Source organism: Mustelus asterias, chromosome 8 (assembly GCF_964213995.1).
Source record: "Mustelus asterias chromosome 8, sMusAst1.hap1.1, whole genome shotgun sequence".
Taxonomy (NCBI): domain Eukaryota; kingdom Metazoa; phylum Chordata; class Chondrichthyes; order Carcharhiniformes; family Triakidae; genus Mustelus; species Mustelus asterias.
Genome location: NC_135808.1, coordinates 70,736,028 through 70,808,116, shown reverse-complemented (window position 1 = coordinate 70,808,116; position 72,089 = coordinate 70,736,028). Strand labels below are relative to the sequence as shown.

The window sequence follows — 72,089 nt, the reverse complement described above, 5'->3', positions numbered from 1 at the left end:
TGGTGAAGAAGGCATATGGCATGCTTGCCTTTATAGGACGGGGCATAGAGTATAAAAGTTGGGGTCTGATGTTGCAGATGTATAGAACGTTGGTTCGGCCGCATTTGGAATACTGCGTCCAGTTCTGGTCGCCACACTACCAGAAGGACGTGGAGGCTTTGGAGAGAGTACAGAGGAGGTTTACCAGGATGTTGCCTGGTATGGAGGGGCTTGGTTATGAGGAGAGATTGGGGAAACTGGGGTTGTTCTCCTTGGAAAGACGGAGGATGAGGGGAGACTTAATAGAGGTGTATAAAATTATGAAAGGCATAGATAGGGTGAACGGTGGGAAGCTTTTCCCCGGGTCGGTGGTGACGTTCACGAGGGGTCATAGGTTCAAGGTGAAGGGGGGGGGAGGTTTCACATAGATATCAGAAGGACATATTTTACACAGAGGGTCGTGGGGGCCTGGAATGTGTTGCCGGGCAAGGTGGTGGAGGCGGACACACTGGGAACGTTTAAGACTTATCTAGACAGCTATATGAACGGAGTGGGAATGGAAGGATACAAAAGAGTGGTCTAGTTTGGACCAGGGAGCGGCGCGGGCTAATTGTTCTTTGTTTCTCGTTTCAAGGCTTCATTCTATGATCATCTTGCTGGTGCCAGTACAGAGCGAGACTGCGGATAGTTGGGAACCTGTCTCGGGGGCAGGGAATTCAGATGGTGTTCGTGGAAGTGGAAATGAATAGGGTTGGGAAGCATTTTCTGATCAGGGCCAGTGTGATCTCCTGGACTAGTTTCGATCGCCTCAGGGGGTCGGAGAGGAATTTCCCAGATTTTTTTCCCCATATTGGCCCTGGGGTTTTCACTCTGGGTTTTCGCCTCTCCCTGGAGATCACATGGTCTGGAATGGGGGAGTGGGGGTGAGTTAATAGGTTGTGATGAACAAAGCATCGTAGCTGTGAGGGACAGCTCGGTGGATAGGATATTAGTATGTAGATAGGCTGGAAAATTGGGCGGGGATCCTGGATTCAGAATTCAATCCTGGACCGGGGAGCGGCGCGGGCTTGGAGGGCCGAAGGGCCTGTTCCTGTGCTGTATTGTTCTTTGTTCTTTGAGAGTTGTGGAGCAGACCATTGACATGTTCAAGAAATGTGTCCAATGCCCAGACTTGGGAGACCTTCACAAAACACTGCAGTAAGTTTTCAAGTTCATCCCCTCCGTAACCTTGCAAGAGTTTTCAGTTTCAGTAGGGAGAATAAAATTGGCAGAGTAGAACTTCCCCATCCTTCCTTCACCATTGATCTCCATCTCACTGGATATATCCTGTTCTGTCCCATGATCTCTTCACCTTCAGAAAATTAGATAATAATAGTCTTATCCAACTGCAGCTCAGCAGTCTGATAACCTGGGAGCTGGCAAAAGTACAAGCAATGCACATAAAGTAATTAAAAGTAATAACATTTGGAACATCAAAAAGCAAAAATTCTTCTGCCCTCACCCACAACATAAAACTGATCTATGAAATGCTTGCTCGCTTCTGGTGTGGCAAAGGTTAGCGTGGAATCTCTGATTAACTGCATTTACCTGAAAATATCAGGCTGACCCAGCCACTTCACTGCAGTTTAGCAAGTATATGCCAAAGCCCTTTAGATACAAATTAGGACTAAGGATACTATAATCAGCATTGCGACCCAATGCCTCTGGCAAAAGATTTGTTGCATCCATCTCCCAAGGAGGAGAAGAGGAAACACAAGAAGGAACATCTGGTGCAAATTTCCAACACCTGCTTCATGGATGTCAAGTATCATGACTGTGTTCGACCACGCACAGACTGCCATGCTGTATGACGAATGTTCCATTGTGCTCTGCCAGCCCACCGGAGGAAAAGCCAGGTTAACAGAAGGCTGTCCCTTCAGAAGAAAGACGCACCAAAAATGAAAGTTGATACTTGGGGGTAAGTGAGACACCACGCAGCCAGCATCAAGAGTCTGTATGAGGAATACTGATTCTCTTCCTTGGGATCTGGATGGCAGCCTGGGAGAAATGGAGCTGGGGAAATATCAGTGTCCCGAAGCCTTGCCCACCTGGATTCTAGAAAGTTTTTTGGACCCTCTTGTTGGTATTGAGTTATAGATTCATAGAATCCTACAGTGCAAAAGGAGGCCATTCAGCCCATCGAGTCTGCATTGACTACAATCCCACCCAGGCCCAATCATCATAACCCCAGGTGTTTACCCTAGCTAGTCCCCCTGACACTAAGGGAGAATTGACCCAAGGCCAATCCACCTAACCCGCACATCTTTGGACTGTGGGAGGAAACCAGAGCACCCAGAGGAAGCCCACGCAGACACAGGGAGAATGTGCAAACTCCACACAGACAGTGACCAAAGCCGGGAATTGAACCCAAGTCCCTGGCGCTGTGAAACAGCAGTGCTAACTACTGTGCCACCGTGCCGCCCACAGCAATTGTTAGAACTGTCAAATAAAATGACATAACATAAAAAATATACAACATTTCTTTCAACTACACAAGGTGATTAGCAACTTATAATTTTTCAATTGCGTAGGATGTTAGTCCCAAGCACTTTTAATGATCTTTGATTCATGAAAATTAACAGCCTGTCCAGTCAAGCCTTGGGGATGTTGTGGGGAGTGTGACAGCAGTGGTTTTGCACTCAATTAACTTTAATATATCAGAGCCCCACACTTGACAGGAGCAAATCATAGATGCACATATCTTCAACATAATAGAATATATTTTCTTCAGCTCAGAAAGAATCAGCTGGAAAGACTGGATGGAGATGCTCTTTTTCTAACTCAAACCTGCTTTGAGGAATTGACAATAGAAATGGTGGAGTTGGAGTTTGTCAGGGGCACTGGATGGGATTCGCTGCTCCCAACATCAGTGGATGTAATGGGAGGCAGGAGGGGAAAATATCACGGGAACACAAAACACAGGTGAAAACAGATTGCTACCATCCACTCCAGATTTCAATGGCTGTGCATGTTTCCTGCTGCACCATGTTGGGATGAATATCATGAATGCTCATTGTTTATTATTTTGTTTTTTATTAGCGTCACAAGTAGGCTTACATTAACACTGCAATGAAGTTACTGTGAAAATCCCCCTGTCACCACACTCCAGCGCCTGTTCGAGTACACTGAGGGAGAATTTAACATGGCAAATGCATCTAACCAGCATGCCTTTCAGATTGTGGGAGGAAACCGGAACACCCAGAGGAAACCCACCCAGATACAGGGAAAATGTGCAGACTCCGCACAGACAGTGACCCAAGTCAGGGATCAAACTCAGGGCCCTGGCACTGTGAGGCAGCAGTACTAACCACTGTGCCACCGTGAAGGCAGTTTGCCAGAATCATACCCCACATTGGATCAAAAGGTCAGGCCGGCGTCTATTTAGATTGGCTTCATTCACAATCTGACTTTACAGCTGGCAAACTGCACTTCACTCATGATTCTGATGCTGTTCGTCTACCTTGCATTGCGCATCGCTCATGGCTTCCCTGACTCTGTGCCAGGCAGCACAGGCAACAGCTCTGCAATTTCAGAGTCTTTTCAGAGACAAGATTCTACGTACCAGACAATCAGTAAGACTGAAAGGAACTAGAGGGCAAAGACTTGACTCTTGTGGGAGGTTGGGGTGAGGATTGTGGCAGAACAGAGGCAAGGGAAGGAGCTGGAGGACAAAGGCCTGACTGAGGGCCAGGGGGTGGGCAAATATAGGGGAAGGGTGCACTCAGCCACCTGATTGGGTGGGGAGTGAAGGGAACATCCTGGGGGCCAGAATGGGAAGTGAGTCTAAGTCTAGGGCTCACACTTAAAGAGCAAGTCTGGGCCGAAAAGGCAGAGAATTGAGTAAAGAAGAATTTCAGTTTAGATTGCTGAGCTTGCAAAAACTGTCCTTGTCCCAGTCCAGGAAGAGGGGAAGCATGTCAGTCCATTGTCAGTAGTGTCCACCAAGGTGTGCAGGACCTGGATCAGTGCTCTGGTGCATTGAGGTTAGAAGGTGCAAACTAATATTGGGGAGCTGTGCAGATTTTTACTTGTCGAGTCAACAACTATGAAGGTAGACATGAGCATACAGGAGCTCAGAGTGTAGGCTGATAGATCGAACACTCTCACGGCTGACTGAGAATTTATGGAGATCAAGGAAAGATTGCCTGTCTCCACGCACATCTCCAACTCTCCGTTGACACTACATCTTCTGTTGTTTGTGATGTTTTTGGTGGGTGTTCTCTGGAGGACTCTGGCCTGTTCTGGATCTCCTTCTGTGAGGCACTTGCACCCCACCCACCCCCCCCCCCCCACCCCAACCACCCCCCCGCCTCCTTTGGTCTGTGGCTCTGCAGTTGATGGGGCCATGGGCAGAGGGGATTGGAATCAGCTGGACACTCCCAGAGTCATCTTGGTAAGCTGCCTGAGGGCTCCTTGCTGACTCCTTGAGGAAAAGGGGTATCTGGAATGAGATGAAGGTGCCCTAGCCCCCTCTTGTGTTGCCACTGTTGGACACCACCAATGCCTACACCAATGGAGTTCAACTGCTACAACAGCAGTGACGTCCAGCGCCAGGGTCTCCATGGCGGCTGCTAACCTACCAATTTTGATCTTGGTAAGCTGACAATGACCTCAGACTGAACATGGGGGGATTGACTCCTCCAGCATATGTTGCAATCTGCGGAATATATCTAACAATCCTGCCTGATATTCCCATCACTGTTGCTGCAGCTCCAATATTTGCCTTGGGACCGAGTATGCGGACACATCATCAGACTGAGACTCAGCAAAATCCTTGCCCCCTGCAGTCCTCCGAATGCTGGTGGCCTTGGATCGACCTGCCTCTGTCTGCTGTGGACCAGGAACCTGTGCTGTATTCACCAGATTGTAATGCTGTGGATCTCAGTCCCACTGAGGTGTCTGTGTGTCTGCGCTGGTGGACGGATGTGTGACGTATCTTCCAACAGCTTGTCATCTGGTTTCTCATCTGAGGTGTACTTGGGGCTAGAGATGAGGGACTAGCTCGTGTCTCTGGGACATTTGGCTGTGGTTGACCTACTAAAGAGGGTAGAGATAATTGGTGCATGGCAACAGACTCCAAAACATAACAATGCACTCACTGTGTCGCTGTCTGAAGGAGCAGCTGGTGCAGGGTCCTGACTCAGTTATGCACTGCCGACCTCACTGTCATCACAGACACAGTCCTGGTCCTTTCCAGCCAACTGAGTAGCGTGTTCCTTATATGGAGTGAGGGCCTTGAGCTCAGGCATCCCAACACTGGTCTGAGACCCCTACCTCCAATTGTGAGCGAGCTTGTCCTGTGTCAGTGTGATCACTAAGCATGCCAAGGCAGATGATAAGTATACGTGGCTTGTGTGAGTGCTGAGTGGAGCCGTGCACAGGATGAGTATGTGGACTGCACTGGTGAAACAGATGAGATAATTCATCCTCTTAATGCACTGGATGGCTGGTATTTTATAGAATTCCTACAGTGCAGAAGGAGGCCTTTTGGTCCATTGAGTTTGCACCAACTCTCCAAAAGAGCATCTTACTCAGCCACCGCTCCCCCCCCCCCGCACCCCCCACCTCCCCCATCACCACCACCCTATCCCCACAACCCCACACATTTACCATGGCTAATCCACTTAACCTACACATCTTTGGTTACTAAGGAATAATTGAGCATGGCTAATTCACCTAACCTACACATCTTTGGAGTGTGAGAGGAAACTAGAACACCTGAAGTGAACCCATACAGAAACGGGGAAAACGTGCAAACTTATTGCCAGCGTTGACTCTCACTGCCCTAGCTATCTCCTCCCATGCCACAGTTGAAAGGTTTTTGGACCTCCTTCTGCCATCACGAGGGTAGTGCGCCTTTCAGTGATCCTCAATGGCATCAGGAATGCGATTTATTGATGTGTCGCTAAAGTTGGGGCCTGCAGTCTTCTTCCCTTTGGGGGCCAACTTTCTGTCGCAGCAGTGCTGAGTTGCAGACATTGAGAAGGCTGCTCATGGGTGCGGTAGATGTAACGACCAGGGCAATTATTCACTTGGGTCATGGCGTAGTAGGTGAATCACAGGTTGCTCGCCTGTGATACAATGTGATGCAAATTTAATGAGGCGCGAAGCGTACAACTGGACACATAAACCTACCATTGCAGCTGGCAGGTAAAAATAGTAAAAATAATTGCTCTTTTGTCACCCGCCACCACACTTAGTTGGCGGAGTAGAAAATTCCACCCCATGCCTGGGAGATGACCATAGGAACTAGTTTCATAATTATACCTGCAATGCTTTATTGTGTTAATAATTGAAATTCAGCATGTAAAACATTGAAAAGAGGGATCATCAAAAATTAAATGAACTGGCTCTTTATATGTTCTCATCATAGATCATCTTAGATCATAGAATCCCTACAGTGCAGAAGAACGCTATTCGACCCATCGAGCCTGCACCAACTCTCCGACAGATCACCTTACCCAGACTTAAGCCCGTAACCCTGTTAATCCTCTTTACCTATACATCTTGGAGCAATAAGGGGCAATTTAGCATGGCCAATCCACCTAACCTGCACATCTTTGGACAGTGCCACCTTATGTTTCCTCATGCATGCCTGAGTTCCAAGAGTAAAAGGTCTGTTGCTCGCGACAGCAAGTGACATATCAAGGTTTTATTTGAGCATCAAATAGTGCAAATGCAGTTAACACTGAGAAGTGCTGAACAGGAAAAACCATCAATGCAAGTCTGTGCATATTCCTGAGGGGGAAATCACACTATAGAGCAAAATGCAGAGCCAGGGTTAGGTGAGGAGCTAAAAACTTTTCTGCTGACTTTTCCTGGGGTTATTCTTTAGCCACCCGGAGAACTCAGAGCAGGCATCAGTCCCACAATCAGCTTTAAGTGAAGAAGACACAATGATCAATACCAGAAGGATTAATTGCTGTTTCCAATTATCTTCTCTGCCTCTGGTGGAAAGCTTTCAAATTGTTTTCATGCCTTATCGTCAGCCCAAATCCAGTTTTAGTGCAAGGTGCCGCTCGCAGTTTCTGGTAATAATGTGAGGGGCAGCTCCATCCACCCCAAATCTTTATATAACCTAGAATGACTGCGTTTTGTGACATCCTGGAAAGAAATTATATCACTGAGTGGGACCTAAAGTAGGCCAGCAAATTGTCCTTTCATCTCTGGACTTGAGTGTCACTGAGACTGACCTCTTTGTGATTGTAATAATCCTTCATGAGAGGAATTTCATGATTCTCAATCCACTTACAGTGGTTGGGCACTCTGAACTCTGTCATGCACGGCAGGATCACAAAGAGAACCGGGAAGTGAAATAGAAATTTCACATTGATAAGGCAGCAGACCGTCTTTTGAAGGATGATTCAGGCACATTGTTTGAACAGAGCAGAGTGAGCTTCTTGTGCCTCTTCAATCGAGCCTACTTCCTAACATTGTTTACTCATGCCCAGTCCACAGCCTGCTTGCAAAAGGCAGCCTCTTACTGAACTGAACTGAAATGTGAATTTTTCCCAGAGACAATGGACTTGTTATGAAACCTACAGCCACTTTGGGGCATGTATATATTTTTGATTTGATTTATTATTGTCACATGTATCAGTATACAGTGAAAAATATTGTTTCTTGCGCGCTATACAGACACAAGATACCGTCCATAGGGAAGGAAAGGAGAGACTGCAGAATGTAGTGTTACAGTCATAGCTAGTGTGTAGAGAAAGATCAACATAATACGAGGTGGATCCATTCAAAAGTCTGATGGCAGCAGGAAAGAAGCTGTTTTTGAGTCGATTGGTACGTGATCTCAGACTTTTGTATCTTTTTCCTGATGGTAGAAGGTGTAAGAGATTATGTCTGGGGTGCGTGAGGTCCTTGATTATGCTGGCTGCTTTTCCAAGGCAGCGGGAAGTTAGACAGTGCCAATGGATGGGAGGCTGGTTTGAGTGATGGACTGGGCTTCATTCACGACCCTTTGTAGTTTCTTGCGGTCTTGGGCATACCAAGCTGTGACACATCCAGAAAGAATGCTTTCTATGGTGTATCTGTAAAAGTTACTGAGAGTTGTAACAGATATGCCAAATTTCCTTAGTCTCCTGAGTAGAGGCGTTGGTGGGCTTTCTTAACTATAGTGTCCGCATGGAGGGACCAGGACTTTGGTGATCTGGACACCTAGAAACTTGAAGCTCTCATTTCTACTTCATCCCCAGTGACGTAGACAGAGGCATGCCTTCCTGAAGTCAATGCCTATGCTTCCTGAAGTCGATGACTATCTCCTTTGTGTTGACATTGAGGGAGAGATTATTGTCGTTGCACCAGTTTCTCTATCTTTTTCCTGTACTGTGTTTCGTCATTGTTTGAGATTCGACCCACTACGGTGGTGTCATCAGCAAACTTGAAAATCGAGTTGGAGGGGAATTTGGTGACACAGTCAAAGGTGTATAAGGAGGCTGAGGACACAGCCTTGTAGAGCACCAGTGTTCAGGATGATCGTGGAGGAGGTGTTGTTGCTTATCCTTACTGACTGCAGTTTGTTCGTTAGGAAGTCCACGATCCATTCGCAGAGGGAGGAGCCAAGTTGCAGGCCACGAAGTTTGGAGATGAGTCTCATAGGAATAATGGTGTTAAAGGCTGAGCTGTTATCTATGAATAGGAGTCTGACATAGGTGCCTTTGTTGTCTAGGTGTTCCAGGATTGAGTGTAGGGCCAGTGAGATGGCGTCTGCTGTGGACCTGTTGCGGTGATATGTGAATCTTAGTGGATCCAGGCAGTCTGGTAGGCAGGAATTGATTTGTGCCATGACTATCCTTTCGAAGCACTTCATAATGATATACATGACGTACTCCTGATTTCTCCAATCGATGGAAACAACCACAGTCATAAGCAATATTATTTAGGCTATGAACTACAAATCAAGTTTGTATTATGAAATGACAACATCAGCCAGAAAGCGGATTTAGTCAGGTCACAGAAATTCACTTAATTTATAGCATCTGCTCAAAATAATGAAAGCTCTTAATATCTTTACAGTTATTTTTAGTCACTTTAATCCCACATCCATGACGCAAAGCTTTACATGGGACCAAAGTGTGTGCAGAGTGCAGAGCAATGTGCTATAAAATCATATCAAATCCAAGCTGTTAGCTTTATTATACATTCTTCTTCTCTTTGAAAAGATTAGATTTCAAAGTCAGAGGTGCAGGATATAGGTAGACATGATTAAGCTTTTACATTGAATTAGGTGGGCCAGAATTTACCGGCCATTCAGGTCGGTGAGATCTTCTGGTCCTGTCGACGGTGCACCCCCACCGTGGGTTTCCCGGCAGCGAAGGGTACATTCAAAGGAAACTCTGTTGACAACGGCAGAACTAGAAGATCTCACCGCTGGCCAATGGCAAGCTGCCTCCGCCACAAAAGACATAGTGGGTTGCGAGGAAAATCTACGCCACACAAGGAGATAATTTGGTCTAACCAGTCTATGCCAGTGTTTATACTCCAGACTAACTACATCTCCTAATCAGCTTCTATATCTTTCGATTCTCTTCGCCTTTAATTTTTTGAACAGAAGCATCATTCTGCCTAGTAGGGGCAGTGCTCCACTCTTTGATCAATAACAAGATTAGACAACCTGGTTTCATTGGCCCATAACTTCCGACTAGCAATGGTGGAAAGACATGGGCCATCAAAAATAGTTGGTTTTTTTCCAAAAGAAAACCTCAGCAGGTCTGGCAGCATCTGTAAGGAGAGAAAAGGGCTGATGTTTCGAGTCCAGATGACCCTTTGTCAAAGCTAAAAGGCATAGAAAGTGGGAGATATTTATGCTGCATGGTGAGGGAATGAAAGATGAGCCATAGCCACAGAAACCAGGAGAAAAGGCTGCTAATGGCAGTCCATGGAGAGAATAAAGGACGTGAATGGCCAAACGGCAGAGAAGCTGAAATCAGAGGGTAAACTGTGACAGATGAAGATGCGGGGGGAGGGGGGAGATGGGTGAGAGGAAAGTAAAATTTATATAATATATAAAATTTATATAATATATAAAAGGGGGAAAGGGGAAGCAAAGGGGGAGAAAAGGTAAGGAATGGGGGGACAAAGAAGGGGGAAAGAGTGGGGGGGGAAGGAAAATGAAGCAAGACAATAAAGAAATAAAAGGTGGAGAACAGTAAAAAAATAAATAAAATGAAAACAAAGGGGTCGAGGTGAGGTAGAGTTAATCATCTGCAGTTGTTGAATTCGATGTTGATACCAGAAGGCTGCAAAGTGCAGATGAGATGCTGTTCCTCCAGCTTGCTTTGAGCTTCACTGGAACATTGTAGCATGCCAAGGACAGACACGTGGGCATGGCAGCAGGATTGTGTGTTAAAATGGCAAGTAACCAGAAGGTCAGGGTCCTGATTGCGCATAGACCAAAGTTGGTCAGTAAAGCGATCACCCAGTCTATGCTTGGTCTCTCCGATATAGAGGAGACCAGATTGGGAGCAGCGAATACAGCATACTGAAAGAGGTGCAAGTGAAACGCTGCTTAACCTGGAATGTTTTGGACCTTGGATGGTAAGCATAGAAGAGGTAAAGGGACAGGTGTTACACCTTCTAAGGTGTAATTTGTTTTGCCCACTTACCTGCATTCAAAAATTGTGATCCAACTCCCAATGGGAGCAGCAGCCTTCGGCCTTCAGCGATACAATCACTGCAGGCCCTAGCACGGCGCAGGAGAACTCTAACCATGTTCCCTTATGACGGGGCCAGACTTGGAATGTCCATTGAGGTCTTGCTTGGAAAAAGAAGTTTTATATTGAAAACAGACAGCAGAAGGGTTCCCTGCTATTATAAATGGATGTTGAGGCTTTTTTAAAAAAATCAATTTTTCTTCCTATTTCTTTTAAGTAATTAATCCTGTTGTTGTTGGCTCATTTAATGAGTAATTTTTAATTTTACTTTTATGATTGAAGGTGAGTATCATTTAATCTGTATAAATGAACATAGGTTTTGTCATTTGTTTTAAACCTGTGAAACTTCTATTTAAATCTGTATTATATTGTTATATAACTTTACGTGTGACATGCTTATAAGTGTTTGTATACTTTAATTTAGAATATGGAAGCTGAAATGCAATTGGGAAAATGAGAGGTCAGAACATCTTGGACCATGATTTGGATACCTTAACGCATGAGATTGAGCAAAGGAGAGTTCATATTTTGGGCCGCTGAAAATCTAAATGTGTTTATCAATAGTATTCGTCTGCCTTGCGTACTTCATTTATAATTATCTCATATTTAAATGTTTTATTTTAATGTTTCAATAAAGCATTAGTAGAATTTTGTGAAGTTTAATGGAAAACGTCAGGAAAAAGATACAAAAGTCTGAGTTCCGTCTGGAAAAAGATACAAAAGTCTGAGGACAGGTACCAACCGATTCAAGAACAGCTTCTTCCCTGCTGCCATCAAACTTTTGAATGGACCTAACTTGCATTAAGTTGATCTTTCTCTACACCCTAGCTATGACTGTAACACTACATTCTGCACTCTCTCCTTTCCTTCTCAATGTACGGTATGCTTTGTCTGTATAGCGCGCAAGAAACAATACTTTTCACTGTATGCTAATAAATGTGACAATGATAAATCAAATCAAAAACGGTTGTTAACAAAAATAATGTTATAAATACAAGACTTTGTTCACAGGAGAGTGAGAGAACCATGCTTACACATAGCTAATCCATAGACATACATGATTTCTCAAAACATGAACATCGGACTGAGAAGAAGAAAAAGACAAATTTCACTTCAATTAGTTAAAGGTTTTGGGAAGCAAGACACTTGATTAGTATTTAATACATTCTCCTAAATTGGCAGCTGTTCCATAAATGGCCCGTGGAGACATCTCAACTTGTTACAGCATTGGCAAGCTAGAATTGCTCACGATACATAGAGAATACAGATATTCTTAAAATCAAAAACTGGGTCTGGCATAGCTGGTATGTGGGTTTTTAAAGTCAAAATGTTTAAGAGCCCAGCTCTGATTCCTCACCACTAGATTCCAGATTTCCCAACTGCTCTCTTTTTCCTTAAACTCACCGCCTGCTTGCCTTAAAAACATTGTCCGCATTTGTAAAATAAATTTCTTGAACCAGCCAATAAAAGCAGACTTGAGAGGACAGCCATCTCTGCCACGGAGAATCACTATGGAAACTGATACACTGGTGGATAATACGCTTCATTATGTCCACTTCATTCTGCGTGGGCTGAATTGAAGTTAATGTCACAATCATTTTGAGTGTGATCTCAATCACTGTGATTAAATCATAATTTTAAATTCACTGCAGCAAATGCAGCATTTTTTTGAGTTCAGTTAATCAGATAGGTCAAGGCTCACAGATATGCCTGTTTGTTTATTTGTTACATTTATACCTTTCTGGTTCTGCCCATTTGTAATTTGCACCATTATGTGGTGTCCTCCATTAAGTGCATTTTGGCTCTAAACAAACTCCGATTCAAATATATCTAAAGAATCCCAATTGTATTTATTTAAAACATCAGTATCACACTACATCATGAAACTGGTGGGGGGTCCACAAACAAGGAACATACACTGAATCATATAATCATGAATAGATGCCTGGATGGCACTTGCCACTGACGTTGAAGTAAAGCATGAACGTGCCTAATGTAATGGTGGGCAGGTGGGGAGAACTTCATCTGCAAGGTGGGGGAGGAAACCTTCACGCATCAGTATGGGCTTTACAGTGTTCTCTACTGCTGGCAAACAGGACAGATCAGGTGTTGCAGTGAATAGATGCACACTCACATGATCTTTCAAAAATGAGCCGCTGCAGTATCTGCCTTCATGTTAAAAACGTCATTGCTGTTGCAATATTTGCCTCATCAATTCATGCTAAAAATGGTCCTTGGACCAGAAGATTAGGTTGGGTAAATTTGAGCAGAGCAACTTTTTAAACAATCATATGATTTATCTGACTCTTAAAAAAAATGTACAAATGTATCAGGGTAATGTTAAAAAGTCTTGAAACTAATTCCTTTAGAAAGTCAGATCCCTTCCACAGCCATTTTGACAGTTGAAATGCCTTCCAGCCCTGATGTCATAGAATCCCTACAGAGCAGAAGGAGGCCATTCGGCCCATCGAGTCTGCACTGACTCTCTGCATCCCATCCCTGTTAACCCCCCGTATTTACCTCTCTAATCCCCCTAATCTACACATCTTGAGATGCTAAGGGACAATTTAGAATGGCCATTCCACTTAAGCTGCACATCTTTGAACTGTGGGACAAAACCGGAGCATCCAGAAGAAACCCATGCAGATTCGGAGAGAATGTGCAAACTTCACACAGACAGTCACCCAAGGCCGGAATCAAACTTGGGTCCCTGGTGCTATGAGGCAGCAGTGCTAACCACTGTGCCATCATGCCGTCCTCCTGAGCCTGGATTTTAAATTATTTGCAAAGTGACTCTGAAGGATCTTTGCACCTGGAAACACCAACTATCTAATGTTGTGACAAAAATATTTTATTGGTGGACTCTCTGCCCAAATACTCACCAGTACCATTTCTTTTCTTTCAATTTTGAGGTTGGTGAGTGCAGTGGTGAAGCCTCTGGAGCAGGGGAGGATTTGCATACTGTAGCACTCCTGAAGCTATTGGGTCTCTCACCAGTGCAATGAGGTGAATGCTGACAGCTTTATCATTAGCAAAACAAAATCCAGGCCAATATTTCCTGTCAATCATGTTGTTCATCGCAAATTAATACTGCCAGTTCATTGCGTTACATGAAGTGTGAAGCACTGAAAGTGACCATAGTCCCAGAGGACCATAAGCTGCTCTCTCCCCTTAGCGGGAGAGAACCCAAGGATCACCACACCGCAGGCAAGGGGAAAGGTTGAGAAGGCAGGGCCTTCATGGATAATCTCACCCTGCATGGGAATTGAACCCATGCTGTTGGCGTCACTCTGCATCATGAAGCAACTATCCAGCCACTGAGCTAACCAACACCGATTATAACAAAATAAAATCATAATTTGGTGCTCATAATCATTTTCTAAAATAAAATTTTACAAAGGGTAAGCTCCCCTCCCATCACATCCAAGTCCTTTATAGGTTTCATTCAAAATGTCAGAACAAAGACATAGACCAGACCCTACTGTTCAGCAATGCCTCTTTGTAGATCCTCCTCCAGACCATCAAGGAATACTGGCAGACTCTCTGCTTAAACAGTAGCAACAGGACACCCTCCCGCCTGACCAAGGCAGCCTGAAAGAGATCAGTGAGGAGGTTAGCCATTAGCAAAACATGGTGCAGTGCCAGAAAAAGGTCAATAACCTCCTTCAATCTGACGGATAAGTGGCATAGTGCCATGGGATTGTCTCTCATGTGGGCATCAGGCCATATGCATTTGGGTGAGTGTTCAGCTAGGCTTGGCTAGCGAATCTGTGTTCAGCCTCAAGATGGAACGGTACTTAGTGCCAAATCATGTGACAGTTTGGCTTGAAAGAGTGATTAGATATAAACAAACACATCAGGCCAGAATGTGTGATGGATGCATGCAGACAAGGGAGTCAATTGGCATTTGTCTAGATGCTAAATCTACACTTTCTCCTGAAGAATGAGCAGACACATAATCAAAAGAAAATGGAAAAGATAGATGGAGGTGTGTCCAATCAAGGTCCTCATCCCCTGCTGAGAAAGAAGCCCTCCAAATTGTTGGGAACAGGGAGACTGATCCACTGCTGACAGCAAAGGTGGAGTGGTAAAGCAGCAGAGTGAGAATGCATACAACCTGATGTTGCCATAATGGGCGCTAAGGACCATACGGTGAATTGCGCTGTGCTCACCAACTCTGTGGAACCTGATTGTGTTTCATCCTCCTTTGCATATGCCCACAATCCAGAGCCCACACCTCAGCCACTAGAGACTGAAGACTCCACCCCTGGGCATGATGAGCCAATAGATACACCATCACTAAACCAGTCAGATGTTTAAAGAATAGAATTCCTCAAAGTTCTCATATGACACTTGCTGTTACCAGGAATATCTAATGGAAACAGGAGTGCAATCAATTGCCCCTTGCACTATAAGGAAAGAAACAATGCCCATGAAGCCAATAGCTTTGGCTGCCTGGCTGTGATCGTCAGGTGAACCTGATGAACTCATTGGCATGATGGAAGAGGGCATTGGTCACTGTTTTGATGCATGTCATTGTGACGGCCTGTGAAATGTCACACGTTGACTGTGCAGCCTTGCAAGCAGCCGGTGGCAAAAATATTGAGTGCCGCAGTTACTTTGAGGATGACTGGCATGGGGTTGCCACCAAATCCATGTGAGCTATATGTCAAAGAACAAAGAACAAAGAACAATACAGCACAGGAACAGACCCTTCGGCACTCCAAGCCTGCATCGATCATGTGTTCCTAACTAGACCATCCGTTTGTATCCTTCTATTCCCAGTCTGTTCATGTGGCTATCTAGATAAGTCTTAAATGATCATAGCGTGTCTGCCTCAACCACCTTGCTTGGTAGTGCATTCCAGGCCCCCACCACCCTCTGTGTAAAAAACATCCCCCGCATATCTGCATTGAACCTTGCCCCCCCTTTACCTTGAACTTGTGACCCCTTGTATTTGTCATTTCTGACCTGGGAAAAAGCTTCCAACTGTTCACCCTATCTATGCCCTTCATAATTTTATAAACTTCTATTAGGTCGCCCCTCAACCTCCGTCTTTCCAGGGAGAACGACCCTAGTCTACTCAATCTCACCTCATAGCTAATGTCTTTCTGTAGGATTTGGTAGATTTGAGTGACTGCTTCCAGGGACATTTTAAGGCATCTCTGGCATTGCCTGTTGGACATTTGAAGCTAGTTTGTCCATGTCCTGAAGAAGCACTGCCACTTCTTCGCCTATGTCTTCCAAGGATGACTGTCACCTAACCGCCCTCTTGTGCTGCTTGTTATTGGCGTCGCGGCCTTAGTTGTTGGCTAGTCACATCCTCTCCTCCTGCTCCTGAGGTTGTAGGATGGTTGGTTGCATAGGGCCCATAGATATTCTATCAAGTGAATTATGCAGGAGTGGATTTACAATGAAATACACTGTGCCACAGCACAGGCCCCCAAACCCTAACCCTATCCCTAACCCCCTAAACTACAGGGGGCTCCAAAAATGATGAGTGAGTGATGAAGTTGCTCATGGTGTGCTACCTGAGAGAACTGTTCACTCCCCTGCGCCTCTTCTCATTTCCGCGCCGGCTCTTTAAACTCCTCGGTTATTTCGCGAAATGTCTCTTTTCATTGGCTGCTACACTTCTGATTGAAGTCACATCACAGCCAGTATTTCATTGGCTGGTGCTGGTGGTTAACCCTGGCTCTGATTGGCCGATCTCTCCACCTGTCAGCTCCCCATGGTTCTTTCCTATGTGAGAAGCTGGAAATAGAGTCAAGGTTGCACTGAGACTCTAACTGCTCTGGGCAGTGTCACCTCACAGTGGGAGTGTGTGAAGGATGAATGTACAGTAAAAGGCCAAGTTCACCCCTTTCTGCTCCACTGTTTATTAATTTGAACCCAAGTGATTAGCATATGCTTTTATGTTATCTATGTTTCTGTCAGCATATGGGAAGATCTCAATGAGACTATTATATGTTTGCATTTGTAAGAAATGGTTTTATCCCTCAAGAGTTGCACAAGCTGCATAAATGTAGCGGTTCTTTCTAAATGTATCTGCACTTCACTGAATTAGAATCATGATATTTAAAATACAATCCTCTCTTCTGATAGCTCCTGCTGATTTCAGATCTTGCCCGAGGAATGTTTCTTACTCAACTGTCCCAGGAGAACCTATTGTGTCAAACTGCTTTGCTCTCACTGCTCTTGCCCCTCTCAATTTAGCAGAAAGTATGGTAATTGTTTGTTTACAATGCTGTTCCTGTTGGTGGATCCTGAATTCTTCTCCAATGGGAGGAAGACTGAGGATAACAGTTTCTAAAAGGCCAGATCTGCCAAATCCAAACCATTAGGATGTATGGAAGTGGATCGGAACTTGCTGGATCTGTCTGTCTCTCAGAGTCATCAACCAATTTTTCAGGAAGACAGCAATGACTGGCTATAGTCACCAGTTAGTTACGTTCAAGGCGCATACACTTGTTTGAAATGAATGATTAAAGTCCCAGTGAGAGGAGCGTGTACTTATTGTACAGCTGGATTACAGTACTAGCTGGTAGCTGGGGATTCAGTTGGGGATTCGGTTGGGGTGTCGGAAAACCTGCACATGCACTTTAGTCTTGCTCTTGGTGCTACATCACAGGTTTTTTTTAGGTGTGTCTTCCCTGCTGGCTGTGGTTCTGGTGAGAGAAGGGGGAGGGATGTGTTGGTGCTTCTGTTGCAGGGGTCAGGGTCTGGTATTTTTGGTGGATCTGGTGGGGTGGCGGGGCGGGGGGGGGCAAAAATGAAGCAGAGCACCCGGCGCAACTAACTGTAAATCCACCACTGGACTGTGCGATATGAGAACCTGTGTATCCATGGGTTTCACCATTCAGCTGCTGAACAGAGAGATTTACTAATCCAGCCATTATCCAAACATTGTCTCCTAAAACTCCACACTGGCTTCCTCCCATTGGACCTGCACTCCTGGCAGCTACAAGTGAGTTTTGGAAAACAGCTAGCTACATGTGCAAGTTACCCTCGCTTTGCAACACATGACTCTCCACCCTTCTTTGTCACCTTGGACTTTGTCCCCTTTACAATTGATGCTTCCAACATCACCGTGCGCCTTCGCTCTGTAATTTTGAACCTCTGCCTTTCACCCTGAACCCTGTCATTGTGAAAGTGTTCGTGCCATTTCATCCCCCCCTCCCCCCCAAAGTCTACCCACATCCCTCCCTTTTATATTATTTGCTCCTTTCATACGTGACTGATGGAATTACAGGGTTCTTTATTGTCACTTAAACTTGAATGCACATACACATCACAAGTACAGGAGGACATTTGCACACTTCTTACTCTGATAGTCTACACCAACAACTCCTGGTATATCTGAGATGTGACAATGGGCCCGATTTTACCATTTTCATTCTAAGTGCTGAATCTGGGCGTAATGCAGATCTGACTTAGAAATCTGGTTTCAGGCGCCCCCATACACACTCAGCCTGAAAAAAACATCTCCAGTCCCATTCGCGCTGTGGGCGGGGCTTAGCACGACCGAAATGATCGGAGCTCTGAACTGCGCATGCGCAGTTAGAAAAAAAATTGAAAAAGCGCGCCCGTGTCAGATCGCTCCTGAGCCACAGAAAGTGGAGAAAGCGGCCCGGGGCGACAAGCGGGAGCGATGGTGCACACACACATCGCTGTCCCCCTTATCCATCCCCCCACTACCCACAGACATCACTGTCCCCCTTACCCCCCCCACTACCCACACACATCACCGTCCCCCTTATCAACCTCCCCACTACCCAGACCGATCGCCACCCCTGCCCCCCTACCCCCCCCACCGATTGCCCGCAGAGTGGCAGCGGACCCCCCAGCCCCCCACCCCCGCACCCCCACCAGAGATATATCTGCCCCCCCACCAGAGATTCGTCTGCCCCCCCACCAGAGATCCATCTGCCCCCCCCCGCCTGATATCCATCTGCCACCCCCCCCCACCTGACATACATCTTACCCGTCTCCCTCCTCCCACCCCACCCCCCGACAACGATCTGGCCTCACTCATCCCCCCTCAGAGAATGGTCTGGCTTCACTCACCCCCCCCACCCCGCCAGAGGAACATCTGACCTGCCTCCTCCTCCCTCCCTCCCTCCCCACCAGACAACAATCAGCCCTCGCCCTCCCACCCGCGCCTCCCCTCCCCCCGCTATCAGAGATACATCTGACCCATCTTCTCCTCCCTCCCCCCCAACCAGACAACGATCTGGTATCACTCCCCTCCCCCCCGGCAACCAGAGAATGATCTGACCCACCTACCTCCTCTCCCCCCCCACTACTGATCTGAGTCAGTGAGCCGTTGGAAGCTCAGAACGAGCTCTTCAGCAGCTGGTGCGCCCGATTCAGACTTTTATTTAGCAGGTCCATTACGGTGCGGTTCCGGATTGGCAAATGCGGTGGCAAAGGGGGAAATGTTGATAAAGTTGGGCGGGCAGTTCATTAATTCAATTTAAATGCATGCAAATGCACGCCATTCCCGGGTTTCGGTAAAGTGGCAATCTGCGCGGACGCGGGTGCGGATCGCGTTAATGGCCTCTCACCCGACTTTAACACGTTTTTGTGCCCGAAAACGGGTGTGACGCAATGGTAAAATCGGGCCCAATGTTTCCTGACTTCAGAATTCTCTGACCTCATTCGTGGTTAGAATTCTCCAGTCCTGCTGCTGTGACCAGAATTTTGATTTAGCGCCAAATTCTGTATTCTCACTGGCAGCGGTGATGGGGTGAACGAGATCCAAGAATTCTGGCCACAGTCTCTTAAACGTGATCCTCCTTCGTTCCTCAACCCTCCTCACATCATCCTTAGAGTTTTCATTAGATCCCGTGACCTGTCCTCTCAGAACTTTGAAAACTCCTACCTCAGACTGGGCATACCCACCTACCAAATAGACTCCCTGTGCCTGCAAATGCTCCCTCTGACAGCTAGTACCCTGAGTTTGACCCATATGTGGACATTTTAGGCTGCTTATTTCGCATATTCACCACTCCACCCACCTACACCATAACCAAGACATCTTTCCCACTGCACACATTCATGGTCTGACTCCACCCACCATGCTCCCTTGGAACTCAATTCCTCTCCACCATGCCCTGAATCCACCCACTGCATTCCCTTGGAGCCCAAATCCTCTTCACCATGCTCTGAGTCCACCCACTACGCTCCCTCGGAGCCCTCTTTCATGCCTCTTTATGATGTTTTCAGTTTCTTGTTTTTCCATTAGAAATTTAAGATTCTTTCCAACCAACAATATTCAACTAATTTGTCTATAGTTTTCTGGATTTGTTCTATCTCTATTTTTATCTAAAGGAATCATGTTATCTGTTTGTCTGTTCTCTGGCACTGTTTTCTTTGCTAAGGATTTTTTATAGTTCTCTGCTGTACTTTCCTGAACTGCTTTTAATATGTACAGGTATGATTCATCTGGTCTGATGGTTTTAATCTTCCCTCAATTTAATTGGTTTATCAATTATTTTCCCGTTTCTATCTTAAATGTCCTCATATCTTTTTGACCATGTCTACCATGTTCATCTCCCTAGTAAATATCAAAGCAAAGTAATTTATTTAATATTTCTGTCATTTCCCGGTCATAACGTGTAAGCTAATCACATGTATCACTTCAGGGGTCATATCCCTAGCCTGATTTTTCTTTTGTTAATTGTGTTTGTAGTATACCTTTCAATTTATTATATACTCCTTGATAATTTAACATTATAGTTTCCCTTGACATTCCTAATTGTTCTATTGGCCTCTTTCCTAATACTTTAATATTCATTTTGTCACCTATTCTTTTATATGTACTTAACGTATGCCTTTCTCTTTAGTTTCAATTTTGCTTTGATTTCTTTATTCATCCACACTGTGTCATTACTGGCTAATTTTAATGGGTTATACTTTTCTTGGATTCTAATGTTCACTGTTGTAAATGTTTCCCATTCTTGCTCTATTTCATTGTTTGTCAGTATTTTCCTCAAGTCTGTTTTCCCTAGTTTAATTTTTCTCACGTTAAAATCAGATGTTTTTTGATTTATTACTTTGATCTTTGTCTTACTTATGTCCTTCTCAATTCTAATCTTAAACCTTATTTTCTTATTGTGATTGCTATGACTTATTTGTGGTCCTGTGCATACCTCTCTTACCTGTTCAGGTTTATGTATTAGATCCAGCAGCACTACTTCTCTCTCTTGTGTGGGCTTTTTATATATTCGGTAAGAAAGGGGTCCAGGCCACATCATTAAAAACCCTATTCCCCATGTCCCTTTTGCTATCTCTTCAGGCCAGTTGATTTGGAACCTGTTATTATCTCCCATGATTGATTATTATTTTGTACTTAACTCATTGCACATGTTTGCTTACACATTTCTTCTCAATTTCATTTCCACAATTGGGTGATCTGTAGTCTAACTAATCTTGGTGTGACCAATCTCTTATGCTGAATCCATATGGATTCTGTTTCTAATCTTCTATTAGTTATATCCCTTTTTTCCTACTGCTATTATGTTATCTTTAATTAGTACAGTTCTCCCACCTACCTTCTTCATTTTCTATCCTTTAAGATTATGTTGTAACTTGTAATATTTACTTGTGAGTTCTGTTCTTTGTTAGCCATGTTTCAGTTTTTCCTACTACATCTTGTTCCTCACCATGGATTATTATTTTCAGTTCCCCAGTTTTATCTTAAGTGCTTTGTACATTGCTGCATGGGCAGTTTGATTCATCTTTAATACTTGTTCCTATTGGTTTATTTTGAAAGCTGTTCTGTCCTTCCGTTGTATGCCTCTGTTGTTCCCTCATTTTGGCTGCTTTTGTTTCTTACCTTAGTCTGACCTTTCCTCTTGTCTCTTATTTCTTTTATTCTCTGACTTGCATTCTATTTTTTTAACTAGATCCCTCCTAGTGACTGACTGCAGAGGTTTGTTATATGTCTTGGAGGAAATCACCCATCACCCAACAAGGTAAGTAACACAGGAAGACCTGAACATGGTATAAATTATTTTAAAATCAAAACAAAGTGATACAAAATAAAATAATGGTTAATATTACGACACATACATCTGATCTAAAAATATATATAAATTTTGTTGAAAAAACGCAAATTACTGCGGATGCTGGAATCTGAAACCAAAAGAGAAAATGCTGGAAAATCTCAGCAGGTCTGGCAGCATCTGTAAGGAGGGAAAAGAGCTGAAGTTTCGAGTCCAGACAACCCTTTGTCAAAGCTCAAAGCTTTGTCAAGCTTTGGCAAAGGGCCGTCTGGGCTCAAAACGTCAGCTCTTTTCTCTCCTTATAGATGTTGCCAGACTTGCTGAGATTTTCCAGCATTTTCTCTTTTGGTTATAAATTTTGTTGGATTGAGAATAAATTCCAATGCAAAAAAAAAGTCAACTGGAAATTGAGAAGTTATATTTAAGGATAACTCTTCTGTTCTCTCGCTCTGGAGGAGTAGAGTCATGTCCTACTGACAGTACATTTTTAGAAATTGAGTACAATCAGGGGCCAGAATTATGTCTAGAAGGACAAGGGCAGCAGATACATGGGACACCGCCAATTGCAAGTTCCCCTCCAAACCACACACTATTCTGGCTTGGAACTATATCCCTGTTTCTTCACTGTCACTGGATCAAAATCCTGGACGTCCCTTTCTAACAGCACTGTGGATGTACCTACAGTTCATGGACTGCAACGGTTCAAGAAGACAGCTAACCACCACCTTCTTCTCAAAGACAATTAGGGATGGACAATAAATGCTGGCCTAGCCAGTGATACCCACATCCTATAAAATAATAAATTAAAAAAAGACTGCATGCCTGATACCTCAGCTTGCATTTGATCCCTGGGCCAGTAATCACATTTGTGGTATGTCAGTGGAATATGTTCACAAGATTACACTTTCAGAAAAATTATGTTCCTTTTGAGGCTATTGAACTCTTTGAAATTTTTGAGGCTAACTGATCAGATATACCCTGGCTTGAAGCTTTTTAACTGACTTACTGAACATGTTATAGGAGGCTAATATAGGAAATCTACACATTGATGAAACGTGTGTATAATTTAAAGAGTTCAATCTTTCAGCCCCAATCGGCAAATATTACACAAGCAAAATGCTAATCCTTATTTTGGGTTTGTTTTATTTAAAATGGTTATATCCAATACTAGAATGTTTGAACGGAACAATACTGTGCCTTCATTTAACTAATTTAAATTATTAGCGAGACATTCTGAAACTGCCATGAGTCTAAAAATGCGATATAGATTTTGCTTTTGTTGAACATAGAAACCTTGAGACCCTTGACAAAGCTGAAAGGAGCTCTGCTCTGATTGCCTTGACAACTGTTACTACGAGAAAACCTCTTCAGCACAGGTTATGTTGTGAACTGTTGTAGGGTGAAAAAAGTCTAGCAATGCACAGTGATAATTGCCTACATTCACTGGGAAAATACAGATTTGTCCCATGGTTGTAAATAATTTTTTTGAAGTATTTAGAAAAATAGAGGAATTATGAAGGGAAGTTCTGCTTTCTTCATTTTAAATCTCCAACTAAAATCAAGCATTGTGTCAATGTATCTTTATTGTCAATCTCAGCCTCATTTTCATCATGCATTAAATTAATCAAATCAATTAAAGTAATTTAAGCTCAGTAGAGACTTTGGATTGTTTATTGAGAAAATAATATGCAGGTTGATGAATCTGCACATATATTAAATTGCATTCACAATCAAGTTTTTTTTTGTGTATCTTTTGGTGCTTTATTCCCAATCAAAAATCCAATTCAAAACATATCCAAGCCCACAAGACAGGCCATACAAGATGACGCATTACACCCCCTTCCGGACTTGATCTGAGCTTCACCTTAGCCAAAAGTTCCAGATGGCGTTTTTAAAAATTGCTTCAGGTGAAGACTCAGTATAACCTCATTAAGTTACATTTCGTGAATAAAATGAATTCTACTATTTGATCTCGAAATATATATGTTTGGAGAGTAGAATCAAAGTTCTCCTTATAGTATTGCTGCACAATGATCTGATTAATTTATGTTTGCGGTGAGATTTAATTTGAATTATGAACATACAGACAAGGAGCAGTAATAAACCATTTGGCTCCTCGAGCCTGCTCTGCCATTTAAAAAGATTATGGCTCTTCTGAAAGTAACCTCAAACCTGCATCCTACCTACTCCCAATAACCTATCAACCCTTTGTTTACCAAGATTTTATCTTGCACAGCCTTAAAAATGTTCAAAGACTCTGCTTCCACTGTCTTTTCAGAAAGAGAATTCCAAAGACTCTGCGAGAAAAATATTTTCTCATCTCCATTTTAAATGGGTGACCCCTTATTTTTAGTTCTGGATTCTCCCACAAGAGGAAATATTATCTGCAAATCCACTGTTGAAAGGATTTAGGATAATTTGGGACTAAAAGACTAATAGGTTAAGATAAACTAATTTAGAGTGCATCTAATACAGTAAAAGTACAAAGTACCTGAAGTTGCAAAGGTACTGTTTTCATAGAAACACATATAACCACTGTTAGAGAATTTAAACATGTATTTTTGAAAAACATATTATATTCTGTATTAAAGCATACACCTTGGCCAATTACACATTATTCTAAGCATGATGGGATATAGCGGAGTGAGAAGAACCACATTCCTTGAAAACAATACAGCTACTAAGAACTTTCTTATCAATGTGGGTTTTAAAAAATACAAGTTTCCCAGACACTAGAATGAACAGAATAATGCAATTTATTTTGATAAGGGATTGCTAAGAGACAGTGGGAAAGGAATTCTTGAACTCTACGACCTATGTAATTGGGGTTGTGAAGAGACCGTGGGAAAGGAACCTTTGAACTCTATGACCTATGTAATTGGGGTTGCTAAGAGACAGTAGGCGGGAGCTTTTGGATTCTATGGACCAATGAATTCACATGCTGCCAGAGAGCAGGATGTTATTGGCCAAGGTAAATGATTCATACTAAAACGATTGGCTAATCCGGTTACGATAAACAGAGTAGGCGGGCAGATGATTTCTGAAAAATGTATAATTGCAACACTGATGACAAATGTAATTTAGAATGACTTGAACTGCTCCAAAACGTTCTCCTACGTGTGTCGACCAGTCCTGGGCAATAAAATACATCTCCAACCAGAATTACTGTCTCTGTGAGTTCTTTGTATTTGTCCCGTTGTAATTATTAAAGAGAAATCTCTCACATGAAGCCAGCATCATACATAGATCTCTGAAAAACTGCCACATCCACCCTATAGGATTTTATATGTTTCAATCAAGTCACCTCTTGCTCTCCTAAACACCAGCAGATGCAAGCCTATCCTGTCCAACCTTTTCTCATAACACAACTCACCCATTCCAGGTATTAGTCTTCTATGAACTGTTTCAACGCATTTACGTCCTTCCTTAAATAAAGAGCCCAATTTTACCATTGTGTCGGGCGCGCAAACTTGGTAAAGTTGGGTGTGAGGCGATTAGTGTGATCCGCACCCGCATCCGCGCAGATGCGCACTTTACCAAGGTCCGAAAATGGCTGCGATCCGAACCGCGCCCGAAACAGGCGCAATGGTGACTTATATGCATTTGCATGCATTTAAATTGAATTAATGGGCTGCCCGCCCAACGTTATCAGCATTTCCCTCTTTACCATCGTGTTCGCCCGTCCAGATTTGGCACGAACAGTCATGCTCGGCATAGTCTGTTTCTGGCGCTGCAGCTTCTGAAGAGGTAAGTTCAGAGCTGCCAATGGCTCTCTGACTCAGATCGGTTGTGGGGGGTGGGGGGGGGGAGGGAGACAGGCCAGATCATTCTCTGGTGGGGGCGAGGGAGGAGGGAGATGGGTCAGATGTTTCTCTGGGTGGGTGGGGGAAAGGAGGGAGGCCCGATCATTCTCTGATGGAGGGGGGAGGAGGGAGACCCGATCATTCTCTGGTGGAGTGGGGGGGGGGGGGGGGGCGGTGTGGGGGGTCGGGGGGAGGCCTGATCGTTCTCTGGTGGGGGGGGGGGGGGAGGCAGGCCAGATCATTCTCTGGTGGGGGGTGAGGAGGGTGGCCTGATCATTCTCTGATGGGGAGGGAAGGGAGGCCCGATCATTCTCTGGTGGGGGGGGTGGGGGGGGGGGAGGAGGGAGGCCTGATCATTCTCTGGTGGGGGGGGGAGGGAGACCAGATCAGTCTCTGGTGGGGGGGGGGGGGTAGGAAGGAGACCTGATCATTCCCTGGTGGGGGTGGGGGGAGGAGGGAGGCCAGATGGATCTCTGGTGGGGGGGGGGGGGGGGGGGTAGTGGGGGGCAGGGGCAGGGGAGGACCGCTGCCACTCTGCGGGTGATCGGTGGGGGGGGAAGGGGGGGGCAGAGGCTCGCGATCGGTCTGGGTAGCAGGGGGTGGGTGGATAAGGGGAAAGTTATGATGTGGGGGTGGAGTGATGTTTGTGGGGGCCAATCGCTCCCACTTTTCGCTCCCGGGCCGCTTTATCTGCTTGTTGTGGCCCGGGAGCTATGTGACAGGGGCACGTTTTTTGAATTTTTTTTTCACTGCGCATGCGCAGTTCAAAGTTCTGCTCAGAGCTGCAGCGATAAGCCCCGCCCACAGCACGATTCAAACTCGCGATTTCTTTTCAGGCTAAGTGCGTATGGGGGCGTCTGAGAATAGTTTTCCAAGTCGGATCTGAATTGCGCCCAGGTTCAGCACTTCGAATCAAAATGGTAAAATCGAGCACAAAGTAACCAATACTGTATTGCAGTATTCCAGAGGTCGTCTCACCAGTGCTCTGTATAACTAAAGTATAACCTCCCTACTTTTGTACTCAATTCCCCTTGCAATAAATGATAACATTTATGATAAATGTTATCGAAACATGATAAATGATAACAAAATGATAATATTGCTGCACCTGCAGACTAGTCTTTGGCGATTCATATTTTTCATATTTTCCCACATTGTATTCCATTTGCCAGGTCTTTGCCCACTCACTAAACCTATCAATGTGCGGGGAGGATACTCCAGGTCTCCTAGCTTCTGCCGAGTATCACGATGGCCTGGGGAATAAGGAGTCGGCAGAAAAATGGATTTTGCGCTGGGTGCCATACCTGTTGCGATCCTCCCAGGCTACAATGCCAGCCCTGATGGGGTTCCAGGCCAAAGTGGGCAGGAACCCTATACATATTCAACTAGCCTCCTTAGCATCTCATTAGTGGGCTAGGAGGCTGATTCAATGGCCGTTTGAGATGCTCCACCCTCCAGCTGGAGGTCATGTGGGCATGAAGGTGGTTACGGATCATCCAACCCAGAAGCCAAGGTCAGGTCTGAGGGAGCAAGGGCCAGTGTCTGTGACCCTGCCATCTCACTGTTGGAGGAAGCAGCATCTGCAAACTGTGTTGGTCAGCTGGAGTGGAGAGGGTCGTCAGTCTTCCAACGCTTCATGACTTTAGTGATAAGGGATGACTGGAGAGCAATAGGATGTTTAATGGTGCTGAGTTTCTCTGTCTGTTTGTCTCTCTCTCTCTCTGTATCTCTCTCTCTCTATCCCACCCTTTCTTCATCCTCTCCACAAGATAAGATAACCTTTGGCTTGCAGCTAGGCCAGCTAGCCATGGTATTGTCTGCCGCCGAGGAAGATGGGCATTGGCAACAGGGTCAGGGCCATCCCGTGTTTGATCCAGCACCACAGAAGGTGACATGTTTTTATTAGTTATTGTGTACGTGGTGTCCCCTTCCCTCTAACTACAAGTGTGAAATTTCATCCATGTCTACTTAGTGATCCTCTATCTTTTTCTTCTTTCGTTCCCTCTCACTTCTTCTCGGTGTGTTCCCAGATTGCATTGGAGATGGAGTCACACTGCTGTTGACTGCTGGCCTGTGATGCCCTTGGCAGGCCTCTGGAAGGCTTGGACCTTTAGGGGTCCGGCCAACTTTGAGGTGTCACAGGTGACAACATGATACCCTGTTCTGCCCGCTTTCTGGAAAAATGCCAGTGTCAGGAAGGGGGGGATTCAGAAGAACTGGTAACGGCATAAGTCTCCATTGTTGAAGGCTGGGCTCCAGCTCTTCCTCCTCCCTTGGGTGCTTATTGGCCCCCGGGTCACTCCTTGGGATGGAGTGGAGGATGGAGTGAGCTTCAGAAGCCTCTCTGTCATCCGCACTGCCAGTCCTGGAGGCCTGCCATTTTCTGCATCATGGATCCCATGCATTCAGCCATGGCCCTTAGTGATTGGGCAATGCTGTGGATGTCATAAGCCAAGGTCCTGTATCACTGGGCCAAGCTCTGTTGTGTATCAGCAATCTCCCTCCAGTGTTTGACTGGGCCCCGCTGCCCAGGGTCGCAGTCATGGGCATCACTGGGTGGTCCACGCCTTGGAAATGATTCATCATGGTACTGACATCTTAGTCCAGGCTTTCCACTGCAAACGCCACCTTTACAGTGTTGGCCTGGATATCACTCAATGTTGGCATCATCTCCTGTGAGATGAGGCTGCCGGACTCCTCCAATTGTGCCTGCATCTGCTGGAAAGTCACTGACACCCCCACCTGTAAAGCCTGATTCTGTTTTTGCCGTGACTGGGATGAACCTTTCCAGAGGCCTGACATCTGCCATGGGGCCAACAGTTCTCGGGAGCCATCGGGCTTCCGACTGGCTGCTCCTTTGGATGTTCCAGCCTCCACCTAATGTGCATTAGCAGCATGTGATGCTCACCAGAGAGTGCCCCAGAACCCTGTCCACGAACGTTCCCCACCAAGGTGAAAGTCTCTGTGTTGGTCCTTGGTGCTGGTGAATGCAGTGATGGGATGTCTGTGTCCTCCCCAGAGCTGTGGCCAGGGGTGTTCGGACAGTGGCATAGCAGGATGCAACCCCAGGTGGCCCAGCCTCATCCGATAGAGATCCTGCAAGATAAAGGATATGGGGTCAGCTGGTGGAAATGTCTTGGGCGTGGAGAATGATGGACTCACTTGAGATAGGTCATCTGGATCATGGTGCTTTGAACTCTTACTTGCTTGGGGCTGCTGATCTTGCAGTCTGCGTCAGCTCGTTCCTGTGTCTCCCCTGCAATTTTCAGGGCCCTCTCCTCAGCAGGGATGAGTACTCTTGCCACGGGGACACGCCTGTCCACCTTCTCCCGCTTCATCTTGTTGAAGGCAATCATAGAAATCATAGAAATCATAGAAACCCTACAGTGCAGAAGGAGGCCATTCGGCCCATCGAGTCTGCACCGACCACAATCCCACTCAGGCCCTACCCCCACATATTTACCCGCTAATCCCGCTAACCTACGCATCTCAGAACTCTAAGGGGCAATTTATTTTTAACCTGGCCAATCAACCTAACCCGCACATCTTTTGGACTGTGGGAGGAAACCGGAGCACCCGGAGGAAACCCACGCAGACACGAGGAGAATGTGCAAACTCCACACAGACAGTGACCCGAGCCGGGAATCGAACCCGGGACCCTGGAGCTGTGAAGCAGCAGTGCTAACCACTGTGCTACCGTGCACGCCCATCTTTGCCTATGGAGACACAAAGATGACAGAGTGAGAGGTTGGCCTAACTAGGATGATGGAGGGTCTTGTGATAGCTGGTGACATGTGTGGGCATGGGACCAGACCAGTTAGGGGGTGCGATGTGGACTGCAGTGTGGGGAGGCAGGGGATCAGATGGGGATTCTGTGTGACATTGGGCCTGCAGGAACTCTTTTGGTGCTGGCCCCAGGCAGCTCTGGCCCTTGTGAGTTTCAGCATCAGTTTTCAAGACCAAGTAAGTACATATTAAAGTTTTCTAATTCTGATGCTAGTTGGAAGCTATGACCTGTAACTTCTGTCTTGTAAATAGCAGGGGAACAGATTGTGATTTATCTTTGATCTCGCAATTCTGCAGATCTCAGGGGATTAAAAGACCAAGACAGAGGTATGAAACATCTGGTGGTCCAGCTGTTAACTGAATCTGTGCCTGAGGCCCAGATGTGTGATAGCATGGCTGGGGCACTATATTAAAAGGACAACATTCGAAGAGTGAAGGCTGCAGTCAGTGGATTTGATCATCTCCGGATCCAGGTCAACAATCCACACTGATAATGACCAACCTCTTGGGTAATTGTAAGTTTCAGTCAAATCTTAGAGGGATTTATACTGGGGTCTTGTTGATTTAATAAATTAATAAGTTTAATGTTGAGCCAAAACCTATTAGTCACATGTAGTTTCTTCTTGTAATTCAGAGGTCCAAGAATCACTGGAACCTTTCCTGTGTCCAGGGAATTTTGGAATATTATAACCAATGGATCCACTATCTCCACCGCGACTTCCTTGAATCCCTGAGGATGTCGGTCATCAGACCCGGGGGACTTGTCAGACCTCAAGCCCAATAGTTTGCTGAGTACCTTTTCCCTATCGATGTCAATTGTTCTAAGTTCCACCCTTTCTATTACCTCTGACTTGCCCGTTCCAATAGGAATGGTATTAGTGTCCTCCACCGTGAAAACTGAGGCAAAGTATTGGTTTAGCATCTTTGCCATTTCAGTGTTCCCCACTATTAACTCTCCAGTTTCATCTTCCAAGGGACCAACATTCACCTTAGTGCTTCTCTTCCCTTCTGTATACTGATAGAAGCTTTTGCTACCCTTTTTGATATTTTGCATTAGTTTTCTTTCGTAATTTACCTTAGCTCTTTTTTATCACTTATTTAGTATCCCTTTGTTTATGTTTGAAAGTTTCCAAATCTTCCAGCATGCTACTGGCCTTTGCAATATGGTATCCCTTCATTTTTGTCTTTATAGTATATTCATCAAGTAATACAGGGAATTGAGTGATCAACCAAAGTTATCCCATTTTCAGCAATCAGACAAAATTAAGGACTGAAACTAAAATGGAAACTAATCCAGATGCAAGAAATACAGCTTCAGTTAAATCTAAAACAATTCCGAGAACAAAAATGACCCCAACCAGATTCACAAAAAGTACGCTGGAAAGTAAAATGGCTGATTGAAGATTCTGTTTTCATGAAAAATGTCTCAGTTTATTATTTCAAAAAAAAGATTAGCTGCTCACTGAGTGCTGAAAATGTGAAATGACAATTTAAATGTTTTTGAACTTCGCATTTTGAAAATATATCCTGAAACTCTATATCTTAAAATGGAAAGCAGAAACATTTTCCCCCAGGACTAAAAAAGGTAAATAAAATATGGGAATACAAGGTTATATCATTATGGCAAATAAATTTCTTTAAAAAAACACTAAAACTAAATGGTTTTTGCACTCAAGTAATAGTGGTCTCCATCCCATGTACAATACTTCATTTTGCACCCTGCGTTATTTTGAACATTGCCATGATGAAATAGCAGGCAAGTAGGGATGTTCTGTTATAATACTGTGGTAACACTGCTCTCTCATGGCGAGACTTGCTCCTGCAATCATCTTGAATAATTTGATTAATCTCCATTGAAACAAATGTTTTCTAACACACTTGTGAAAGTGTCCAATTTTGTAAACCAGCTTCGTTAGCAGCAAAAAAAGTAATCTTTGTAATGTGCTGCTTGTCATTTATTTAATGAATTTCATGTAATATATAAGAGTGGATGTTCCTATTGGTGAACTCCTGTAAATTGGTTATAAAAAAATTACAGCTGGGATTCTCCGGTCCCGCTGCAATGAATGGAGTTTTGGCTGAGTGCCAAATTCTCCGTTCTCACTGGCAGCGGCGGCAGGGTGAACAAGTTCGGGGAATTCCAGCCTACGTGTTAAATTTTATCTGTGAATTTTGGAACTTCTACCGAGTGATTTTGGCTGCTTCATTGTTGTTAAATTGTGTCATTCAAAATCAAGAATTAGTCAACAGTAGAGATTAGTGCTGAAGTCAAACAATGTGTCGAGATCAGAGGTGGAATTCTATAATCTGGGACTAAGTCCAGATATGGGGAGGGAACATGGAGTATTTCCCACTGTGGAGGCCACTGGGAAACCACACCATATCTTCTGGCTCCGACCTTATTGATTATTCAACCAAGTGTTTTGCACCATATTCTGTGGTGGGTTAAGAAACTGATGAAGAACTCTAATATAAATGCAAATCAAATAAAGCCTGAATTATTACCACTAAATGGGTTCCATGTGTACTTTTGGGGACAGAGTTAGGAAAGTGAAAGTCACAAAATGGAAGGTGGCCTTCATATAGCCAGGGAACTGAGGAGAATTGCCCTGTCTTCATTAGAGATTGAATTGTTCATGGAGATCACGGAGTCAAGAGATTTTTAAGCTAAAAGGTTCATCAATTAAATATCTGTTAGCCATCTCAATTAATCTCTGTTGACATAGAGATAGTGATTCAGGAAGGAGCCTTAGTTAGAATTCAGGGATGTTGTCTGTAGGATTTTCCCAGAAGATCTTTGGATTTGGGGCTGAAAGCACCCAAGTTGGTGGAGGTAAGCCCTGCGTTCAACAGTCAAAGAAAAAGTCTAAGGGTTGAAAAGCAACCTATGGGCCAGAAGCAAAAGAACTGTCAGAAATGAGAGGTATTTCAGAGGTGGGGGCACTAAGTCAGAGTGTCAGTGGAGTCCACACTTGAGCTGGAGGGTCCACAGTTATGAGGTGCTTAAGGAGTGGTGGAGGGTTGTTTGGCAGGAGTCAGGTGAAAGGACACCAAGAAAGCTCATACCTTGGAGGATCATGGAATCATAGAATTATAGAATTCCTACAGTGCAGAAGGAGGCCGCTTGGCCCATCAAGCCTGCACGGACACCAATCCCACCCAGGCCCTATCCCTGTAACCCCATGGAGTTACCCTGCTAGTCCCCCTGACACTAAGGGGCAATTTTAGCACAGCCAATCAACCTAACTTGCACATCTTTGGACTGCGGGAGGAAACTGGAGCACCCGGAGGAAACCCACGCAGATACAGGGAGAATGTGCAAATTCCACACAGTCACCTGGAATTGATCCCAGGTCCCTGGCGCTGTGAGGCAACAGTGTTAACCATTGTGCCACCATGCCACCCAGCGCCAACGCTGAGAATTTGTGAGAACTGCAGCACCTTGGTTTGATCTCAGGAAAGTGGATAATCTTCGAGAACCTGATAAGTAGCCAAAGACTTTCTGGGGGACAGAAGTCAAAAGGAAATGTTCAATTGAGAAATTCCGTTTTAAAATATAAATGATGGTTTTTAGTGTTTATTGTCATTTTATGTTGAATTTTATGAGGGAGGGTGTGGGAGTACAGATTGCTTGCAACCCTGGAAGGAAAGTCAGCCGGAGGTTGACATGGCTGGAAGAAGCCAGCCCTGCTACCATAACATGCTGTGGGTGGGCTAGGGTAGTTGACAGTGGGACTTTTATCCCTCAGTGAGAGAATGTCCAACCCTGGGGAGTTGTTGGCCAATCTGAGCCAGAGATCAGCAGTCACCGCCAGTCTGCCCACCTAGTGTATTATCAGGTCGTGTTGGGGGTGAGTGGAAAGATGTTGGGCTTGACATCTGACCTATTTTATGTGCCCCACCCTCCTGCTGAATACATGCCTAGCAGGGGTATGTAAATCCATCTTTTGAGTGTAACCTAAGATGATGTTTATTTAGCATTTGCCTTCTTTGAGTCTTGTATAAACATACCAGTTAGCAGCAGGAGTAGGAGTAGGAGCTTGGCCCCTCGAGCCTGCTCCACTGTTCAATCAAGATCATGGCTGATCTGAATTTAACTTCAACCCCACATTCCCACGTGCCTCCAATAACCTTTCACCACCTCCCCTCCCTTGTTAATCAAGAATCTATCTAGCTCTGCCATAAAGATATTCAAAGGCTCTGCTTCCACTACCTTTCAAGAAAGAAGTTCCAGAGACTATTAAAAGCAATTTCATTCATTCGCTGTTCTGTCAATCTAACTATGGGATATCCTTCAATGAATTATAGTTTGACACCTTCAAATATTGATCTGTCATTCGTCTGTCCGTTTTACGGACGTTCTCTCCCAAAAATGGCTTCTTATGATTCAACATTTCTCTAACCAGTTTAAACCGGCTCTAATACCAAATAAAGGTGCCTTTATCCCCCAGCCTGGATATGCATGGGTAATTTATTTTGTGGCATAATTTGTGCCTGACTTGTGCTGGTATCTTTCATGAATACATCTTTCATTTCACTGGCATGTTACAAATTAATTTTTCAGAGACATTATTAATATGTTACTTAAATATTTTGTATTATTTTCAAACCACATATTAAAACATTAGATGCTAATTATCCTTATGTTGGGTATTTAGAATTAATCAGAATTCTCAACTACAACCCTTCTACAAGATGACAACATTTTCCATGTTGGCTAGCAATCCTCAGGACCGGGGCCTTACAACCTCGCGACAGTGCATCTTTTCCTGGTGGATGCGGTAGGCCATCTTAAATTGTTGTTTACTTCAGCGGGACATAATACCCCGTTGTGAAATCCTGTCCCAGGAGTTCCTTATCAACACCGATTCAGATTCAAAACTGAAGTTTGCTGGCTGTCGTAATAGAAAAGGAGGCTGAAATTCTGCAGGTAAGTCTACTGAAAAACAAGTTTGACTACATTTACTGGGTTTGCTTTGGCCCTTGTTTCATTGACGAATATGCATTGGGGCCGCAGGAGGCTTGCACTGTTTCATGGCACCGACTTCACTCATGCCTTCACTTGGAAACATGTTCATGATTACCTAGGAATTCCATTGAGTTTCTTTTTTGTGTGATGCCAATATTGTGAACATTTAAAAACTGAAATAAAGCACAACCTGTTGGTGCACAGGTATGGAAAAAAGGTTCAGATCTGTCCCTATTTTGATTTTCTTTGCATTGCACTTTCACTTGTTGGCTTCCTATTGTTTTGTTTCACCTGTCCTAACGCACTGTTCCCATTCAAAATGCTTGGCCTGATATACTACAACAACAACTCACATTTATACAGCGCCTTTAACATGGTAAAACGTCCCAAAGGCCATCAGAAGACATTTAACAAAACGGAATTTGCTACCAAGCTATATGAGGAGAAATGAAGGCCGATGAGCAAAATCTTGGTCAGTGATATCGGTTTTAAGGACATTTTAAAGAAAGAAAAAGAGCCATAGAAGTTCAGGGAAAGAATTCCTAAGCTTAGGGTTTAGGCAGCTGAAGTCATGACAACCAACGGTGGAGTGATTAAAACTGTGTGCACAGTAAGTTAGAACTGGAGGAGGTCAGATATCTCAAAGGATTTTAGGGCTGGCAGGGAGGTGGCGGGGAGGTAGATTACAAAGGTATGGAAGGCTGAGCACAAGGATGAATTCTAAATCAAGGATGGGAATTTTTAACTCAAGGCAATGGTTAACTGAAAGCCAGTGTAGGTCAATGATCACAGCGGTGATGAGTGAATGGGACATGCTACGGGTTAGTATGGATAACTGAGTTTTAGATGAGCTTAGCTTTATGGAAACTGGAAGATGGGAGGCCAGCCAGGAGTGCATTGGAATAATTAGTCTTGAGATTACAATGACACAGATAAGAGTTTCAGATGAATTGAGTCTGGTATGGTCGGTTGATGTTTCTACAGAGGTGGAAATAGTCAGTCTTTGTGTCAGATACGTAGAGTCGGAAGCTAACCTTGCAGCCAAATATGACACCAAATTTTCAAAAGATCTAGTTCAATATCAGATAATTGCCAGGGAGACGGATAGAGTCAATGGCTGTTCCCCTGCCTTGGCTTTTAACAGACTCCTGCCTCATCACTGCACAGTGCAGTTTCAAAGCTTGCTGTGTGAAGCACATGGCACATTAAAATAACACCAGTTAAGCTTCAACTCAGAAAATCCAGATATGAAGTTTTAATTTTTTTGTACATAAGCTCTTTGGATATAAATTAACCTGCCATCAGAATTTAAGTAAGTCATTTTTTTAACGTTTTGAAGATTTATATATGGCATCGAGGAGCCCCGGGAAAATTGAAGTCAATGGGAATGAGGGTTGGATATTCTCCACAGTTGGAGCCTGCCACAAAGAAAATGGTTATGATTGTTGGAAGCCAATCATTTCAGCCCCAGGACATTAGACATTCTGCTGAAGTGGCAGATTTACCATGAAACAAACGTGCTATGGCACAGGGCCCCTGAATGACAGGTGCCCCAAAACTGATCACTGGACAGATCTAGTGCACACAGAAGTATTTGTCAACAGCACAAAGTAAAGTAAAAGTTTATTTATTGGTCACAAGTAGGCTTACATTAACATTGCAATGAAGTTACAGTGAAAATCCCCTAGTCGCCACACTCCAGTGCCTGATTGGGTACACTGAAGGAGAATTTAGCATGGCCAAATGCGCCTAACCAGCACATCTTTCGGACTGTGGGAGAAAACCAAAGCACCTGGAGGAAACCCACGCAGACACAGGGAGGACATGCAGTCTCTGCATAGACAGTCACCCAAATTGGGAATTGAACCCGGTTCCCTGGCGCTGTGAAGCAGCAGTGCTAACCACTGTGCCACCATGCAACCCTAACACACAAGCGTTAATTCCAATAAAATGTTTCCATACCCAATGAACTTTTGCCTGAATAATAGTTGCTACAATTAGAATATAACCAACCATTTGGCCAATATTTGCAAGACTGAGTAAAATTTCTCTGGGATCTAATGGCTGGTGTGAAAGATACAAATGAGTATAGAAGCATGATACAAAATTATCATAGAGCATGTGAGATGAGATAGAGAAACAGCATCTGATGTCTGAATCAAGAAGTAGAGGAAAATATTCACGTTTCTATAAAGGTGAATTTGTTCAGCATGGGATTTGTCGAAAAGGTTTATGGAGTAATGTACAATTCGCGCTTCCAACAGTTCTTTGACTATAAACTCAAGCTTTTAGTATCCAATCACTTCTCTAAAATAAATGTATTCACAGTACCATATGTTATTTATCATGTAAAGTATCCGATAGCAGTACAGGGTCTTTTCCATATCAGTAAACTGTTAACAATAAATTGTTATTGATAGAGATTTGGGGCCCCTGAAAATGAAGCTGTGCAGAGGGACCCATCAACTATAAATCTGCCACTGTTCTGCTGGTACATCAATGGCCTTTCCTCCAAAGAAAGGCCAGACATAGGAATGTTTGCTAAAGATTTCAGTGTTCAGTTGTATTCAAAACTGCTCAGATAATGAAGGAATCCATATCCATATGCAGCAAGAACTGGACAACATTCATGCCAGATGAATTCCAGGCAATGACCATCTTGAACAGCAGAGAAACTAACCGTCCAACCTTGACATTCAATTATATTACCATCGCTGAATCTCCCACTAGCGACATCCTGGGAGTTACCTTTGATCAGAAAGGTAACTGGACCAGTGATTATAAAAGCTGTAGCCTCAAAAGCAGATCAGAGACTGGGAATTTTGCAGTTCGTAACTCACCTCCTGACTTCCCAAAGCCCGTCCACTGCCTACAAGACACAATGTGGAGATGCCGGCGTTGGACTGGGGCAAACACAGTAAGAAGTTTAACAACACCAGGTTAAAGTCCAACCTGTTGGACTTTAACCTGGTGTTGTTAAACTTCTTACAAGACACAAGTCAGGAGTATGATGGAATATTTTACACTTGCCTAGATGACTACAGCTCCAACACTAAAGAAGCTCAAAACCATCCAGGGCAAAGTAGCCACTTGATTGACAGTCCACCACTGGCTTAAACCTTCATTTTCATCACCAGATTGTGGCAGCAGCTATGTGCCAACTACAAGATACATTATGGTACTTGCAAAGGCTCCTTTGACTGAACTTTCCAAACTCATGATCTCAAACGTATAGAAACGCCATCACCTGCACATTCTCCTTCAAGTCACAGAACTCCTGACTTGGAACTATACTGCTGTCCTTTCACTGCCACTGAGTCAAACCCCTGAAACTTCCTTCCTAACAGCACTGTATTGGCATACCTACAACAGATGGATTGCAGCGGTTCAAGAAGGCTACTCGCTACCACTTCCCATGAACTAATATTCAAAAAATTGGGCAAAAACAAAGGTAAATTTATGCAGATATTAGAAATCTGAAACAAAAATAGGAAATTCTGACAACGCACTTCAGGTCAAGCACCATCTGTCATTTTCTGGCTTTGCATTTTTTAGATCATGTGTTCATCTCAAAACATTTACCAATTCTGATGAAAGTCCATTGACCAGAAAACTTGTCTGGTTTTTAACTCTCCACAAATGGATGGGTTTTGAAGGAGTTAAAATTATGCCATTAATTGTTTCTTCTCACAACAGATGCTGCCTTGGCCTGCATAGTGGTAATTTTCTGTTTTCTTTTCCAGTTTTGATTTTGAGCTGCAACCATATTTTAATTTCTGGCAACCTCAATTCTTGATCCTATGTTTGGATACCGCAAATAGAAAGAAGAGGACAATGGTAAACCAGGGCAAGTTCCCCTCAAATGCTCAAATCATTTAATATTTGTCACAGATAGAATGCATTTGCTTTCTTACCATCGGTAATCAGTACTTTTTGTATGGAAAGACTGTCTTTTCTTACCCTTGGAGCATAAATACAGCAGTAAGCTTCCAAGAGTTTAAAATAATAAATTTTATTTATTCTCACACATTTATTCTGAATTAACACAAAGTCACACACTCAGTCTCACTCATGCATGCACACGCAAAGATTGGATATAGTAATTATCATGCTCGTTTACTGATTACAGGTAATTCAGTCTCTGATTTATGATTTCCAAACCCCCATGAGGCTGGCCTGTGGTTTCTTGAATGGATTTGTGATTTAAAGTTGAAGTGAGAGTCTTATAAAGTGAAGAGCCAACAGCAGGTTGTGAGGTTTCTTGGAGGTTATCCAGGAGGTTGTTTCTTAGGTGAACTTTGAAACTGGAACAGGTTAGGTACTTTGACTGCTTGATTATGTGTGGATATTTTTGGAGCCTGGGTCTCAGACAGACTGATAACTCATGGTTCTGGAAAGGCAAAGATGGCACAGCCTTTCTCTTCAGCAGTTGTCAATATTATTTGCAGTCTGCCCAAGACTCTTCTGGGTCTTGAGATAACAAAAAATACCTTGGTATCAAAAGCCAGCTTTGATAAGATGGTCAATAGCCATTTTCTATCCTGAATGGCTTGAAGCTGAGAGGCCATTGATATAAAATAGGAGATAGATGGTAGCCTTGTACACTTAACTAGTGGATAACTGGTCTTCTGAGCCTTTCTTTGTTGAGCTGCAAATCCGGACCTGGAGTTTAGGAGTCCATTGATTCTGTGTTTTGAGTAAGTTTCAAATAATGGCAGTTGTGAATTCCACATGTCCAGTCCATTGGGAGCTCCCAGCACCTCCCACTACCAATCAAATCCCTTTCATCAGTTTCCTTTTTAAACTAATAACACACAATTCCAGAAACTGCCATATGAACTCAGTCACTGTGTCAAGAATATGACATGCCTTCACTGGGCATGATGCAATACAATTTTTTAAGTTTTCATGGAAAGTCACAGATATGAAATGTTAACTTTGTTTCTCTCTCCATTTATACTGCCTTACATGCTGAGTATTTCCAGCATTTATATCTGATTTGCATTGGCAGTATTTGTTTTTCTGTCTCCTCAGGCACGTTGGCTTCCATGCACCAATTTTCATTGTGTTTAAAATCACAAAGGGGCCCTAACAGAGGTGCTAGGAAGAAACTGATCCAATTTCCCTATGTATTGAGAACCAAAAGAGATTGGGAAAAGAAGCAAAGGCAACATGAGAAAAGTTTTTTTTATTCATACATAGGACATGGGCATTGGTGGCTGGCCAGCATGTATTGCCCATCCTTAGTTTCCCTTGGAGGGCAGTTGAAAGTCAACCACATTGCTGTGGCTCTGGAGTCACATGTAGGCCAGACAAGGATGGCAGATTTCCTTCTCTAAAGGGCATTAGTGAACTAGATGGGTTTTTCCGACGATCGACAATTGTTTCATGATCATCAGTAGATTCTTAATTCCAGATTTTTTTTATTGAATTCAACTTCCACCATCTGCCGTGGCGGGTTTCAAACCCGAGTTTCCAGAACATTAGCTGAGTTTCTGGATTAATAGTCGAGCGATAATAACACTAGGCCATCACCTCCGCTTTTTTTAAAGTAACTTATGCAGCAGGAGGTTAGGATCTAGAATGCACTGTCTGAATGTGCGGCAGAGGCAGATTCGATGATGATTTTCGAAAGGGAATTGGATCTAAAGCATAAGAATATGCAGAGCTAAAAGCAAAATACTGCAGATGCTGGAATCTGAAACAAAACAGAAAATGATGGAAAATCTCAGTCGGTCTGACAACATCTGCGGAGAGAGAGTAGAGCCAACGTTTCGTGTCAAGATGACCCTTTGTCAGTCGCAGAATATGCAGAGCTATGGAGATTGGTCTGTGGTCAATGGCAAGGGAGTGGGGCTATGCCAGTTACACTTGCAAAGAGCTGGCACTGGCACGATGGCCTCCATCTGTGATGTAACCTTAATATAGGTGCTGCCAATTTACCAATCGGGAATATTCTGCAACTTCAGCAATCACATAGCTGCCAAGCTGCCTTGACTTAACCTTAGGCTCTTCCCAGACACATTCCGCGCATGTGCGGGGCACCGGGCCGCCGGCCGCGCATGCGCGGGGCACCCGGCGTTCTCCTGGTTTTGGCCGCGAGCGGAAACAAAGGTTTGAAAATAAAAACCAGTAAAAGGGGAGCGCGAGCGGCGGGGCTCGGGCTCGGCGGAGCAGCCAATGGGATCGGGCCTTGTTGCAGGGTGGCGGGCGGTACGAGGAGGGAATCCGGGCCGCAGGGGACCCCGGACTGGGGCGGTAGGGCCCTGCTGGGCCGCTTTACTGAGTCCGGGGCTCTGCTCCGGGAGGCAGATGGAAGGCGGGGCCCTGACCTGTGTTGTATCCCCGTCAATGTTTGGGGAACTACGATGTCAGCCTGGCGTTTCTGCTCTTAAAGCAGAGCTGGCTCAGTGTGACTCTCCGTATCTTGGTGTACCCACTTGCACAACAAACTCTGTTCATCTGTGGGCTGAGTCTTGCCGAGACCAGGGCTTGACAAGGCACAGCTTTCATATCAGTGGAAGGTGATGGTGCCATATTTTCTATTGCCTTAGTGGGAGGGTATTGAGCTTGGACTTATTGTCTCAGTGAGCAACCCTTCCCTGAACTTGGTATGAACCCAGCCCAAGCTGATGGGATGGAAGTTCTGACGCCCTGGTGGCTGCGATGAGAGCAGGATATCACAACCCAATTTTGAACTGGTTGCGGGTTTTGCAGTGCCAAACTAAGATTGTAAGAGAGTTATCGATTCCATTCCTCTCCTTGGCAACTGTCTTGAGACTTTGAACCAGATTGTTTGCAATCTTTGGTGCTGTGTTCGATCTGCGAGATGAGTTCCTGACACATCTGCACCATTACTCCACTATTTCCACTTCCACTTACTGCTGAAACCCACATCGTTACCTTGACCCATTCTAATTCACTCTTGGCTGATTTTCCACTTTTTACCCTATGTAAACTTGAGGTCATCCACAACTTTGTGTATGACCCAACTTGCACCAAGTCCTGTTTACCCATCATCCCTGAACTCGATGATTTATAGTAGCACCGCTCTGTAACCAATCCAGCACTGTAATTGTGCAAGACGTTTGAACAGCCCTCATTTTATTCGCTCTACAATTGATGTACGTGACTTTCAGCTGCTCGGACCCTAATCTCCGGATTTCCTTTCTTAAACCTCTGTGCCTCACTGTCTTGGTTCACTCCTTAAAACTTGCTTCTTTGGCTAAGCTTTTGATCAGGTATATCTCCTTTTGTGGCTTGGAGCCAAATTTTGTTAATGTTCCTGTGAAATGCCTTGGGATGTTTAATTATGTTAAGAGTACTGAAATAAGGATTGCTTGAAATGGAGTGCTGCTGCTACCCATATACTTTTAAGGTGAGAGGGGCAATTTTTTCACAGAAGGTGGTGAGTGTCTGGAACAAGCTGCCAGAGGTAGTAGTAGAGGTGGGTACAATTTTGTCTTTTAAAAGGCATTTAGATAGTTACATGGGTAAAATGGGTATAGAGGGATATGGGCCAAGTGTGGGCAACTGGGATTAGCTTAGGGGTTTTTAAAGGGTGGTATGGACAAGTTGGGTCTAAAGGTCTGTTTCCATGCTGTAAACCTCTATGACTCTAATTGAAAGTTGCTTAATTTAAATTATTGGATAACTAATTTTAATTGCAGCAAAGCAATGTGGTTCAAACATGTTTTTGGGGTGTCAGCCTTGTGTATGTGCAAGACCTGGCTATTGGAGCGCTTGATGCTGAGGTTAAGTAACAAATATTCTTCAGTTCTTTACATTGCTTACTTTTGAGTGCAAGGAAATAAAGCTTTAAACAATTGAGTGGCTGAAAAAGTGGCTATTTTCCCAAGCATTAAGACATGGCAGGCATTCTTTTTCTCTGGCAACCTATCAATCTGCGCAGAGATATTTTGGCTATTTGGAAAGGTAATTTTTTTCAGCACATTGCAATTGTTTATTGCATACTGAATAAGTGACTGAGGCCACCTCTGTAATTCCAGTTAAATCCCAAGTTTTGAATGCAGCCTTCTATTAACTTGTGTCCTTGGAAACAGGAGGTTGAATGTCGGGATTTAAATTTCTGGTGAAATAGCAGCCAACATGAACCTGTCACTTTTCTGCTCCTGAAACGCACCTTTCCTCTGATGGTGCCCTTTTCTATTTTCTGATGCATGATATTCCCCTGTGCAACATATCCTTTACAGTTCCAAGTTCTTTACTGCGCACCACTTGCCTGCTTCGTTTGTCTGAATTTAGTAGTTCTGTTACCTCTTGCTCTTAAAATGAGTATTCGAGAACTGCCGATCATTACTTCACAAATGCATCCCCAAAATGAAGTCCGGTTTCTGTCAGTCTGTGTTTTATGAATTCAGTATGGATTGTTCTGACCAGTTCCTGATTCCTAGCCTCTGAATTTTAGTTAATATTCTGAACTAATTGGGCAAGTCTGATTCCTGTGTATCAGTATATGTGTTTCTTGGCTGTCACGTTAAAATTCCTTATTACATATGGTATGCTCAGAGAGCTAAAAAGAGCGATAATGATTTAAGTATTTCTACTTAAATTATTAGAATCTAACTTTCTAAACCAAGCAATCTAAATGAAAGGCATGTAAGTCATTGTTTTGCTCTAAATGGTTATTCAGGATAGCAAATGAATTAATGAATATCCTTGCAACCAATGGTTACCTGAGTGCTGAACTTCCCTGGCCTATAAGAATAACAATGAATGTTATCAAAGTGAGTCTCCATGAATAGCTCAGCTCAGTTAAGACTGTGCATAACTCAGCCAGTTACAGCACATTCTTTACAGATTTGATCCTGTGCTAAATTTGGTGATCTTAGCCTGAGAAGCAATCGGTCTTAAGTGGCATTCAATTAATAAGGGAAAGTCAAATAGGATTCACATACCTGGTTGCTATCAGGTGACCTGAATGCACACCAGTTACTGTTGGATGAGGACAGAATTGGACTTGGTTGTGAGGCTCAGTATAGCTGAATTGTCTGATTGTCTGCTCATGATCTAATTTTTTAATGTAAAGAATTGGGCATCTGTAGATCAGAAACTTGCTGTCATTGCCAGACTAGCTACTACGCCCTTCGATGATGAGAATTAGAGCATTTTTATACTTCCCACTAAGTTAGACTAATGCAGCCTTCAGTGAGATTTCATTGCTTTTTTTTGATTGCATGCAGTTTGTTTCTCATCCTCTAATTTTCTTTGAGGGTAGTCTTGTACTTGTTCCTTCATTGGTTTCTATAGTGCAAACTTTAAATTTTAGACAACAGCAAAACCCTGAAGATGCGGGATATCCAAAATAAAAACAGAAAATGCTGGAAATACTCAGCAGATATGGCAACATCTGTGGAGAGAGAGAGAAACAAGAGTCTTCGGTACTAATTTTGATGAATGATCACAGTCTTGTAACGCTAACTCTTTCTATCGCAACAGTTTCTGCCAGACCAAGGGATTTCCAGAATTTCTGTTTTTATCGTAATTGCAAACACAAAGGGGATTTTCACAGTAACACCATTAGTGTAAATGTAAGCATACTTGTGACAAATAAATAAACTATAAATAAACACTTGTTGAGCACAGGCAGGTGCACAATAATCCTACTCCTATGACTGTTGGCATTCTTGATGCTGTAGTTTGCTTTTCACCTTATTTTAAGTACTTACCATAGGACAGGCCAGATTTAAAAGCCGGAACTTTCCTGAACTCTGCATTTCAACCAGAGTTTATATGGAAGACTAATTCTTGTAACATAGCTGTTGTAATAAAATGATTTTAAAAAACTGTATTTCTTTGAAATAATGTAGCATTTATGAAAGATAGCTTTGAATTAAAACCCTATTGGAAGTGTTTTGTTCTATGTAAGGTTATTTAAATATATTTGTCAAAAAATACGTTTTATACTTTTACCGCCACTGGAGTACCGTACACAGTTTTAGGCTCCTTACCCAGGGAAGGATATGGCTGTCCTATGAAAAGAGATTGAGTAAAATGGACCTCTATTCTCTGGAATTTAGAATAAATGAAAGTTGATTTCATTGAAACATGCAAGAATGGTGGGGGTGTTAATGGGTAGATGCTGGAAGGTTGTCTCCCCTAGTTGGAGTCAAGAACTAGACATAGTGTGAGGAGCAGTTTTCACTAGAGGGTTGAGAATGTTGGAAATTCTCTATTTAGGAGGGCTTTGGATGCTCAGTCATTGAGTATGTTCAAGGCTGAGATGGTTAGTTTTTTCGGCTCTAGGTGAATTGGGGACAAAGGGGTCAAGGTCAAAGGTTAGCTATGATCTTACTAAATGTCAGAACAAGTTTGAGGGACCGTATGGTTTACTCATGTTCCCATCTCGTGTTCTGGCAGGATGAATGAAAAATGTTTACTAAATAAATTGTATTCTTTGACAAAAGCTTAGTAATTTAGGTAACTTGTGTCATTGAATTTATAGTAATGTCAAAAATATCCATTTTATTTTCTTTTTAGTTCAATTTCTCACATTATAAAGACATTGCTCTTCAAGAGTCTTGTAAAATTCTTGCACAAACTACATAAGTGGTTTTAAGCAAGTAGCTAACTTTCTTTTAGAATATAGATCTAAATATATTCTATTGACGTGAAAGGGGTAATTAAATAAAACACAATTATTTGTTTCGTTGTTCTAAAACAGGTGAGTTAGGGGATATTAATTATCACTGTTATCGTGAAATATAAAAATATAAGATCAATAATATCACGGCTGATTGGAACTTGGTCTCAGCTCTACTTTCCTGCCTATTTCCCAAAACCTTGACTCCCCTATAGTTTAAAAAGCTGCCCATCTTGACCTTGAATATATTGAATGACTGAGCTTTTACAACTCACTTGGGTAGAGCACTCCAAAGAATCAGGACCCTCTGATGGAAGAAATTCTTCCTCCTCTCCCTTTTCAATGCTAATCCTTTATTCTGAAATTATGCCACTTAGTTCTCGATTGCCAACAGGGGAAACACCTTCTCAGCACCTACTCTGCTAAGCCATTTAGAATTTTATATTTCAATAAGATACCTCTCATTCTACTAAACTCCAATGAGTATTGATCCAATCTTCTCGACCTTTCCTCATAAGAAAACTCCTTCATCCCTGGCATCAGCTTAGTGAACCTACTGTGAACTACCTCCAATTCAAGTATATCCTTTAAATAAGGAGACCAAAACAATATACAAGACTCTGAACAATGCCCTATACTTATCTACTTTGACAGCTCATCCCTCCCCCACCTCCCCGCCGCCATCCCCAGCCTTTCAATAGAGGCCAACATTCTTATTGCCTTCCTATTACTAGCTGTACCTGCATGCTGACTTTTAATGATTCATGTATAATGACCCCCAGATCCGTCTGTACTGCAGAATTGTATAATCTCTATTTAATGTATTGCATTTTTATTCCTACCAAAAGACGGTAACCTCATATTTTCCCACATTTAACTCCATCTGCAAATATTATTTATCATGTTACCATTCTACATCCTCTTTCAGATTTCTTTTGAACTTTTTGCAACTTGCTTTCCCACCTGTCTTTGTATTGTCAGCAATAACTTCGTCTCTTCATCCAAGTTATTAATACAGACTAAACAGTTGAGCTCCCACCACTAATTTCTGTGGCGTCCCATTTGTTTGCCAATCTGAAAATTACTCTGTTCTTCCAGCTCCTTTTCTTGCAAGATGACCAATCCTCTATTAATGTTAGTACTGTATACACTCATGTAAAAGTTGACCCCATGATTTTTAGCCTAAAAAATGTAGTTTTCATTTATCGCATGTCAAAGTTGATCCTCCATTTTCAGTATGAAAGCCTGAAAATTTCAGACCCAAAGTATAATCTCTGCAATCACATCAAACCCTCAATTTATTATTCCTTAAAACTCAAGATTCCTCAGGCAGCACCTTCCAAACCCATGACCCCGACCATTTGGAAGGACAAGGGCAGCTGATACATGGGGACACCTTCACCTGAAAGTTCCCTTCCAAGGCACACACCATCCTGACTTGGAAATCCATGGCTGTTCCTTCACTCTCACTAGGTTAGAATTGTGGCTCTCCTTACCTAACAGCATTGTGGGTGTACCTACGTCACATGGACTGCAGCAGTTCAAGAAGACAGTTCACCACCACCTTCTTGGGGGAAATTAGGGACGAACAATAAATGCTGGCCTAGCCAATGATGCCCACATCTCATGAATATATTAAAGTTTCACATACCATATTTCCTCCAATTTGTGTTTGTCAATAAAGGTTGGAAGAATGTTGATTGATTTTGATTTTTGTGGGGTGAAACTTCACATTCGGAGAAGAGTAATGAACAGCGCACGTGGAAACAGCCTAGGCCCCTGCACCTCTCGCAGCCTCTTTTCTCCATTAGTACCTGAGGTGAGATGGGATGGACAAACCACCTGCACCTCAGCTGAATGTTGCAAACAAACATGGGATAATCGTACATTATTTTTGATGTTGCGTGTACCTTTGTAATCTATGTTTTGTGGTGTAGATAAAACAATATATGTGGATAAATAAAAGTTGGAAACCGGATGTAAGGACCAAATTCCAAAGCAAACTTTAAATAAACAAATTTTCTGGTCCTCAATGCCCTCAGCCTGGGGAGTGTGAGGGGGGAGGCTCAGGCCTTATCAATCAGGCCCTTACGAATGTTGACTCAGTGCATTCACCTGTGCCTAGACATGCGTTAAGACAGTGGTTCCCAAAGGGTGCGGCGCGCCACACTGGTGCAGCAAGAGAGGATGGCAAGTGTGGTGGGAAGATTCAAGGACAATCAAAGAAACATTTAAACATGGATTAGATATTTTTCCAAAGTGATTGTTTTATACTTTCTGGATGTCCCATGATCATATTATAAAGTAGTTGTGTTCTATGTTATGAATCAAGCACTGCTAGGAGTTGTTTGTTTTTGTTTTTGAATGTACTTATCAGTAAAAAATTTGGTGTGGCGCAAGCAAATTTTTATTCCGAAAGTGCGGCCCAGTGAAAAAGTTTGGGAACCACTGGGTTAAGGGCTGGGAGTCATGCAGACCCAGCCGTTGCTGCTGCTGCCTCCTCTGGGTTGCAGGTGTTAAGGAAGGCTCATTAATAAAAGCACAGGAAGAAAGAGACATGAAATGGCTGATATGGGTGCCACTTCCCCCACTACGTTGTGGATTCTTTTGAGAGCCATGGTAGGTGTGCTGGGTGGATATGTTTTAGTTAAAAGTAAGCCCCTTGAAAACATTACCTCTGTGAACATTTAAGCCCCTTAATGTTTTGCCTAAAGAATGGATCTCAAAAATTTGACTTGTACACAAGTATGTATGGTATATTACCCTAGCCCTATGAGCTCTTGTGAAGTAATTTTGATGTTGCGCCTTATTGAATGCCTTTTAGAATTGGTATGCAGGAGAGGGTGTTTAATTTAAAACAGCCCTGATTTCTCCTCTCAGCATCTGCAAACAGAAAGGTGTTTTTGATTCCCCCCCCTAATAGTGTTCGTACAACAAAAGACAGATAAGGAAAGAAGGACAGGGAAAAGACCACAGATAAAATAAGATTTGTTTCATGCGCATTCAGAATCCAGAATCAAAAGGCCAATGGTTTATACCTTCAGAGAGGTTAGTGGGCTGCAGCTGATGTGGAGTCATCCACTTTTCGAGTAGCACTGTCAGCCTTGATGGGAGACGAATTAGTCTTGCAGTATGCACTGGTAAAGAAACAGTGTAGATGAGGGGGCAGAAAATTTAAACCGGGTTACAGCTCTGGTTCTGCTATTATTTGGTTGATGAAAGAAGGCAGAATGACTCCTTCAGCTCCACAGGCAATATTACAGGTTCTAGTAGCTTTTTTGGAAGGGAGTGCCACGTGACAAATCCCAATTCTTCCCCTTGGTTGGGCTGAAGGATGTATATTCCTGGACTGGATTCTTGAGAAGGTTAATGTCTCATCCAATAATATGTTTACCAGAGGTTCAGGGTCCTTTTGTCCTTGCAAAGAGCTCATCTCCATTGGCTGGGGCTTAGCTTCAGAAACGTAAAGGGGTCTTTGTGTACATCCTTGGAATTTTGCAGTCACGGAGGTATAAGCGCAGTTTTAGAGCCAACAAGTTTGTGGTTTTCTAAAGGCAAGAAATTCATTTTGTGATTCGTAGCCAGTTGTGGCTTCAGTCAGTGTAAAGTCTTGCCCATTATATATTTAAAATATAATTTTAATAAGTAGCCAAGCTGATATAGATGTAATCTCATTAGCGATAGACAACATGGTTTTGTACAAGGGAGGTCATGCCTCACAAATTTGGTTGAGTTTTTTGAGGAGGTGACAAAAATGATTGACGAGGGAAGGGCCGTGGATGTCGTCCTACATGGATTTTAGTAAAGCATTTGACAGGGTCCCTCATGGCAGGCTGGTGCAAAAGGCTAAATCTCACGGGATCAAAGGTGAACTAGCTAGATGGGTACAAAACTGGCTTGGCCATAGAAGACAGAGGGTAGCAGTGGAGGGGTCTTTTTCTGATTGGAGGTCTGTGACTAGTGGTGTTCCGCACGGCTCTGTACTGGGACCTCTGCTGTTTGTGATATATATAAATGATATGGAAGAAGATGTAGCTGGTCTGATTAGTAAGTTTGCGGACGACACAAAGGTTGCTGGAGTTGCGGATACTGATGAACATTGTCAGAGAATACAGCAGAATATAGATAGGCTGGAAAATTGGGTGGAGAAATGGCATATGGAATTTAATGCAGATAAATGCGAAGTGATGCATTTCGGTAGATCTAATGTAAGGGGGAGCTATACAATAAATGGCAGAACCATCAGGAGTATAGACACACAGAGGGACCTGGGTGTGCAAGTCCACAGTTTCTTAAAGGTGACAGCACAGGTGGAAAAGGCGGTGAAGAAGGCATATGGCATGCTTGCCTTTATTGGACGGGTCCTAGAGTATAAAAGTTGGCATATGATGTTGCAGTTATATAGAATGTTGGTTCGGCCGCATTTGGAATACTGCGTCCAGTTCTAGTCGCCACACTACCAGAAGGACGTGGAGGCTTTGGAGAGAGTGCAGAAAAGGTTTACCAGGATGTTGCCTGGTTTGGAGGGGATTAGCTATGAGGAGAGATTGAATAAACTAGGGTTGTTCTCCCTGGAAAGACAGGGGTTGAGGGGTGACCTAATAGAAGTTTATAAAATTATGAAGGGCATAGATAGGGTGAACAGTTGGAAGCTTTTTCCCAGGTCAGAAATGACAAACCAGGGGTCAGAAGTTCAAGGTAAGGAGGCAAAGTTCAATACAGATATGCGGGGGACGTATTTTACACAGAGGGTGGTGGGGGCCTGGAATGCACTGCCAAGCAAGGTGGTTGAGGCAGACATGCTAGGATCATTTAAGACCATTTAGCCACATGAACACACTGGGAATAGAGGGATATAAACGGATGGTCTAGTTAGGAACACATGATCGGTGCAGGCTTGGAGGGCTGAAGGGTCTGTTCCTGTGCTGTATTGTTCTTTGTTTTCTTTGTTTATAAATTCATTGTCGTCTTGGCATGACAAAATCCAATACGCTTTATCATTTGGTTCCTTTTTATCCACCAAGTGCATTTCTCAAAGAACTCTAACAAATTTGTCAATCATGATTTCCCTTTCATAAAACTATGTTGGCTCTGTTTGATTACATATATATCAAGTATCCTTTATCCGAAATCCTAGCGATCAATAGCATTTCGATAAGACGTTTTCGGTTTTTGGATCTACCATACGGTCAACCTCGGCCTCGTAACTTAGCCTAGGCCGAGGCCAGCCCTAGTACAAATACTAAGTTATTTTTCCATTTGCCAACACGCTTATCCTATTTTCCTATCTGTTAACATTTTTACATCTGTAATATATTATTTTGCTTTATTAGCATATAAATTAACTGCACAGGCATTCAAAAAAAAAGGTTTGGATTTTGGACGTGTTTGGTTTTCAGATGTATGGATAAAGAATATTCGACCTATGGTATGATTTTCTGAATGCCCTGCTGTTGCCTCCTTCGTTCATTTGCAAATGTTAAGCTAACTGGCCTATTGTATATTTTTTCCTGTCGCCCTACTTTTTTGAACATGGGTGTTATATTTATGGTTTTCCAGTCTGCCAGGACCTTTCCAAATTTGGGTAATTTTGGAAGATTCAAGCTAATGCATCCAGTATCACTGCAGCCAGTTTTTTTAGGACCAAAGATCTGGGGGACTTGTCAACATTATGACCCATTAGTTTGTCCTTTTTTTAATAGAATTCCTGCAGTGCAGAAAGAGGCCATTTAGCCCATTGAGTCTGCACCACCTCTTTGTAAGAGCATCTCCCCCCAGCCCTCCTTTCCACCCTATCGCCATAATCCTGCACATTTACCCTCCCTTTTGCACATTGATTTTATACTCTTATTTGGAGGCTTTTATTGTCTCCTGCTATGAAATTAAATACAATAAGGACATAAGAACTAGGAGCAGGAGTAGACCAAGCTATTTATTTTGTCTGCGCCATTTCCTTGTTTGCCATTATTTATTCCTCAGGCTTATCCTCTAAGGATATAACATTTACTTTAGCTACTCTCTTCCTTTTTATATACTCGGCGAAACTTACTGTCTTTTTGAATTTCTTAGTTTGCTTTCATAATCTACTTTCTCCCTATTTTTAAGTCATCCTTTTCTGGTTTCTAAAAAAAATCTGAATCTTCTGGCCTATCACTAATCTTTACAACATTATATGCTTTTTCTTTCAATTTTCTACTTCCTGAGCTAGCCTTACATGGTTTTCCTACTTTCTTTCTCAATGGCATGTCTTTGAGAATTAGGAAATTTTTCCTTAAAATTCTTTAATTGTTTTTCTATTGTCTTCACTTTTAATCTGTTTTCCTAGTCCACTTTAGCCAACTGTCTTCATACCTTTTGAATTGTCTTTATTTTAGATTAAGTCTCTCATCATCAAACCAAATGTGAAATTATGTTCTGTTATGATCACTCTGCCCTAGATCCTTTACAATGAGATCGTTAACCAACTCTTGTCTCAGTATTGTACCAGTTACTAACTCTGCATAAGCCCTTTTTAAATATTCAGTTAACTAGTATTCATTGCAACACTCAAAGGCCTTTCTTATTGTAATAATCTGTTTGGGTGATTTTCTTGCAGGCTTGATGAATATCAGACCCAGACTAAGAAGATTATGAAGTATGAGATCATCTAATATCAGTTATGGTTACAAGCAAACTTTGTATTAAAAGAACATATTTTTGTTCTACAATGATATTCCACTATCTGTCGGCAGACTGAGAAGTCGAACGGCTGCTGCAATTTTCATAAACACCATGTCTCAAAATACTGACATTTCTCATAAAACTAGTTCAAGTTTAACTGGAGCAGCCTGCAAAGACGTTTTCTTAGATTTACAAACCACAAAATTTGAAAATCTCTGCTATGGTCCCAGATCAATACAAGGCCTTTCAAATGTTGCAGACAATATAGATGTTCCTTTAGGGTCACCCTCACCAATTGTTCATCTGAGGTCACTGCTGCATAACAAAAATCTGTTGAAGTATATGAACGATGATCGACTCAAGCAGTCACCTTTCTGTGACTTGGTTATCATGGTAGAAGGGAAGCATTTTTGTGCCCATAAGGTGGTTGTTGCAGTGGGTAGCAGTTATTTCCATGCTTGTTTAAGCAAAAACCCAAAAATGGATAGTATCCAATTGGACCATGTAAGTTACTATGTTTTCCATCACTTGTTGGAATTTCTGTACACGTCTGAGTTCTTTATCCAGGAAAATGATATCCCTTCAGTTTTGGAAGCGGCACAGTTTCTAGACATTATAGATGCAGTTAAATTATTGACTGGTAATGAAAATGTGTCCAGGTCAACCCAAACAGACTTGTTCATTGAAAATGACCAGCGTTTCGAAGAAAATAATTCTCTTGAACCTACTGCCAAATCACAAAATGTATGCACCTTCTGCAGTAAAAGTTTCTGTTACAAAAAGTCCCTAGAAAACCATATAGCTAAAGCTCATGGTGCCAGTTCTGTTGAGCAAGAAGAATGTGCTGATGTGGCACAGATTGAACTTTCTACAAGGAGGTGGTCGACTCGTACTCGCAAGTGTCCAGCAAAGTTTGAGAGTAAAAGTAATGATGAAAACACAGATGTGACTGAAGATGAATATTCCAGTAAAAATGGTAGTGACACGGAGAAGCATGATGATAGTGATGGAATAGAGAGTGAAGATGAAATAGGAGTTGATGGAAAGTTTGAGGAAGAAATGGGAAGGGAGGATGCAAATGATGAAGAAACTGATGAGGATGAAGCCCTCAATGCGGAAGAAATTGAGCAAAATATTCCTAAAGAACTAGATCCAGTCATTTCACAGACTGGGAGCAAGAAAACACTCCAGTGTCCGAAATGTGATAAAAGTTTTGATCGAATAGGTTGGTAAGACAAACAGTCCTTGTTCTCTTTGGGTATTTGTGTTGCCTGTTGCTGCCATTTAGTAGGATATGGTTCCCTTGTAGAAACAAAATCGAGAGTTTAAAATTATTTTAAATTTGACCTAAAGTGGGTGATCTCAATTTAATTTACCAATTGTGACTTTAAAAACTAACATTTGTCACATGTTTACTTGCACAGAATTCCATTTTACAATACTTGATCACGTAATATAAAATCATAAAATAATAATAAATGTGTAATCATAACTAGAATACAATTTTGTGTATTTTTTCTTTGCGTTCCATTCTGCAGCTGTGAGACTGGGCAAGTAAGCGTACGCCTCTTCAGATATCTGCTTCTAGTTTATTGACTGATGATCTGCTCCCCTTCCCCCAAATGCTTGTTTCCCTCTTTCATTTTATTATGAAGAAGTGCCGACTCCCCTTGTGATGGCATACCTGAGATCAGGAACTTGCTGTGGTGGGGTCTATTGTGGATGAAAACTATGTGCTGCACACTATGGGGCATTGAGCTGGGTACATGTATAGACTGTTGTAATCAGCCATTTACTGAAAATTTTCTGTACCATAATCTTGTATCCTGACATTCCTAATTGCATTTTGGATTTTATAGGAAAATATGAATGCCACACCCGTGTGCATACAGGGGAGAAACCTTTTGAGTGTGATATTTGTAATCAGCGTTACTCCACCAAATCCAACTTAACTGCTCACAGAAAGAAGCATAATGCACAAGCTGCTATTCAAAGAAAAGAACAAAAATGCCCATTCTGTAACAAGCTACATGCAAGCAAAAAAACATTAGCAAAGCACGTGAGGAGGTAAGTGTAAACTGTTAAAAATATCCCGTTGAAGTATTTGCATGTCCCTCTGTTTCCTGTATTCTTATGGTAGCCAAATTGCATTTGGTTTGTCAAAGGGGAACCAGTAGTTACCATTTTACAATTTTTCTTGGACTAGTAGCAAATTTTAGCAATGTAGTTATTTTATGATCATATCTGTTTTGTTCAAATTGACAAATGTGCCCAAATAACATTAAAACAGTTAATAAATAAATGTTGAGAAAATTGCCCACTTCCTTTAAAAGAGAAATTTGCATTTATTTACTGTGTAGTATCTTTCACATATGCAGGTGTCTTGAAGCACTTTACAGTCAGTGAACTATTTTTTGATCTTTCGTTATGTATGTGATAATAAAAACGTGGCAACCAATTTGCATAGAGTAAATTTTCACAAACAGCAATGTGAAATTTTTATTCATTCGTGGGACATAGGTGTCGCTTCCTGGTCAGCATTTATTTGCCCATCCCTATTTGCCTTTGAGAAGGTGGTAGTGTGCCGTCTTCTTGAATCGCTGCAGTCCATGTGCTGTGGGTTGACGCAAAATGCCATTAGAGAGGGAATTCCAGGATTTTGACCCAGCGACTACGAAAGAACAGCGATATATTTCCAATTCAGGACGGTGAGTGGCTTGGAAGAGAACTTGCAGGTGGTGGTTTTCCCATATATCTGCTGCCCTTGTCCTTCTAGATGGAAGTGGTCGTGTGTTTGGAAAGTGCCGTCTAAGGATCTTTGGTGAATTGCTGCAATGCATCTTGTAGGTAATATGCATGGCTGCTACTGAACATCGGTGGTGGAAGGAGTGGATGTTTGAAGATGTGGTGCCAATCAAGCGGGCTACTTTGTCCTGGATGGTGTTAAGCTTCTTGAGTGTTGTTGGAGCTGCACCCATCCAGGCAAGTAGGGAGTATTCCATCACACTCCTGACTTCTGCTTTCTATCTAGATGGTGGATAGGCTTTGGGGAGTCAGGCGGTGAGTTACTCGCTGCAGTATTCCTAGCCTCTGACCTGCTCTTGTAGCCACTGTGTTTATATGGTGAGTCCAGTTGAGTTTCTGGTCAATGGTAACCCCAAGGATGTTGACAATGGGGGATTCAGTGATGGTGACACCATTGAATGTCAAGGGGCGGTGGTCTTGTTGGTGATGGTCATTGTCTGGCATTTGTGTGGCACGAATATTACTTGCCACTTGTCAGTCCAAGCCTGGATATTGTCCAGATCTTGTTGCATTTGAACATGGACTGCTTCAGTATCTGAGGAGTCGCAAGTGGTGCTGAACATTGTGCAATCATCAGCGAACATCCCCACTTCTGACCTTATGATGGAGGGAAGGTCATTGATGAAGCAGCTAAAGATGGTTGGGCCTAGGACACTACCCTGAGGGGCTCCTGCAAAGATGTCCTGGAGCTGAGACGACTGACCCTCCACAACCACAACCATCTTCCTGTGTACCAGGTATGACCCCAACCAGCAGAGAGTTTGTCCCCTGATACCCATTGATTCCAGTTTTGCTAGGGCTCCTTGATACCACACTTGGTTGAATGCGGCCTTGATGTCAAAGGCTGTCTGTCACTCTCACCTCACTTCTGGAATTCAGCTCTTTCGTCCATGTTTGTACATTTGTGGTTTTACCAGCTTGCTATACCAAGATGTGGAATAGTGACTAAACAATTAGAGAAGTGGTTAAATACTTTTATTATTCCCCATGTATACTCTATATAATAAATGTAAAACTGTTTAGGTCTTAAGATATGTTAAAGCATCAAGCATAAGAATGAGGGGAAGATGAAATATTCATATTAGCTACCTTTTAGAATGTTGAGGATTTGAAATTTAGAACAAGGCTCCCTGTGAAATATTTGCCAAAAATTGTTTGTTTTTTAAAGTGTGCTTTTATCCTTATTATCATTTTGTAATGGCAACATACACTAATTTATCTGATTTGTGAATGTTTCCAGATTCCATCCAGCTAACATACAAGAGTTTTTTGCTGCCAGAAAGAAGAAGAGTGAAGCCTGGAAGTGTGAAGTAAGTTCTTTTCTGTTCCATCTCCCTACCACCCATCTTCCAAACCCAAGAATGGCATGCATAATGGCATTCCCCTCCAATTCAATTTTCAAGTTTACTGATGACACCACCGTAGTGGGTCGGATCTCAAACAATGAGACGAGTACAGGAAAAAGCTAGAGAATCTGGGGAACTGGTACGACGACAATAATCTCGATATCACTAAAACGAAAGAAATAGTTATCGACTTCAGAAAGCGACTTCAGGAGGACATGCCCCTGTCTACATCAACAGGGATGAAGTGGAAATGGTTGAGCGCTTCAGGTTTCTATGTGACCAGATCACCGACAACCTGTCCTGGTCCCTCCATGCCAATGCTATCGTTAAGACTTAACTCTTAACAGCCCACCAACACCTCTACTTTCTTAGGAGGCTAAGGAAATTTGGCATGCCCGATACGACGCTTACCAACGTTTATAGATGCACCATAGAAAGCATTCTTTCTGGTTGTATCACAGCTTGGTATGGCTCCTGCTCTGTCCAAGACCACAAGAAACTACAAAAAGTTGTGAACAAAGCCCAGGTCCATCACGTAAACCAGCCTCCCATCCATTGACTCTGTCTATACTTCCCGCTGCCTCTGAAAAGCAGCCAGCATAATCAAGGACCCCACGCACCCAGGTCATACTTTCTTCCACCTTCTTTTGTCGGGAAAAAGATAAAGTCTCGGGTCACGTACCAACTGACTCAACCGACTTCTTCCCTGCTGCCATCAGACTTTTGAATGGATCTACCTCATATTAAGTTGATCTTTCTCTACACCCTAGCTTTGACTATAACACTACCTTCTACACCCTCTCCTTTCCTTCTCTATGAATGGTATGCCCTGTCTGTATAGTGTGCTAGAAACAATACTTTTCACTGTATACTTAATACATGTGACAATAGTAAATTAAATTAAATCAAGTATAAGCAGTACGAGAGAGAAACTGCTGTCACCCCTTTGGGTTAGCAGCTTGCAGTACTTGAAGTATTGTAAGTTTTTCTGTTGATTCTTCATTTTCTTTTGGTCATAGCAATGTAATAAAACCTTCACACGGAGACCTCATCTTGAGGAGCACATGATCCTTCACACACAGGATAAACCATTCAAATGTGGTTACTGTGAGGAACATTTCAAATCAAGATTTGCAAGACTGAAACATCAGGAAAAGTTTCATCTGGGTATGGATAAGTCTGACAAATAAAACGTTAAATGAGAAATATCACCCAAAAACTTGATATCATTTCATTCCAAAACTAGTTTTGTTCGTGTTTGCCATTTAGTTTAGTCTGAAAGTGGTTCCATTTTTACAATGTCATTGTTTTATAGCACACATTTTTCTCTTTGTATACTTGCATCTTGTCCTTACAATTCAGAAGTTTATTTAAATTTAATGCTGTGAAGTGTGAACTGATTCACTTTGGTAGGAAGATTGTCACGGAGTGACAATAATAGTACAGTTCTAAAGGGGGTGCAGGAGTTGAGGGATCCTGGGTGTATATGTGCATAAATCATTGAATGTGGCTGGAAAGGTTGAGAGATCAGAGAATAAAGCATAGAGCATCTAGGCTTTAACAATGGGGACGTAGCACATAAAAGCAAGGAAATTATATTAAACTTGATTAGAACAGTGGTTTGGCCTCAACTAGAGTATTGTATCCAGTTCTGGGTGCCACATTTTCAGAAAAATGTGACGGCATTAGAGAGTGTGCAGAAAAGATTCATGCGAATGGCTCCAGAAATGAGGAATTTCAGTTCTGTATATAGGTTGGATAAGTTAGGACTGTTCTCCCTGGAGTAGAGAAAGTTGAGAGGAGAATTGTTCGAGGCATTCAAAATCATGAGGGATCTGAATGAAGTAGATATGGGAGGATCAAGAACAATGGGGCGCAGAATTAAGTTAATTGACAAAAGAAGTAATGGTGACATGAGGAAAAGCTTTTTCATGTAGCGAGTGGTTAAGATCTGGAATGCATTACCTGAGAGTGTAGCAGGTTCAATTGAGGCATTCAAGAAGGTATTGGGTTATTATCTGAAAGGGAAGAATGTGCAGGGCTACAAGGAGAAGGTGAGGAAGTGGCACAAGGTAAATTGTGGAGAGTAAAGAAGTGGAGAGTTGGCATGGACACGATGAGCCGAATGTGCCCCAATAATTCTGTAATTTTAACTGATCCTACCCTTCAGCATTACCGGACCTGTGGGTCAACAATTGCCCCACATGCAATAAACCGTTTGCTAGATTAAATGTAGTCTTGTACTGCACTGCTAGTTTGAATTGTTACTCATTAAATGCAGACAGAAGGGATATAATAATCAACACTTGTAGTCAAATTTCTAGTTAACAGTAATATGAAACATATGTATCTTTGTCTGATTTTTGTGATCTAGAGCATAGAACATATTTGAGCAGAAATAAATGTAGTTTCCAAGCAATTACATTATGAATATAATTGTGTTTGCTTCGTTCAGTTGGGAGCACTTTTGCTTATGTTTCAGACGATTATGTGCTCTATTCCCATAATTGATTTGACCAAGTAATCTAAGCTAAACTTCTGTGAATTGCTGCATTTTTTAGATAACTTTCAGATGAGATGTTCAGGTAAGGCTTGCTTTTTGCCTGCTGAGGTAGTCTTAAAAGATCCAATGATGCTACTTAAGAAAGTAAAGTGGTAGCACGCAAAAGCAATCCATTGGTTGCAAATTGCTAAAGGACACCTGGGGGAATGTAAAAGCATTTTAAAATCCAAGTTCTTCCTGATCAATGAAGTACAAGTTAGGACCTCTTGGAAAAACTGTCAGTTTTTGTTAAGCAAATTGAAATTCCTCCCTCAAGAAAGGAATTAAACGCATTAGCTTTCTGAATAGTCAAATAGTAGGTAATGTCTTTTTTAATGAGCGAAATGTGATGGAATACTCTCCACTTAATGAATGGATGAGTGCAGCTCCAACAACACTTGAAGCTTGATTGGCATCCCATCCACAAACATTCACTCTCTCCACCACCGACACAGTGGCAGCAGTGTGTGCCATCTACAAGCTGCACTATAGCAACTCACTAAGGCTCCTTAGACAGCGCCTTCCAAACCCATGCCCTACTATAATCTAGAAGGACAAGGGCAGCAGACACATGGGAATGCCACCACTTGGAGGTTCCCATTTGAGTCACTTGCCATCCTGACTTGAAACTATATCACCATTCCTTCACCGTCATAGAGTCAAAATTCTGGAACTCCTTACCTGGAACAGCACTCTGGGTGTACCTACACCACATGGACTGCTGAGGTTTAAAAAGGCAGCTCACCACCATCTTCTCGAGGACAATTAGGGATGGGCAATAAATGCTGGCCTAGCCAGTGACGCCCACATCTCATTAATGAATTAAGAAAACTGATTGTCCGCCCTTGATTCTCTGGAATTAGATTTCTAATTATTTTCTTTATAAAAAATCAGTTTAGTTTGTATTTGTTCACCTCCTCCTTCACAAAAAATAAATCAGAAAAGTTTGGGATGAACTTTTTGCACAAAGTAACATTGTGGAAGGTATTATTCACTGAGATGAAATGGATTGTGGGCACCAGTCCCCATTAATGTACGGAATAGAACTTCATATGTTAATGGAGGAGATATTCTGTACAAAATATCTGGTTGTTCTCAAGGTACCCTTGGATAGCAGCTTTAGACTATAATCGAACAAAAGATGACTGAGATCTCATTGAATGTTTAAAACATTTAAGCACACCATGCAGTGATTACAATAAATGAACTTCTGTTTTTAATTGTCTTTTCTCTCACTCACACCAAACTAAAGAGTAAACTATTGGTCCCCTATCCTTGGCAGAAAAATAAACACAGGCATTGTGTGTTGAAGAGTGTAAATGTTGTAGGTTCTGGATGACATACTGCAGAGATTATAGCCTAGATCGTAGTGTTAAGATCAGTGGTATTTTATTATTTGAGTGGAGTTAAATGTAATGTAGTACAATTTTGACAGTTTGATACTACAGAACTTCAGACCAATGACCCAAGATTGGGAATTTGAAGCTAACATTGATAATTTTATTTCTCACATTTTAGGGCCTTTTCCATGTGATATTTGTGGTCGTCAGTTTAATGATACTGGGAACCTTAAACGTCATATTGAGTGCACTCATGGAGGAAAAAGAAAGTGGACTTGCTTTATTTGTGGGAAATCTGTAAGGGAAAGGTAAAACTAGATTAAATACAAAAAATAGCTGCAATGTTTAGGCTCTGTTAGAGAAGGCATAGATATGTTTATTTCTGGTACTTAATGCGGAAAGAAAGCTGTATTTATAAATCTACTTTACCCAATAGGCTATTTTATTAATGCTGCATGATGAAATGAAAACCATAGTGATGTTTAAACGGCAACATTCATTTACGATACATGCTATTATTTTATTCTTTCTTTACTAGCTTTGAATTGAACTGAGTTTGAAATCTATGCCCATAATTTGACAGTAACGGTTACATAATAAAAAAGTGAAGAAGGCATTCCGAGTGCATGCCTTTGCCATATTGTGTTATAATGTTATTATAATTACTCAGCTTTTCTTTGAAGCTTTTCCCTGCCTGGTTGTTACCCTGTAACTATAAAGTTGAAAATATAAATCTTTTTATTAAGAGCTTTCATCTCACTGAGGAGGCTTTAAGTCCATCCATATCCAACAACCCGCTCTGAAAGTTCTGCTGAAATTTTGACAGCTGATAGAATCCACAATATTCCATAACAATTAATAATTTTTTAAAAATCAAACAGCCACAACATTCTTTAAAAATAAAAGTCAATTTACCCGATCTCCTTATTTTCATAGATCTTTTAAAATATTCCAGATCTTCCAACTTTAACGTTAAACTTTATTCAGTTCTTCCTTGGGCCATATTCTTTCTGTATACTAAGTTGAAATCTTTTTGAGATATGTTGTTTACAGGGTCATGGGAGTAGAGAAGTTAGCTCTGCCTATTTTCAGTTGTAAAAGAACAAAAGTCAAGTACATGTTTGAAGCCATCTTCTATTTATTTTCCCATTTTATTTCTATAATATACAGAACCACGTTAAAAGAACATCTTCGAATCCATAGTGGTGAAAAGCCACATCTGTGTAGCATTTGTGGACAGAGCTTCCGGCATGGTAGTTCATACAGGTAAGAACATGTAGGAGTAAGAAAAGATCCTTCCTCAGGCTCTGTACAATATAATTTCCTGATTTCTAAATGTAACCCAATACAACTCCAGAATATTCATTTATAATGCATTTCTTCTATTCTACCTGACCTGCTGTCCCAGAACACACAAAAAAGCACTGATTTTCCAATCTGCTTTATTTTAACATGGGTGGCAATCAGGTTTATTTTAAATGTGTCCTGTGGAATATGCTGGGTCTTAGCTAGGACATTTAATCTCATTTCAAGGTAATTTTTGAGATGTTACTACAAAAGATGCATTCACTTCTTCCTGTTTCATTGCTTGCATTCAATGCAAACAATCTCTAGCCATGAAAGTAGTAGGTAACCTGCATTCATGCTGCAATTCTACCATCAGAGGTATGTGAAAGTGATCCAGTATTGCCCACTCTTTACTCTCAGTATTGTGGCTGTGATTGGAACTTTGCGTACATGGCATCATGGATACAGACTGTAAAAACACCACTCCTGGGCATTGTGTCTCAGACTTCTAATACACCATAGCATTTTGTATTTTAAATACATATTCTTACATTAGGAGTACAGAATCATACCTACAATGCAGAAGGAAACCATTCAGCCCATCGAGTCTATACCAACCACAATCCTACCCAGGCCGTATTCCCGTAACACCACACATTTATCCTGCTAATCCCCCTGACACTAGGGTCAATTTAACATGGCCAATCAACCTAACTTGCAGATCTTTGGACTGCAGGAGGAAACCGGAGCACCCAGAGGAAACCTGCACAGATACGGGGAGAACGTGCAAACTTCATACAGATAGTGACCCGAGGTCAGGATTGAGCCTGGGTCCCTGGTGCTGTGAGGCAGCAGTACTAATCACTGTGCCACTGTGCTGCCCTTTCGTGCTTAGCTTTCCCTAATCAGTTAATAAATATTGCAGTACACTTGTTCCTAATTGGAAATGAGGGGAGCAATTTAAATCTAACTCGCCCAATGGAAACTGACAGAATTGGGTGTAATACTGGTTTTATGACCTTCCCAGTTGTAATCTGCATTGAAGTCCATAGAGAGCGAGGTAAAACCAGAGTTTCATCTCATTCAAATTAAAACAGTCCTTGAAATGTACTTTTTTGTTCTGAATATATAAATTTTTTTTAAATGAATAGGATTTTTGCGAGTCAATTGTAACTCCCAACTCACTGCAAACAAGGGGTAAGGTGGCAAGGACAGTCAGACCATGTTCCCAACATTCTCCTGCTTTTCATCACAACTGACCTCAGATCTAACATAGGAGGACGACTAAGCTCCAGACTCGTGGGACTCTCTTCATAGCTAAAAGTTCAGATCTGATGACTAAATTGACAGCTGTACCAGAGCGGGAGGCAGAAAACAGGTCAGGTTAAGACTATCCCTGCTGCAAATCCCCTTCCTCAGAATTAATGACATGTTGGGTGGGGACTGTTCCCTTGGGTCCCTGCAAGCCCTTGGGCTCCTGATCTATTTCTACTCCCATCAGTCTTGACAGCAAGCACCCCCGCAATGGGAATATCACTGATTTGTTTAAATGAGGCCTGAATTTCACAATGAACTCTGTTTTCCTTTTGCCCAATGCATAAAAAAGATCTGCATCTATTATAATCGGAGCTGAGTGTGAATATTTGACTGATAAGAATCATCTGCAATGATGTTCTTTGTCAAATTATACATTTTTTCTCCCAAAATGCGTCACAGTTACGTTAATTGTGATTTATATATTGGGGATCATCTTGGGTACGGCAGGGTAGCTTTCCTTCTGTTACAAGCTGTTGCTTTACAGGGTTGGCTTGTTAACACACTGGTATGTACTTGAGAACACTAGTCAATTAGTGGATGTTGCTCAGAGGTTGGTGTATTAAGTCAAGTGACGTTATTAATATTTATTCAGTGTTGAAACAGGAAATGTGTGGTAGATTATAGTAGTAAATTTTATGTTCTGCTCAAAGGATACTCTTGCAAGGACATGACCATTATTATACTGCTTAAAATGGAATTAAGATGTGTGTGTTTTGAAGATTGGATGGTAAAATTGTTCTGTGTATTTGATATGAATGCTGGTTCATGTTCTCGAGGAGAATCCAGGCCAATTAACAAAGTGGGGGGCACTGAAATTAGAATGATGACAGGAAGACTATTTCTCATTTGTGAAAAAGAGCTGAGCATGAGTATGTTATGCTAAAGGTAATAGTTACTGTGGAAAAATCTTAAACTTTGCACATACCTAGTTTTTTTGGTTTATCTCTTGCATTTTTACTTAATCATCTTATTGGAGGTTAAGGAATCAGCAATAGAATCATAGAGGCCATTCGGCCCATCGAGTCTGCACCGAATGTCTGACAGAGTATCTTACCCAGGCCCTCTCCCCTGCCCTGTCCCTGTAAACCCACATATTTACTGCGGCTAATCCCTCTAACCTACACATCTTTGGACACTAAAAGTAGAATGATTGAATAAGATTGACCGTGTAAATTTGCCAAGTTTAGTATAAATTTGCCTACAATTAAGAGTGACACTGTAGTCAAAATTCTCTCATGCTTAAATATGCATTGAGCCCTTTTGTTCTGTGAATGCAGATGATTTGCATTCACCTCACGGTCTTTTGTAGTAACATCAGAGTACTTTCCATGAACATTTAGTATAGGCAAAATTCTTAATTTTTACTGAAAAGAATAATAACTTTGTTAAAACCTTTCCGAATAAAAGGAGAGTACTTACAATGATGATAAATGCAATTGTTACTCTGTTCTTTTTATTAGAAGTATTTTAATTATATGTTTTGGACATATAATTCAGATTCATGAAGTCAATGGTGTAGCAAGAAATGTTATTTGAAATTTTTATAAATTTGCATTTTGTTACTAGACTACATCTCCGGGTGCACCATGATGACAAGCGTTACGAATGTGAAGACTGTGGAAAAACCTTTATTCGCCATGACCATCTCACAAAACATCGAAAAACTCATTCAGGTAAAGTATTTGTGTCTCTCATGCACACTGTCTAAAGAGGAAATAGATGTCTTGATGGTTCCAGTCAATGCCTGTATTAGTTGGCTGACTGGAGGAGTGGTTCTCCTTAACTTTCTGTCCCTGCCTACTAATCATCCCTTATGTTTCAAATTTCTATTTCCTGCATTGGATGTTAAATTCACAAAAAAGACACCCTTTAATTTTCTGCATTCACTCACTGCTTTAGCATCTTCATCCATTTTGATTTCCCACAAGAATATTTTGCTGTCTTTACAACTTTTTTTTGTCTGGAGCATGAAATGTTTAGAGTAGAGGAGTACAATTATTTGAACAGCAATCCACTTCATATATTGATATCAAAATTTTTGTTTCCTCTCCAAAGGAGAAAAAGCTCACCAATGTGAAGAATGTGGAAAATGTTTTGGCCGTCGGGACCATCTCAGTGTTCACTATAGAAGTGTCCATTTGGGTGAAAAAGTCTGGCAGAAGTAAGTCGAGTACTGCTCTTAATTTGGAGTTATCACCTGATACTTGGATAATTATGGGGAAATAAGCCTATTATTATAATTGCATAATTAAAATGACTAGATAATTAGACTTATTTTTCCTGGCAAAATACTTTCCTTTTCCCTCCAGTCCCCTTTGCACTTGCCCAATCTTCCTCCAGTTCCTCATTTCATCTGTCAATTTCTTCAAATTCCCCCCACCACCCTTTCTTTCTTGTTTTATCCTTGACTATTTAAATTTTTAAAATTCCCCTAATTTGCTCTCTCATTTTGTTAACAGCCTTCTCTGATCTGCAGAGCAGGCTTGACAGGCCGCATAACCTACTCCTATTCCTAAGCCATACATTGATATTGACACCTCCACTGATTCCACATCTCTCCCTCCTTGCAATTTGCCATCTTCATCTGTCCTTTGTACTGTAAAGGCAAGAAATGTGTGGATTTCTGTGTGTCCAAGTTTGCAATATCCTCTGGCGTGATCCAGAATTCCTCAAACAATTGCTAAAACTAATCAATCCTTCTCAAATAATCCTCCTTAGAACCCATAAACCTTTTCTTAATTACTGCTCCATCCCAAATGTTTCCTTTCTGCCAAAATCTTGGAATGTATTTTTGTGCTTCACAGTCATGTGCCATCACCCCTACCACTGTCCAAAACTCTGCAATCTCATTTCTGTCCCATTGCAGCACACAAACTGTTCTTGTCAAAGTCACAAACAGCCTCTCTGTGCAGAGGCTGGGGGCAGTAGGAAATCCCAAATTGAGGTGGGGTTTGGAAGACCAGAAGAGGGTGGTATAAGAGGGATTGAGTGTGTGGGGGACAGGTGTTGGGAAGAGGGGCATGTGTGCGGGATGGGTGTCGGGGGAGAAGGGGAGCTTCACTGAGTCCTCTGTCACCAGAGAATGAGGAGATCTTGACTAAAACCTACGTAAGTATGTATGTTTTTTACAGAGTACTTTAAAAAACATAATTTTCATATTTATGGGTCATAACTTCAAATCTCCAGGGCAGTGTATCTGGAGGTATCCTAAAGATACCCTGGGGACACACCAACCCTGGAGGTCCCCAGGTAAGGATTGCATGGCAGTTATCTGGGAAGTTCAAACTGCCTCTGGGCAATTACGCTACACTGCTGAAAATGTATTTAAATTGCAAATTTTGGATGGTGTTACAGCAATAGTTACCCTGATAAAAATTAGAAGAACTTAAACCACTTCTAGTTTCTAGGTAACTATAGCACTGACCCGCACCAATCCTCCATGGGACTCCCTTGACCCGCACCTGAGTACTCCCTGACCCCACGGACTCCCATCCTCGATTGTAACTGTCTTTCCTCTGTCCTCATTTATGAATATTCCTGATCGGTGATTACCAAGAACTTGCATTTAGTACATTTCGTACAGGACAAATGTGAACATGAGTTTAAAGAAAATGGAATACTCAACCCCAGGAAGAGTAACAAAAATTTAAGTCAGTGCAGTCTAGGCAGTGTTGTGGCATTGCTGAATGAGAATTCGTCTGGGAAAGGATGTATGCAACATAGAATTAGATGAGCTAAAGCTAATGGAAAGTGGGCGGCAAGCTAGGAGAGCATTGATGTAGTTAAACTTGAAGTAGCAAAATTATATGTGGAAATTTCAACAACAGATGGGTTGAGGGTAGAAGTGGGGTTGGGTGATGTTATGGAGGTGTAAATACGCAGTCTTTTTGATTCAGCCTCAGACAATGGCCTGGTAGGGGAATTAAATCTGTGGCGATGGTACAAGCCTTGGATGGAACCAAAGTCAGTAACATCCTTAGCTGAAAGAAGACATGGCTCATCTAAGACAAGATATCGGACAGGAAGTCAATATTGAAGAAATGAAGGGTTAGAAAGCTGTCTCATCAGCATACATTGCAAGCTAGATCCAATCTAACATGGACAGACCTTGAACAAACTAGTAATGAAGCGTACACTTAATGCATGAAACATTATGTTGTAATTGGAGAATCTGATGATATCCAAGAGGGCTGAATTGCTGTCTTGTATTCTTAATAAGCTAAGAAATATGTTGATGCAATTCTTTGAAAGTTGCTGTGGCAATTTTCACAGCTTCTGGAAAAAAAAATGAAATGGAGGAACATTGACTCTTCAGAATGGATACTGTTCATACAAGCAAGTTAGATATGTCTCCCAGCATTTCCATAAAGGCAGGTGAATATGTAAAATTGATGCAAATTATAATTGATCTGGATTAAACTTTCTTTGACAACTGAGTTTAAAGAATTTTTTTTTAAGAAGGTAACATAAATACATCTAATGCTTTTCTTTACTAATCACAGGTACAAAGCTACTCTCCACCAATGTGAAGTATGCAAAAAAGAATTCAAAGGGAAATCAAGCTTGGATATGCATTTTAGGACTCATTCAGGTATCCTGATAGATCTTCTTTTGTAAAGTATAATGATGAAAATGTTTTTGCAACATAAATGGGCGGAGGTACGGAGGCGAGCACCAGGGACCTGGGTTTGATTCCCGGCTTGCGCCACTGTCTGTGCGGAGTCTATGCATTCTTCCCACATGTCTGTGTGGGTTTCCTCCGGGTATTCCGGTTTCCTCCCACAGTCCGAAAGACATCCTGCTTAGATGCATTGGCCAAGCTAAATTCTCCCTCAGTGTACCCGAACAGATGCCGGAGTTGGCAACTAGAGGATTTTCACAGTAACTTCATTGCAGTGTTAATGTAAGCCTATGTGTGACACCAATTTTCTTAAAAATCCAGGAATTCCTCTGCTGAATTCATTTCAGGCACTGCCTTTAAGACTGTGCTATTGCCAAAAGTCCCACTATAGACCATCCGTAGCGAAGATGTTTCATAGTGCTTGCCACTATTGTGCAATATCCATCTATGGGCCACTCCAAGTACTAGATGCATGGGTTTTGCTTGCAAATGGAGAGGCACTAGAAGGTATATGGGCCTTTTTTGGAGTAAACTCTGCCCAATCCCCTGCATAAGTGAAGGTGCCTAGCATGTACTAACTGAATCCACACTCATCATGTACATTGATGTATCTGCACAACTCAAGGCAACCTAATAAGTACTATCATTAGAATTTGCATGATCAGGTCGGAAATTTATGACAAATGTTTGTAATTGCCTTGCAATTTATGATACAGATCTATTGTGTAATGCATAAGGACCTGAGAAAGCATGTGATAGACTTTATTTTTTTGTTTGGCATTACAATTACAAATTTTACTGTACAGTGTTATGATCCCAACTGCTGTTAAATCTGGACAAGTCAGAGTGAAACCTGACTTGATAGATCCTGACTTTTTTTAGAAACTGGAGGAAAGTTACTGAACAAATTCACAGAAGTCTGCTAATGAACTTCTAACACAAAAGAAAATATTTCTTAAAACAAGAAAAATGAACTATATTACACCAGACAAAAAGGTTGGAAAGATCTGAAAAATACAAGTTAATTCAAATTCCCACTATTCCTTTACTGCAGCAATATCTTTGCAGACATATAAACCAGCAAAGAGTTGACACAAAGGCTTCAACTGGCGCAGTTGCACTCACCCAACTCGTATTTCTCCCTGAGACCCAAAAACCAAACTTTGAACTCTGTTTCTTCAACTGCAGATCCCTAAACCCAGTCTTCCAGTAGCACCTCCTTTAAACTGATCACCTTACTGAATCTTGTAACTGATCATTCAGTCAACTGCTGTCCCTTGATCATTGTCACTAGGCAACAACAAACTTTTCTACTTTGTATTTTTTCCCCCAAATCACAGAACTTTCAACCTCTTTTAACCCATCTTTCTAACTTCAGGGGATGTAAGACTTCATTAAAAATGAAAATATATATACAAACCCAAAAGTCCTGAAACCTTTTCATCACAAGTCTATCCAGACACCCAGGCACCAAGGGTCATGAACAAAACCTGAATGAAACTGAAACCGTTTTTTTACCTTAACACAAATATCTATATCAACTTGACTTAAGATTGTTGTTCATAACAGTGTATGCACAGGCAGAAATATAATTTATATATCTGTATGGCTCTATGATTCTTTGATTCAATTACTAATTCTGGAAAAAGTGATATAATTGGTATTTTTCCTGTCTTGAGGGTACAGAGTCCCATTTTAGTTTTAAGTGCAAGGTCCTACAATATCTATGGAAGAATTGGCGCCCTCATGCAAGACTGTTGCTATCACTCCTAGGAAATCTCTGATCCTGTTTTCAACAGTTTTGATTCTTTAGAGATTTTAGTGAAAGTCCTGAGAATTTACATTGAGTTCTACTAATTGTGCAAAATTGAGTTGATTTAATTTGGGCTTGATGGCATACATTATTCCAGATAACTTCTGTAGTACTAATGATTACTTCCTTTCTGAAAAATAATAGCGCTGAATAGGTTATTGATGGTAAATTGATCTATGCCCAAAATTGTTTAAAGTTCAAATAGTCAAGATGTTTTCTGTATTAAAGGTGAAAAACCTTACAAATGTCAAGTTTGTAACCAAGCGTTTCGAATTAAGAAGACTTTAACAAAACACATGGTTATTCATTCTGATGCCCGTCCCTTCAACTGTCATCATTGCAATGCAACGTTCAAACGGAAAGACAAGCTAAAATATCATATGGATCATGTTCATGGCACTAAGTCTCCAGAACAGTCAATTGTGGCTGCTTCTGAAGTGAAAATGGTATCCCAGCAGTTGTTATACGCACAAGATGACAAAATGTACCAAACAGATGCAAAATCATATTTGGATCAAAATAAGGTTTACCAAGGAGATGGCAAAACAGCAATTCAGAACGCTCATGGAGATGTAACACTTGTACCAGTACGGATTGCTGACAGTACTGTTCAATCTGATGCAGCCCAACATGTTGCAACTTTGGCTTCACAACCTCATGCCCTCCTTCACTCCCAACAGCCTCATCAGCAGACTGATTATCAAAGAACTACAGACCTTGCATTTCTGGAGAAGTACACTCTTACACCCCAACCAGCTAATATTGTGCATCCAGTTCGTGCTGATCAAATATTAGACCCAAGAGAGCAGTCATATCTTGGAACTTTACTTGGACTTGACACGGGTACACCAGTACAAAGTATTTCCAATGCAGGCCATTAATTGCAATGAACAGTTCGCTACCTGGAGAGTCATTGTCTTATCCAGAAAAGTAAAAAATGAACTTTTAAATCAAAGCTAATTTGATATTGCTTACAAATTATGTTGCAACTTGGTATGATTTCCCTCAATTATCCATGTTTTGGTATCAGGTATGTCATAATATTGTATTTTAAAAAGGAGGTATTTGTCATGTTTCTCTTTACCTCCTGCCCTACCAGTCAGATTTCTGAGTGACAGTGCAAGGCACATATTGTATATAACTGAAATTATGCTTCAGCATTGTTTATAAGAGGACTTGAATGATTTTAGATATTAACCTATTCCAAAGATTAATATTAAACTGATCATATTTATTGTTTGACCACAATATCTTCATTCCTGGAAGATGAAAAGATGTCTGAGCTTTAGGTCTTGTCACCCTTGTTTGATGAAGGCTATATTCTACATAATAGTAAGTTAAAAATGCAACTTGAAAAGTCTGAAGGATGTCTGATTCTTTAAGAAACATTTTAGTAAGAACCTAGGTTTTCCAAATTTGAGTTGTGGAAATATCTTGTCATCAGACTCGCTAATAGCAAGATCCATTCCCTTCAGTCCAATTGAAAGGAAAGTAGACCTTTTTTTAACGCTGAAAATAAATTGATAGAGAATTTTTATGGGAAACAGGTACCAAATGAAATGTAATTTTTTCTGTATGAAAAACTGCTAGATAGCAAAATAACCTGAAAACGCGGAATAAGAAATCTTAATATTAAACCAGCTGGTAAATGAAAACAAAATAGACCATGTGATGATCCTTCCAAAGATAAGCTTTCATTCTCCACAAGGATCTGGAGTATAGATTAGCAGAGAACGAAAATGTGCCATTCGAGAAACCCGGCAGATAAATCCAGGGAGGCATGAAGTACAATACCAATATACTTTAATTTGAAGAATTACAATTATCGCACCAAAATGGTGGAAAATCCATCCTTTTGATTTTACTTAACGCATCATGAGCTACCTGCGGAGTTGCAGGTAGCTCTACATAATTTACATGTGCATCTCAGTTACTCAATCTGATGTCACTTATAAGAGCACTCAGCAATTAGCTGCATCAGTCCTTGATGGTCAAAGTTGTTCATATATTTAGATGGAACTGAAGTTTCTCACTGAAATCCTTACTAAGTGACTTTGAGGTAATGAAAAGAGCCACTGATCAATACAAATTGCTTGCATTCTATAGGTCAGATGAGTACTGAAATGACAGTTGATGGCAGGGAGGATAGGAAAATATTCTAGGTATATTCTACAAAGTAGGCATTTTAATTTTTTTAATACTTGAATAGGCGTATTTTATATTAAAAAGTATTCCTTGGTCTATTTACATTCTTTGAGAGAATATAATTGTCCTGCGAATGCTGTGTATTTAACCTTATATAACTTTTCTCTGCAATTAATTCTGAAGGTAATTTTCCTGGGCTCATTTACCATCCCTAATCTTCTACATCATTACATTGGAATCAGTTAGGTGGAACATTGATTTAAGTCAGTTGAGGATATTGCCCCTGCGAATGTTTGCTCCCTTGAATAAAGTTGGTTTGATTCGTTTCAGAATTATTCCCTCTTCCTGGCCTATTCTGAATTTCAGTATTTCAGGAGAGACTGAGGATGAACAACTTCTTTGTCTATTTTAATCAGTCATTTATTGCACTGCTTAGCACATGTTCTTTTCTTCCTTTCCCAAACTTCAGAGGGGTGACACCAGAGACACCTGCCTGAATAGCTTGCCAAAAGTTAACTGCGATGATGTGAAGAATTCAAAGATAGAGACTAATGTTTAATATTTATTTTCAAAAGACTTGTTATAAATGTAACACTTTCAGAAAAAAACATTAGATTTGCTTTCGATAAGGTGCTTAGCTTGCCAATAGCAGGGAAAAAAGAAACTTAACTGATGCATCGAAATAATGTATTTAAACACAGTGAAGGAAAATCAAGGATGTTAATACTTAAAATGTCTTAAAAATACAGGCATCCTGAGTTTACCAGACAAGATAAGTTTTATGTATATTAGATTGTAAGTCAGCTCATTGTCGAATTGAACTGAATCTAACAGACCTCTGAAGTATGAAACCAATGCAATGTTTTTAAATTTTGTTGCTAAATAAAGATTTTTAAAGTCATATGAAGAAATGAAGTGAAAACTATTGTGGGAACAAAGATGTCCTATTAAAACATATGCACATGCACTGTGCACTTTAGTAAAATACCAAATGTTTCAAACTATCTGAATAAAAACAAATATATGTATAAGAAGATATCCTTCTTGAAAACATAATGGCTCAGATTTTGCAGTCAGCAGTTGCTGCCGACATTGAACAAATCTCCATGAACCTATCATGGTCCTGGTGGCAAGAATTTCAGTCGTCTTGAGGAAGCATTCCCAAGTGGGTTGCTGTGAGGCCCAGCAGCACAGGTTAGTATGAGTGAAAACAGCATGCAGTTGGGGGCATAGTTTACAATCACTGCAATGCAAAAGCAAGCTTATGATTAATCAATCATAGAATCTGTACAGTGCAGAAGGAAACCATTCGGCCCACTGAGCCTGCATTGAGTCGACAGAGTGATTTAACTATGCCCACCCCC

At 41.9% G+C, this 72,089-nt stretch overlaps 1 protein-coding gene and 1 pseudogene across 1 annotated transcript; both read left to right on the top strand.

Moving 5' to 3' along the window:
* Nucleotides 1-1,676: 1,676 nt before the first annotated feature.
* LOC144497599 (small ribosomal subunit protein eS27 pseudogene) lies at nucleotides 1,677-1,920 on the top strand (annotated as a pseudogene).
* Nucleotides 1,921-40,205: 38,285 nt separating this feature from the next.
* LOC144497224 (zinc finger and BTB domain-containing protein 41-like) lies at nucleotides 40,206-71,625 on the top strand. The gene is made up of 11 exons (XM_078218137.1): nucleotides 40,206-40,360; nucleotides 51,445-52,734; nucleotides 53,369-53,576; nucleotides 55,555-55,624; nucleotides 56,680-56,827; nucleotides 59,721-59,850; nucleotides 60,713-60,808; nucleotides 63,713-63,819; nucleotides 64,202-64,307; nucleotides 66,649-66,737; nucleotides 68,809-71,625. Exons 2-11 carry the CDS (start codon nucleotides 51,621-51,623, stop codon nucleotides 69,459-69,461), a joined length of 2,721 nt encoding a protein of 906 aa, XP_078074263.1. The 5' UTR covers nucleotides 40,206-40,360; nucleotides 51,445-51,620; the 3' UTR covers nucleotides 69,462-71,625.
* The last annotated feature ends 464 nt before the right edge of the window (nucleotides 71,626-72,089 follow it).

Bases quoted from the DNA above. Each gene is read 5' to 3' on its own strand.
- LOC144497224 (XM_078218137.1), top strand. From the start codon at position 51,621: ATGTCTCAAAATACTGACATTTCTCATAAAACTAGTTCAAGTTTAACT. The intron at 52,735-53,368 runs GTTGGTAAGACA...TGGATTTTATAG, and splicing joins TAAAAGTTTTGATCGAATAG to GAAAATATGAATGCCACACC. The intron at 63,820-64,201 runs GTAAAGTATTTG...TCCTCTCCAAAG, and splicing joins ACATCGAAAAACTCATTCAG to GAGAAAAAGCTCACCAATGT.